The sequence below is a fragment of the Hydra vulgaris genome, chromosome 12, assembly GCF_038396675.1.
Source record: "Hydra vulgaris chromosome 12, alternate assembly HydraT2T_AEP".
Lineage (NCBI taxonomy): Eukaryota > Metazoa > Cnidaria > Hydrozoa > Anthoathecata > Hydridae > Hydra > Hydra vulgaris.
This window is the reverse complement of record NC_088931.1, coordinates 20,780,240-20,852,328: the sequence shown is the minus strand read 5'-3', so window position 1 is coordinate 20,852,328 and position 72,089 is coordinate 20,780,240. Positions and strand designations below refer to the sequence as shown.

Here is a 72,089-nt window from a genome sequence, read left to right as displayed (position 1 = left end):
TATCAAAAGAAAACTTTAACAACTTTCCTGAGCATAAAGATGCTAAAAGTAATAAAAAAAGTAAAGACTATTGTAGAGATGAAAGTAAAATCAAAGATTGTAGTGAAGGTAAAAAGAAAAGTGAACATCGAATTGAATCTGAAAACAAACAAACAAATATAAATTCTAAAAATGATTTTGGAAATGAATCTTCCCCAAGCTCTGAAAATTTATTTGATAAAATAAAAAAAATTAAAAAGCAGACAGTCATAGTGCTATCAAGTGAAGACGATGAGGATGATTCTGATACTGAAATCGTAGTCTTAAAAAAGAGTGGAAAGTGTGAAACAATAAGTAAAACTACATTAAATATGGTAAAAAAACTTGTAAAAATTTCGTTACAAGAAAAAGAAAATCAAGAGAAATTTAAAACTAATAAACCAAAAAAAACTTTAAACAGTTTTTTGAGACTAAAATTCAATAAAAAAAATGTGGATATTGAAGATGATAATAGTTATATTTCTGACAACAAAAGCTGTTTATCTGATCACAGTGATATAGAACAATCAAGCAGACATTTCAATCAAGCAGACAATTCAATTTTACCAGCAGAAAATATTAAAAAAGAACATGTTAATATATCATCTAGTCAAATTGGAACTTTACTTTATAATGATTTAGTAAACAAAGATAAAAAAAAATCTGATCAATATTTTAGTAAAAAGAAAGTTAATCAAGGTAAAAGTCAAATTAAAAAGGTTATAAATGATGATCAACAACCTGGACCTTCAGGTGTTAGACCTCGTAATAAAATGCAAAAAATTAGAGAATTAGCCTCAAAAAAACATAAAAGTTCAGAAATAACTTCTGAAAAAAATGTAGGGTCATCAATAAACAAATCAAATGAAAGCGATCAAAATGTTTATTCAAATTACTTTGTAAACAATGAGTTTGAAACAAAAATTTTTTCTGAACCTTGTATTAGTAAATTAAATGACATATCTGAAGATTTATTAATTGAAAAAGGTTGTAACAAAGACAGTGTAAATAACAATTATATGGGTGAGTCTGAGATCTCATTTTCAACTGAAAACAAAAAAAATATTGACGAAAACAGTTTGTTTGTTTCACCCGATAAAACTAGTAGCAGTTTGTTAGTTTTACCTATTCAAACTTCTATTCAACAATTAAATAGTACTCCTAATAATGATAATTGTAACTTATCTTGCATCACAAAATCTAGTAACGAAAGTGGTCTAGTGCAAGTTGACACTGAGAATTTTAAAATACTAACTCCTAAAGTTGTTGTTGAAAAACTTCCAAGTTCATCTATCAAAACAGTTCAGTTTAATCCTGAAACATCAAATACCAAAGTTATAGAAAGTAGTGATAATGTTAAGATAAAAAAATCAACATCAGATATTCCAGATGCACAAAGGAAACATAGTTTAAGGAAGCGTAAAAGTAATTTAATAAAAACAAACTTTACAGCTGATGTTGAGGATCAAGCAAATGACTTGAATCATAAAAAGTTTAAAAGTATAAATAGAAAAGTTCATAAAACAAAAAGAGTACAAATTGCAGATGATATATCAGATGTGTCCAGCAAGTTAGATTCAAATGACAGTTCATCAGAAGATGAAGAAGATAATTCAGGTGAAGAATTTAGTGATCAAACTGACCATGACACAGATGAATCATTCAATCTTAAACATAAAATATTTAGCAGTGACTCTGAAGAAAATAATATTCGAAGTGGAAAACCTTTGAAAAAGCGTAGAAAAATATGCATGAAAGTATCAGATGAAAACTCTGATTGTTCTCTTGATAATAAAACAACTACCACTGACGATGATGATGAAAATACCATTTCTAAACCTAAAAAAAGAAAAAGATTAAAAAGCAAAAAATCAGCACAAAAAAAAATTGTTAGTGATTCAGATTCAGATATAAAAGCACCAAGTAAAGGGCGCAAAAAAATTCGTAAAATTTTAAAGGACAATGAACTGAATGAAGAAACAATTCGTGCAAGAGAAGTTGAAGAGCAGCGCAAAAAAAGACTGCTTGAGCGCATTAATGAAGAAAAGAAAAATTTTGAACATATTGTAAGTGCTGAAGATGGGGAGTTTGTACTTGAAAGGAACACTGACCAACAAGCCTTGGTATCTGTAAATATTGCTATAAACAAGCATTTGAAACCTCATCAACGTAAAGGAGTTCAGTTTATGTATGATTGTTGTATTGAATCTGTAAAGAATTTTAAAAAGGGGGACGAAGGTGGTGGTTGTTTACTTGCTCATTGTATGGGGCTTGGAAAAACATTACAGGTATTTTCAAATATTTTTTTTAATCTTTTTTTTTAATATAATATTAAACTTTTTTTTTTTTTGACATTAGTTTACATTAGTATATTTTGATAGTTTTTAGATCGTATTTTGAATGATAATTATAGATTGTTGCATTTATTCATACAATGATAAACAGTAAAAACATTCAGATGAAAACCTTTCTTGTAATTGCACCTCTTAATACTGTATTGAACTGGGAGCAGGAATTTGAAAAGTGGCTTACCAAAGATGAACAGATTAATGTAGGTAATTTTTACAATTCTGTATTTGAATTTTTTTTTCTTTTTTTGAGTTGATTTTTTCAGTTAATGCAAATGTTTCTGTTTACATTGCTAGATATATGTGCTTTCATATGCAAAGGATAAAAAAGAAAGGGTTTCTATATTACGGGACTGGTATAAATGCAGTGGTGTTCTGATTTTGGGTTATGAAATGTATCGAAATCTGGTTAATGGTACTCATATTAGATCTAAAAAAACTCATGATGAAATTAAAAAGTTTCTTGTTGAGCCAGGTTGAATATATACAGTTCTAATAATTGTAGAGTGTTAAGGGTATTTTGTTTCTACCCTATCTTATATAAAATATTGTTGATAATATTTTAGGACCAGAATTGGTAGTTTGTGATGAAGGGCATGTATTAAGAAATGTGACCTCTGCTATTTCAAAGGCAGTGAATTCAATTGCAACCAAGCGAAGAATTGTATTGACTGGTACACCTTTACAGAACAACTTGCCTGAGTGTACTTTTTTTAAATTTCTTTTTATTTTTTTCTACTTTTCAGTTGTTTTATATTTGAGTTTTATGATCAAAACTATATTGCTATTATTGTTGAAAAAAAAAAGTGCAAGTTAAAAAAATTAAACTTTTAAAGATCTGTTGCTGAGAAAACATGGATAATAAACCACTGCCTATTTTGTGTAATTATTGTGTTACACTGCCTATTTTGTGTAGCCGCTTACAATTATATTTCAAGTTATTTTCATTTTTACCCAAGTAGTTGCTTTTACTGTCAATGTTAAAGTAAATTTTTTTTTTTGAAGAAAAATAAACAATTCTATTGAAGTTCACAAAAATAGGTAATAATAACTCAAGTTATGTTCAAAGTTATAAAAAAGTTATTGAAGTAAAATCGCATATTGTGTTAAGTTGAAGGAAAAAATGTAATGTTAAAAATGAAATATTATTTTTAACTAAATTATTTATACTAATCTTAAATAATAAGTTTATACAAAAATAAGAGACCTTATTATTTTTGTTAAAACTTGACTGTTACATTATTTTTGTTGAAGGTTTACTGTTTCATTATTTTTGTTGAAGATTGACCGTTTTATTATTTATGTTGAAGGTTGACTGTTCTAGGTATCAGAGACTTAATAACTTTTACAGTATAATATGGTGATTCTTTTTTAAATGGGTTTAGAAAATATTTGAATTTTTTGTTTGACATTTAAGATTTTGAAAAACTAAAAACTGTAATTTATCAAAAGACTGTATCATGTAGCATTTTTTATAAGTTTAATTACAATTACATTACAAACAATCAAAAATGCTTCTTTTTTTTTTAATATCAACAAAACCAATTGAATTTTTTTATTTTTAAATTAATGTATAATTTTTTTTTCTTCAAAATAATTCAAATTAAAATAAAGAATTTTTTAAAAGTAAGTATTTTTAATATTACTTTTAGCATTTATAATCAACAAGAGTTTTTTAAATTAACTAAATATATGTTTCAAAAAATACATTTTTTAATAAAATAACTAAGAATAAAATGTTCTCTTTGTATACAATTTTAAGTCAACCAAAAATTAATTTTGAAATTTAGCCTGTTTTTTTTTCATTTATTTATGTAAATATTTTTGTTTTGTTTAAAAAATAAATTTTAGATCATTGCATGGTTGATTTTGTGAAACCAAAACTTCTTGGAACTAAGAAAGAATTTTTAAATCGGTTTGTCAATCCAATTAAAAATGGTCAGTGTTCTAACTCAACACCCTCTGATGTTAGACTTATGAAACAGAGATGCCATGTGCTTTATCAAATGCTTTCTGGCTGCGTTCAGGTTGATGTTTTTCTAATAATAAACATTCTTGTTTTTGAATGTTTATCAATAGATTTATAAATAAAAAATTAAAAATTGTAAAAAGTTTATAATTAATTGTTAGAGAGTTTAAAAATTTTGAATTTAATATTGTTGTTTACACTTGTTTGATATGTGCTGTTATTTAACTTATACTTTGTTAGATAATGGGTGATAAGTAATGATCCCAAATGAGTTTATAATATCTGTACATTTCAATAATAAATAAAAATGGTAATATTTAAAAAAAGTTGTAAAGCATATTTAGTGCTTTTTTTACTCAATCATTTTCTATAGTTTTCTTTTTGACGTATGTGATCTAATCGAGACTTCATCCCTCTATGAATGAACATAAAAATGCTATCCAAATTAGTACTTTAGCTTCGAAAAAATTAATGGAGAAACATTTTTTTTATTATCAGTGTAATAGAATCCATTTCAATTAATAGTTAAATATGATAGTGTGAAATAAGATTCATCATCCAAAACCCAATCACGATTCTTGTAATTCTTGTAAAGGAAACAGTATTTGCACCAACTGAACAAAACTTCTATCTAGTATTTTAGTTTTTTTGAAGCAATTAATTCCTAATAATTTATGATTTAGAACCATTGAAACATACGGGTGACTACAATTACATTTTTTAGCTAAATTTTTTTGTGATAAACCATTTTTATTGTTTATCGATTGTCTCAATCGATTCAAATTTCTATAAAAAATAACAGCCAGTTTGCCTGCTTTTTGGTTGTTGATTTTCATAAATTTCATCTACATAATGCTTAATTATATCATAAATGGTTAATTTGCTTACTCCTTCAGCTACAAAATGATCAACTGCGTACTTCTTTTCTTCATTTATATTATTTTCATAAAACTTGTACACATTTTTTTGTAAGAGCTCTTTTTCAGACATGGTTTATAATTGAAAGTTTTCAAATACTTTAGAAAAATAAATGTGCAATATTATATTATTTAATATATATTAATTGATGTGCAATATTATATTAAGACTTTGCAATCAAGACATCAAGTTTAACAACTGGTATCTTGTGACAGATTGCAAAAAAGGAGGCCAAAAAAAAAAAACTTGATTCAATTTTTCTAAACAATGCCAATTTCAACAATTTGTCACAGTTCAAAATAAAATTTAATAACTTTGCAACAAAAATTACTAGGTAATTTAATAACAATAAAAAAAGCCTAAAAATGGATAAATATGGTAAAATAAGCTCCTTTAGTAACAAATGCAAAAAAAAAATTTTTTCTATATTTAACTTATATTGTCCGCAAGCAACAATTTAACTATTTAATTAAACAATTCATAACAACAATTTACACTATTCAAAGATAAATTTTATAACCCAATTAATAAGTAATTAACTACTGTCAAAGAATAAAAATGCACTAGTAAGGCGAATTAAGACCCCCTAGCGGCAAAGAAAGACACTAAAAAAATGCAGAATAATTTTTTTCCTATTTACATTACAATATCAAGAACAACAGTTTATCACTTTTAAGAGTCAAATTTTTATTATGACCCTATATATATATATATATATATATATATATATATATATATATATATATATATATATATATATATATATATATATATATATATATATATATATATATATATATATATATATATATATATATATATATATATAAATATATATATATATATATATATATATATATAAATATATATATATATATTTATATATATATATATATATATTTATATATATATATATATATATATATGAATCTTTGGTTAGGTCATGGAATCTTGCAGGATTCCCTATCATAACCTTTGAAAATATCACGTAAATTATGAAATCAAAATTTATAATTGAATAAATTTTGCATTTTAAAGAAAGAAGATTGATAAAATGATGAACAACTATTACAAGTTAAAGAAGAATAGTAAAAGGAAGAGCCCAACAGATACAAAAAGGAATGAGGAATTTTTTGAAGAAATGGTTAAATGCTTTTGGATTAGTAATAAAAAAGAAGAACTAATTGAAGATATTATGAAAGACAGGGGAAGGACATCCAAAGCCAAAAATGAAGATATTGCGTTTATCTCGGACCAGCTTGAAAATAGGAAGGGAAGAATAAGAACAAATGATAAAAGATTTACGTACACTATTAAGAGATCCCACAAAAAAATCCGTTGCATGTTAAATATGGAAATTAAACTAAACAATGGTAACAATTTAGACAGTTTAGAAAACTCTTCAAGTAATGATAATAATTCTGACTGTGAATATGTTGCAGATATAAAAAAAGAACAATCTACCTCTGTTGTTTTTTTACCAAAAGTATTTAAAAAAAAACAGCTCTCACAGCAATAGGTAAGGGACTTTCAGTTAGACAACACACTGCAATAGTGGCAAGTGTTATTTCTAATTCTGGAGGTGATATTTTGCAATATCTTCTTCAACTGTGTTTAGAATTGCAGAGGAAGTTGTAACTAAAGAAGGAGAAAAGATTAAAAAACACGTTACTGATCTTGTTAAATCTTCATCATTACCAATTATTCTCCATTTTGATGGAAAAATAGTTAAGGAGTTAACAAACGGAATAGAACATCAACTTGATAGGCTTGCTATTTCCATCAGGATAGATGGACAAAGTGAGCTTCTTGGGATTCCTCATTTAAACTCTAGTACTGGAGAAACACAGAAGAATACAATCATAAAACTTCTTCATCAATATGATATTTTTGATAAATTACAAGGATGCGTTTTTGATACTACTTCTGTAAATACTGGTAATAAAAAGGGTGTGTGCATTAGATTAGCTGAAGAGCTTGATAGACCTCTACTTCTCTTAGCATGTAGGCATCACATCTATAAAAGGCATATTATTCACTGCTGGAACATTTATCCAAGCAGTAAAACAAATGGCCCAGATAATCCATTGTTTAAGAAGCTTAAAGATGTATGGAACTCAATTGATCAAAATTCCATTGTATTAAACAAGTAAAAATTGAAGATATTTCTGATAACTGGCTGCAGGTACAATTCAAGGAAGCCTTATCTTTTTCTCAAAATATTATCAGAATGAAAACAATGAAAAAGGTATTTAAAATTTTGAATAAATTAAATACTCTGTAATAAAATATGTTTAGTAAGCTACTGTTTTGTGTCTAAATAAATAGTCTTATTTAGGATTATATATATATATATATATATAGGGAGGTTCGGAGTTCGATCCCCACCATGTCCCTGGTAGTACCGCGCTTAACTTGTTTCTCCGCGCAGCGGCCTTGTTTGTCAAGGTTCGTGTTTCGGAGTTATAGAGTTGAGAGAGGGTTATAACCACTATTAAGTAGCCTCCTCATCTGTAGTGGCTTTATCGGCCTTGAGGAGGTGAATAACAAAAAAAAAAAAAAAAAAAAAAACAAAAAAAAAAAAGGATGGATTTAGGTCTGATTATCTAGAGTTAGTGGAATTGACAACAATGGTTTTATTTGGTGATGAACAGTACAGACTAAGAAAACCTGGGCCTGTACACCATACCAGATTTATGGCAAAGGGAATATACTTTCTGAAAATGTATCTCCTTCTAGACAACATTTCTAGCTCGACAGATTTCGAGAAGAAATAAATAAATGCGGCATTCTTCACAGCTGTATTTTACACTGAGTAGTTTATAAAGGCTGAAATTCTGGCTGTTGCTCCATATCAGGTGACATTTCTATGTTTTAAAAGTTTTTAATCATTTTGGTTTTTATTACCTTTTTTTTGTTTGAAAATTTTGTGTAATATTTAATTGTTTAAAAATCTTTAGGATATGAAAGCTCTTTGGCAGATGGTGAGATACTCAAAAATCAATTCTGTCCAGACAAAACCTGTTATAGAGTCTCTAAAGAGATACACCTGGTACATAGACCCAAATATTTTAGTTATGTCTCTTGTTGGAAAAAATGTACAAGAATGAAGTGACATTGCTAAGAAGTTGTACTCAACCTCGAGACCTACAACTTATGCTATAGAGAGACATCAAGTTAATTTAAATATACTGAACTCCCTTATGTTTAATGATGATTCTCCCCCAAGTTTTACCCCGCTTATAACTGACCAGAGTTGGTTAATTTTTCATATCTTAAACCATGCAAATGCTGACAGTGGCTTAAGACTCCATCTGAGACATGGGATCTAAATGACTATTACCTAGGATTCAAACAATTTGTGAATAATCTTGAAGTAGTAAATGACTGTAGTGAGAGGGTTATAAAACTAGTTCAGGTATCTATTTTCTTATGTTTGGTCCATGCTGTTTATGTTAAAAATCTCAATTTATTTCACGAGCTCATTACTTTAAAATATTCTTTAATAGGAGTTGATCAATAAATCGCACAATGAGGATAAAAGACAAAGTACCTTCCTCGTATCAATGAGGATAAAAGACAAAGTACCTTCCTCGTATCAATGAGGATAAAAGACAAAGTACCTTCCTCGTATCAATGAGGATAAAAGACAAAGTACCTTCCTCGTATCAATAAGGATAAATGACAAAGTCCCTTCCTCGTATCAATGAGGATAAAAGACAAAGTACCTTCCTCGTATCAATAAGGATAAATGACAAAGTACCTTCCTCGTATCAATGAGGATAAATGACAAAGTACCTTCCTTGTATCAAACAAATATAAGAGTGAAAGAACAATTTAAAAAAATCTGATTATGTAAAGAATTCTTTGTTTACAAAATAAATTTATAAACATGAACTATGTTTGATAACTAATTACTTCAGAAACTAATCATAAATATGGTTTTATTATGTAAATATAAATATTTTAATATTTAAAGTATAATGTTAACAAGCAGAACACTAATATAGTGCAAAAAAGCTTAAAAATGCTTTTTATTTTTATTTTTTGATCTTCATTTTTTAAGTAAAAAAAAAAATTAAGCTTAACATTATGTTTTTATTTCCTTTAAAAAGATAAAACAAAAAAAGAAAAGAAAGAAAAATTAATTTGGATGATGGTAACACTCCCCTCAGTTATTCCAAAATATGGGCAAAAACGGGCAAAAAATAACCTTTGGGCCCATTGAGGGAAGTCATGGAGTGATCTAATCATGAAAAAAAAAAAAAATTATTAGTAATATCAAGGTTGGGGCACCTTATGAAAATCAATGTTAGTTGAAATTCAAAAAAATCATTTTTTTGGAACACCCTTATATATATATATATATATATTAGGGTGATACATCAAGCTTTAATAAGAAACCAGTTTTTATTAACGATGAATGCAAGGTTTTAAAATGCTTATCAAAATGTTGTAAGTTATCTTCTATGTATCTTGAGTTTGTTAACCATTTTACCACATCTGGTAAAGTATGGTACATTTAAACTTCAATATCATATAATTCAATATCATGTAATGGATGTGATGGAAAAACAACATATATTGGTAAAACTAATAACCTAAGGTTAAGAACTAATCTACACATCGACACATGCAGAACAGGTATTGGTTCAGATAAATTTGATCAGCATGTTTTCAATTGCCATAAAAATGAACCTTTTTTTAAATTATTTCCAATGTTAAAACTCAAATGAGAATTTACTTCTTATTTATGAAGCTTGTCTACATAAACAGGAACATGACACAATGAACATATAAGCAAAAAAGTAATTATTCTCACATTACTTTTAAAATTTCCTTACCAATAAAAATCAAGTTATACTATATTTTTTTAAATTATAGTTTTTTATATAAACCTTAGTTACTTCTTTTTAAAACTTTTTATAGGAAGTTCAATATAAAGAGTTTTTTATAGTTTTGTAAATCTCATACACATCTGAAGATTTTATATGAAAGGCTTTCTGTGTTAGAGAAAATTTTAAAATATTTGTAAAAATTTAACTAAAGTTTGAATAGTTTTTTTTTTTGTTATCTGGAACTTTTACTTTTACTTGTATTTATACTTTTTCTTATTTAGCGCCAAGATTACTCTGTGTTAACACCATTTTTACCTCCTAAGCGTGAGTTTACAATTTTTGTACGTTTACATGAAAAACAAATCCAAATGTACAAGTATTATTTGGAAAACTTTGTCAATTCTGATGGACAATCTAAGATTAAAGGTCAGATTTTAAAACCATGTTTTTTTAATGTGAATTTTCTGAGTTTATCATGAATATTATTTTACTATTATAAAATTATGTATTATAGGTGTATCACTTTTTTCTGACTTCCAGTGTCTTTCAAAAATTTGGACTCATCCTTGGGCTTTGCATATTGAACGTGAACGACAAAGGTTACGAGATATAAATAAAGAAGATAGTATTGAAGAATTTATAAATGACTCTGACAGTAGTTCAGGAGAGCAATCTGATGTCATTAAAAAAGAAAACACTATACCTATAAAACCTTGGTCAATAGATACCAGTAGTGAGGAAGATGTGAAAGTTAAAAAAGATAATAAAAAAAAAATAATAATGAATGATACTAGCAGTTCTGATAATAGTTCTAATGACGAGGTTATAAACAAACACGGTACATATTCACGACAAACTCGAAGTTCAGTGGCTTTAAAAAAAAAAGATGATGAAGTAGGTGAAGATGAGTTCGATACAAACATTGACAGCAATATTCATAATGACATTTTACAATCTGGAGTATTTTACAAATCTGATGTTCAAAATGATGAAAATGATTTTGAAAAAGATTGGTACGATGATTTTCTCATTCCTGAAGACCAACATAATAATGAACTAAGTGGAAAGCTGATTCTTCTTTGTGAAATTCTTGCAGATGCAGAAGTTGTTGGTGATAAAGTTCTTGTATTTAGTCAAAGTCTTTGTACTTTAAATTTGATCGAAGCAACACTTTCTGATATACAAAATGACAATCTATGCAAATGGTGTCATGGTGTTGACTACTTTAGAATGGATGGCTCGACATCTGTTCAAAAAAGAACACGTTGGGCAGAGATATTTAATGATCCTAAAAATGAGAGGTCTGTGTCTTAGAGTTGAATCTGTTTAAAAAATTTAGTTTTTTGTTTGTTTATTTTACAAATACTATACTTAGTATTTGCGAAACAAACTACTATACTTAGTTAATTTTGATTTGTTATAGTGCAAAGGCCAACTTAATTTAGTCGATTTAACATATTTTTTATTCCAACTTAAATTAGATTAATGTCATTCTTGTAACCAAAGCTAAAATTTGTGTTATAGGTGTTACAGCAATCTAAATTATTATATAATTAATTTGTTATATTGGCTATAACACTTTACTTGGCTTTGAATGTATAATTTAAATTTTAGATGTCGTTTATTTTTAATTTCAACACGTGCTGGTTCTCTTGGTATTAACATGGTTGGAGCTAATCGTGTAATCATATTTGATTGTTCTTGGAATCCATCACATGATGTTCAATCAGTGTTTCGAGTATATCGTTTTGGACAAGAAAAACCAGTTTATGTCTACAGATTCATTGCCCAGGTTTATTTTTATTTTTTTTTATTTTAGAAGTTATAAGTTGTAAGATTTTTGTTTGATGATGAGCTAGTGAAAGATTGTTAAAGATGGTTGAAGTTAATTTAGAATTTTTTTTAAGGGAACAATGGAAGAAAAAATTTATGAAAGACAGATTACAAAGCTTGCTACAGCAGGAAGAGTTGTTGATGAGCAACAAATAGAACGACATTTTTCTGAAGAAGAAATACGAGAGTTGTATTTGTTTGCTCCAGAGCCTATAAAAGGTGATGATGAGACTCCTCAAGTTCCTAAGGTGATCATAAGTAACAAAGTGTTTGTAGACAATAGTTTTTTTTAATCATTATACAAGTTAATTTTAGATATGGTTAATCACAAAACAAATGTTTTACTTATGCACATGTTAGTATGTAGTATATAAATGGATAGTTATATCTAAGCATTATGTGCATACAAATATATTGAGTATATTGATAGTTATTATGTATAGCATATATAGTATATTGATTCAATATAGCGACTTTTAATGACATTTATTCATAATGAGTTGTATAATTTATACATTGATTAATGTGAATATACTGATAAAAAAGTTTAAGTATATTGATGCAATATACATAAATATCTAAGTAGATGTTTATATATATATACATATCAGTTAAGCGACTTTTTATCATTTTTTAACTTTTAACTTATTATAACCGGTAAGATAAAAGAAGAAATTAATTTTTAAAAAAAGCTCATTAGCTTTTAAATAACATTTATGTAAAAGTATTTACAAAATGTAAAAGTATGTTACAAAAGTTTAAATGACAGTTATGTTAGGTATAAGTGCTATTTACTGATGAAAAAATCTCAAATAAAATTAAAAATTTATTCTTATTTTGTTTTTATATTATAGCAATGATTGATTTTTTCCTTGATGCAAAGATCAAAATAATATGATTTAAATCTGATAAAAAATATATGATTTAATTTAAAACTAATTTAATATAACTAATTAATAAAAATATATAATTTTATTCTGATAAAAAAAAAAAATTTAATTTAGATATTAAAAATATATAATTTAATTTTGATTTAAAAAATATATTTAAGTTTACTAAAACTAAAGTTTATGCTTGGGTTTAACTTAACTGTCAAATTTATTTAAAAGTATTACTAAATATTGTTCAATATTTAAATATTATTTGTTCTTAAAAAAAATTAGCTTGTTTTTATCACAATTGTTTTTTCAGTTTTCTTTCCTAAACATTTTTTTTTTACTCAAAATCAAATTTTAAATTAACTTCTGCATCAAAAATTTGCACAAAATGTAAGTTAAACTTTTTTTTTTATAACGCAAGTTAAGTCGCAGCAATTATTTTTTAATAAATGATATATACAGTGATATAATTTTAATAAATGATATTTGGAGAAATAATCTTTAATAAATAAAGTAAATAAAAGGACATATTTTTTTAATTGTTACTCGCTAATTTAAAAATAAAAAATTTATTAGTAGTTGCAAAGCCCCAATTAGAAATTTAAGAAATAACCATTTGAAAATTCAAAAGTTTAACGTTTTTTAATTCATTTATGCAAATGTCAGAAAAGAAAGAAATTTGTTAATATCAAACATTTTTAAAAATGTAATATTAAATTTAATTATTTAATATAAAAAAAAATCAAAAAAAATAGCATTCCCTTATAGTAATAATAAAAAAGAAGTTGAATTACATTTAACTCGTTTTGTGGTAATTAATGTTATTGCAGTAATTTAAAAAAGTTAATGCCTTTAAAAAATTGTCAGAGCCCTTGCTTAAGAAGCAGGAGAACCAGGCTCGAAACGAGCTCTGGACACGCGTGGACTTCGCGTCACGGTAAGGAAGGAGGCGTGAACTTCCTGGTTAAATGCACTTCTGCGGTGCTCTGTGACAAGATCGTTAGGTCTTCTTGGGGCACCTAAATAACAAAAAAAAAAGAGAGAGAATTTTATGATTTCAAATTCACATTAGGCTATTGCGTTAAGCATTTTTTATTTAAAACAAGGCCTGATATAAATTGGAATAGGGTAGTAATGAATGTAGCTTTCGAGTGCAGCACTGTGCTGCAGTTGATCATGCAAAAGGACTGCACATCAAAATACATATGAGTTAGCAATGAAAACTAAAGGGATGGGTGTGAGCGAATGAACCAGTAAATTAAACAATCTGCATAAAAAAGTGCAACAAACTGACATTTTCTCAAAAGATATTGAAAATTATAAAATTAAATTAGTTGGTTTTAGTGATAATGGTGCAGCTGTAAATAAAGTCAGTAGAGCAAGTGTAACTGTATTACTTTAGATAAAAGTACTAGGGATAACTTTTGGTAGTGTGTTGCACATCTGCTTGAGTTGGCAATAAAATATATTATTGTATGAATTTAGCGTTTAATGATATCAATAGCATCAATTTGAAAATCTATAACACTTACAAAAATGGCTAAAATAGTTATGAAAGTTAGGAAAGCTTGTTGCTATCCTTGAAATGCTTTAAAAAATGCTAAACTTTATCACATCCCTTTCTTTAAATACAACTAAAGTTTTTGTAACATGTAATAGTGTTTAACATTGTAATAGTATTTAAAATAATAAAAGGTTTTTATGTAGATAAAATATTTTTGTAAGATGGGACTTTTTTTTACAAATATAATAGTTTTTTATGCATCAATGATTAGGGTAGATTACCCATAAAGTTTAAAAGAAATGATTTTAGGGAAATATTGAGTCTTTATGAAATATATTGAAAACATGTCTGCAGATTGCAGTTTTACACCAGCAAAACAAGCAAAGTTCAAAGGGTACCATCAGAAGTTCTAAATCAATTAATGTATTGTTATTAACCTGTTCTTATAGAAAAACACTGCATCTTAAAACACTGCCAGAAAACTTCAAAACAAAACCAATGTCTTTGTTGATGATACCATCGAAAATTTGTATGACTTTTATAGTATATCATTTCATCACTGGTATGGTATATCATTACATCACTGGTATAGTATATCATTACATTACTGGGTTCACTGGTAGTGTAAATGATATGTTTGCACAATTTAAATGATTGCACTGTCAAATATTTAGCGCCACAAAAAACCAAATACCATAATAGTTTAGAATCAAATTCTTTTGAATTCTATGTAAAAAGAGTGGAGTCCAGTTCTGTTTTTTTTTTTTTTTTAACTGTTGTTTGTATTGCCCATTTCAAAAAGTTGAGTGCTTTTTTACTCGTATGAATCGAATTAATACTGATACACTAAAAAAGTTTTAATGAAAAACTGTTAAACAATTTAATTTGATGGATGATGTGTATGTGTATGGAAGAACTAAATAATGTTAAGTTTAATATAAATTCTAAAATTGAATTATAGACTGAAGTTACAGTGTTAAGGCCTGCACAGACAAGCAGAAATATTGATTTAAAAAAAGAAAATTTTTTTACTAATAAAACACAACTTGATTCAGAATCATCATCAGGCAAACAGGCATGACTTTAGCATTAATGAATATTTTTTTTGATTGTATATATTTAGTAAACTATTGTTGACAAAATCTTGTTTATGTAGCATTAGTAATTTTTATCGTGAAATTTTATAAAACAACTGTCTTCTAGTATTAAACATTCAATTATTTTAATTTTTTGGGGGGTTTAAAAAAAAACTACTGTGCTAGATTAAATTTCATATCATTAGCTAGATTTCATATCATTATCGCATGCTAAAATTTCATATTTTCTGCAGCTACACTCAGTTGCTAATTTAAAAAAAAAACAATCACTTAAACTTAGTATTAAAAATCTCTTCTAAAGATTTTAGTGCATTTTAAAGCATTAGGGAGTAACAAATTAAAAGTATTTTTAAAAAATAAAGTTCTACTATGTTCAATTAATAATTTTGCAAAAGTTAATTTTTTTTTTAATAAAACATTTAAACAAGTCAATTAAAAGTAAAATGCAAAAATATTAAACATCTAAAATTACTTTAATGTCATCATAGTTCTGTTGTACTGTGCTGTAAAACTTTGTTATGAGTTTTCCTTTAAAAAAATTCATGCTTTGAATGCATAAAAAGTTGATTACTGCTTCTTAAAGCAAAAAGTTTTTTTTTATTTACAAAAATTAGTAGCTGTTATGAAAAAAAAGTTGGTACACTGAAAAAGAAATTTATGTGTTTATTTCAGTTCTATGTGATAATAGACCCATTGTAGATTTTTTATTTTGTATATTGATAAATTTCTTTTTATTTGTATATGTATTTTGTATGTGTATTTTTAAATGCTTATGTAAACGCACCATTATATAGTGCAGTATGCTTATTCAAAATATATATAATTGTAGGATCCTTTGTTAGCGGATGTTGTTCAACGTTTACACCCAAAACATATTGTCAGATATCATGAGCATGATATTTTGTTAGAAAATGTAGAATCAGAAGAGCTTAATGAAGAAGAGAGAAAGCAAGCCTGGAAAGAGTATGAAAAAGAAAAAGAATCTGCAACCATTAACTTTAGTAAGTTTTTAATTTTATTTGTTGAAAGTGTTAAACTCAACCCGATAGTCCTCTTTTTATACATTACTTTTTTACTATATTTATGTTTTTTTTTTTGTTTTTTATTATTTAATGTTTTTACTAAAATAAGTTTTCCTTTTTCTTTTGATGTTTAAATAATTTGGTTTTCTTGAAATGAGTAAATTGCTCATTGTTTCTTGCATAATAAAATACTTTAAATGCTGAAATAATTACTTTTGTCAAATTTATAATGGTTTTTATACAGTAACATTTCTTGTTTTAAGTATATAATTTTTTAATCCAATTATTTTAACTTTATTCGCATAAAGTTTTTTTTTTTTTTATATATATATATTTAATAAAGAATTCTTTTTTTTTTTTCAAAAAAAAAATCATTACAGAGTTTTATAATTAGATAAAAGTTAATTAAAAAATATTTTTAAAACTGTTGATGATTTGTGATAAAAAGAAAATATTTATAAATATAAATATACTAATGTGTTCAATGTGTTCAATTTACTGAATGTAAATTGATTTAAATACTTATTAAAGCTCAAAGAATTCAAAATATCATTTTCATTAGTTTGTTGACCCCCTGCCAAAATTATATTCTCATAATAACCAAAACTTATAATCTTTATACTTCTGCTTATTATAAAAATTAAGACCAGATTGTGGTTAAACATGATTTTGATTTGCAGTTGACTTATTTGAATCTAGTTGCATATCAAGTAACTTCGAATGAGAAAGGGTTTATTCTGCTGGTATGTCAACTAATTTTTATTAGCTAACTTTGGTTTTGTTGCAAATGAAGTTCTTATCAATTAGTTGCAAATGAAGTTCTTATCAAATTGAGAGTGTTAATCTTATAATTCAAAATTCTATTAAGTAATGGCTCTACATCATAAGGCTCTACAACACAAGAGTAAATTTTGCTTTTTTGAAAACCATTTTGAAGTTTTTTTAAAATAATGGATTCTAGGAAATCAAGGGCTTGTTTAAGTAGCTACAAAAATTTCGTGAGACACTAAGACATTAACCATCAGGTGTTTCTTTTTACTCTAATACGACTTTTCTCCTAGCCATTTTCATTGACCTAAAAAAAAAAGCATCCACTAGTTGTGTAATATGTGTATTGTTGGGATGCAAGCATACACAATTATTTTATTCTTAGCATTTTTGAAAAAAAATGTTAAAGGTGAGTAATTAGATTTTCAGCAATGACAACTTTTCTATGTATTTTTTATGATCTTCCTGAGAAACAGACTTTATTTTCAAAAGAAAATTAAGAGTCCTAGAAGAAGATTAAGAGTCCTTTGTTCCCTATATTGAAACTATGAGTAATTTCGGGAAACAGGAAACATGAGTGATTTGGTCAATTCAAATACTGGAGTAAATATATCACAGATTTAAACTGTTACTTTTATAACTAGAGTATAACAACATTTAGTTGATGTGCTTCAACTTCAAGTTTTAGAGGGAAAGCTAAAAATTTTTTAACACCTGATTTAAGCTCAATAACCTGAATTACAAATTTTTTTTTTATAGTTTAGGTGATTGCACTTAGTCAAGTATAAACTACGGCAATATAATAATAAAGTATAGTATAACAAAAAATAAAAACAAAAACAATAAAAATTATGTTAACAAGTGGTTATCAGCTTATCACTTGAGGAGCAACCTGCAAAAGTTAGAGAATTGCATAACTTGAAAATGGAAACTCAAAACTAAAAAAAGTAAATTATGATTTCCCCATTTGACAAGTTAAATAATAAAAATTTAAAGGTAAGCTTAAACGTATTTTTATTTGAAAATATTGATAAAAAAGAAATCACGAAACAACTGGGGATAAACAGTGAGCAATTTAATTTTTATGTCTGAATGTTTGGAACCTTATATTTATTTTATACCGAATCCAATTTTTGTCAAAACAATAGTATTCAGAAAACTTATGACAAAAATACTAAGCTTCTCATAGTAACTATATCGGTATAGCTTAAATATGTCATTTGTAACATTCGTTACAGACCAAATGATCATCGACTGTGAATGAACTTTTAGTGGTTTGATTTTGTTTTTATCAACTTTGTTTCAATAAATTAATCTGAAACAAGATCTTAGGATTTTAGTTAAATGTCAAACATACAAACTAGTATTGAGTATCACAAAATTTTTATTTATATGACTTAGCAGCGTTTTGCAGATGGGTTCCTCATTTACTAGTCAGTTTATTTGTTTTTATTATTCAAAGATGACTAAAAAAAAACTTTTTTTTTGAATCTCGAGATTAATTACAAAAATCCTTTTTTATTTCAGATCAACGCCAACAAGCTGTTAGTTTTGCGACTGAGAATCAGCATCCACAATTTGAGAGGCTTTTGCATCAACCTCAAGCACAAATTCAGAACCACATGCAATTTAACGAATCATCTAATGTATCTCAACCAAACAGAATTTATATTAAAGTGCCACCAGGTATTTCCGTATTAGAGTATTCTAAACATTTACAAAATCGTTCACGAATGGAGCAATATGCAAGAGATATTCAAATGCCACATTTAGGTTATGTAGCCAATCAGATCAATAATCGGCATTCTTTCTTAAATACCCAACAACCTTTGTATAATAACCAGCAATTTTATTTGAGCAGCCAACGCCCATTCAATATCGGAACAAATAATCGCTCAATGATTTCCGCATCAGACGGTAGGTATGTGGAAATGCACAATCCAAAATACGCTCGAGATATATCTATAATGAATCCTTTTTCTCACCAACATCGTCTTGTACATCCAGCAGATCATTTAAGGCCTTTAAGTACATTTATTTCATCAGTCGGTCCCACGATTGGACCATCAACTATTGGGCCGCAGGCAAATAGATTTGCATATTTTTCTGGTAGGGGAATGCCGGGGCCGAATGGACTTTAATTTTGTTTTAATTTACATTCATCTTATTACTTATAAGAATATGAATTTTGTTTTAATATCATTCAAATACTAAAATAAAAGAGTTTGTTTTAAGACTATTACATAAAACTTATATTATAAGACTTTTTTGATTAAAATAAAATCTTAAGTTTTAATAAAATTTTAATGATAGTAACGAAGAGTTTGTCCATGGTCCTATTTATTATAATTAGGTTGCAAGAGAAGCCAGAATGTTATTTATGTTTTTGGTTTTAAGCTGACTGTAATTTGCTATTAATTTATATTCAAAAAATATGATAGTTATAAGTTATAAACATACGTGTTTTCTCCCGATTTATATTATAATTCTCTCTTTATAAATATATATATATATATATATATATATATATATATATATATATATATATATATATATATATATCGGGCGCGGATCCAGGCATTTGTGACTAAAATTAAATAAAGGATTTTTTAAAAGTTCCTCAATTTTTTACATTTGCCGACTTTAAAATGTCAAAATTTGCCGACTATATTTAAAATTGCGAAATACAATTCGATATTGGCCAGTGAAAGAAGTGGGGTGAGGGGGATAGGGTGATATCAATAGGGGTGACACCACCCTATCCCCGACCTCCCTGTTTAAGATAAGTTACTTTACTTTTGGTTCTTTTCTGTGGGAGGACCGATGAAGTAAAAAGTAATCCTACGGAGCCATATGTATCATTTTTTTCAACTTTAATACCTAGGGAGACTAACCTGCTTTACTTAACTACTCTAGACTTAATAATCTAACAGCATTATTACCATAAGTATAATAATTTTCACGAATGTGGCTAAAAACTTCGTTGATTCGTTGTAGACAAAACATGTGTGCTGTTTTGTCTCCGACGAATTATTTATATAAGGAATCAATGACAGGCCTTGGAGATCATTCATATTATAAATATATAGACTTACAAAAATAATATCATATTCTAATCTTACCCAGTAGAAATAACTTTCTGTTTGAATATAAAAAACACTTAATTTTGATATCTCTCGTTAGAAATAAACTTTCTAAACATTTGTGTAATTCAAAAATGCATACATTTTTTAATTATTACAGATAAAATGTTAAAAAGCATTAGAGGCAAAAAAAATTATAAAACCCAAATATTTCATTTTTTACCTCTAATTGAAATCTATTTACTACGTGTTTGTTTGACAATATTCTGCTAACGTAAAGCTATTCTAAACAGTTGAGTTAATCTTGGCAAAGGTTATTTTGTATCGTTTTTAGTTATCCATTTAATAATAAAGTTGTTTAAAATATTGCCTAGGCTATTTAGTTCATAAAATAGACATAATACTTGTCTAACTCACTTAACAAAGGGCACCAACGAGAAGGTAAGCCATAGGACTTTGCACTCCATCAGTAAACTGTCGTGTTGCCTAAAGTTAACCCTCCATTTCTGGATTCTTTCCTTATCTTGGCACTTTAATTAAAGTATTTGTAATGTTATCTAAGGTTAGCCCTCCATTTCTGGATTTTTTTTTTTTTCTTTTTTTAAAAGGCGGTTTAATTAAAGTATTAGTATTGTTGTCTAAGGTCAGCCCTCCCTTTCTAAATTCTTTTGATAAGCAGTTATGCTCAAATATTTATAGAAGCATTTTATAATTTTTTGTACTTTTTTTTTATAAATTTTAATAAATAAATAAACAAGACAAAATATAATACAACAAATAAAGTAACAACTAAAACAGTAACACCCTAAACCACCTGAAAACGCTTTTAACATTAAGAATTAATAGAAATAGCAAATGAAGTATGAGTTTCACAGTTTATATAAAACAATGAATAGTAATAAATTGCTAATAAAAAATGGTTTTCAGTTTACATGTTTAAAACAATGAGTAGAAATATTTCGTTATTGAGAAAATATTTACATTTAAGAGATACTTTAAAAACAATTGTTAAATTTTTTACTTATCACTTAAAATTTTAAATAAAAACTCTAGTTTCTGTCTCCTTTGGATGCAAATATTTCAATAACTGCTAATATCAGGAACTATTTTCTGATGAATATACATTAAAGCAAGTCCATTCAATCTAATTTCTGGCGTAGTACTCCTAGTGTAAGTTTTTATTCTCCTAAAAGTAGATAATGACCTTTCATACTCACAAGTAGTGATTGGTATTGTAGCAAGTATATAAAAAGCCTCTAAAATGTTTGGAAAGCCTCTCATATCCATAAATGTATCTGAAATTGTAGGTGGTAGTTCTGTCTTTTCTTTCTAAAATTCCTTCCATAGCTCTAATTCAGCATTAATTGATGAGAAATAAGGAAGATCGGATTTATAAAAATTCAAAAAAATTATGAACTTTTCTTTCCATAAACAAAACCGAATTTAAAATGTGTCAATAAGTTTTGCTTGACCAGAAGCAAGGTATTTTTTTAAGCAATTACTTCTTTTAGGAGAAAAGTTAAAAAGTCTTTAACTTGTTCAAGCAAATTTTTTACTTGCTAGATTTGGCAACTTTTCCCAACAACTAAACTAAGTTTATGTGAGACGCAGTGGACAAATAATGCTTTAGAATTAACATTTTTTATAAGAGATGAAACATCTTTGTATTTACCTGACATTGAAGCAGCTTCATCATAAGACTGACCTCAGCATTTTCTTATATCTAAACCAAATTTTTTTAAAGCTTCAAGATTGTTGGTAGCTATGTTTAAACCAATTGTTCCTGTTTTGCATTCAAAAAAGCGTAAAAAAACTTAATATTACTGTTCAAGTCAACATAACGTATGACAATAGAAAGTTCTATCGTTGCACAGTCTAAAGCCTTGTCTCCAATAATGGAAAAGTACTTACTTTTTATACTTTAATATCATTTAAAAAAGTAAGTACTTTTTTAAATGATATTAAAAAATGTACAGTTGTTGGTAAACTTGTACCAAAAACTGTACATTGAAGACAATATGCACCTTTTTCAATTTTAGAGTAACAAAGCCAAGAAATTATCTGACCATTTTAGCAAAAAATGTCTTTTTCTGCTTTTACCTGGTAAAGGGAGTTGGAAGCATTTATCCGGAACCCAGACATTATTAATTAGAGATAACAGTTATTATCATTTGTTCCTGATTTTAATTTTTCACCATGTAGATGGTATGATGAAACATCATAGTTTGAATAAGATGCTAACTGATCTGTATTTAATAAACTAAGGTCAACAACGTTGTTTTACATTAGTAGAACATTAGATTCAAGAGTGTTTTTATCATTGTTGTTGGTGTTTTTTGAGATAATTACTTCAGTTTTAACTGTTTCATTACAAATACTAGACTTATCTATATCTAAAGTGTTCTTAGAAACAGTAGGAAAGAAAAATTTAGACTGAATTAGTTTTTGTATTTTGTTATCTGTAGATGGAAAACTAGACTTAAAAACTTTTATTTTTTTGATACTAAGTAAACTTGTATCACTCATAACAACAGCTGGTCGTTTTTTGGGAAGATCTTTAACTAGTGCCACAAAATGATTTAAAATAAAACACGTTTTTTTTTGTTTTATCTAAATTGAACCACAAAATATTTATTGGACAATTTAAATTTTGGATATGAGGCTTTATAAGGGTATAAAAAAACTATGATTTTTTAAAATTGATTTCAGGATAGATAGATTCATTAGGTTGCTTTATAACATTAGATAATGCTATTAGGCAAATGTTAGGTGAAAATGTTTTATCAAATACGCTTCTTTTAAAAGAAGTTCAGAAGTCATATTATCATTAATTGTTGAAAAACTGTCAGAGCATTTAAACGAAACAGCGATAAAAAAAAAGTTAGAAAGTTGAGAATATTCAGATCTATGTTGATTAAAATAACTCCAAAAATAATTATACATTGTGTAAAAATTTATGTTTAATAACTCAATTGACGCCAGTAATCTTAGAATTTTTGAAGTATGCTTACTGTCATTTAAAATCAAAGATACTGAAAAGTATAATTAAGTATATATAAAGACAATTTTCATTTTCAGTTGACCTGAGAAAAATAGTAAAATATATTGAAATATAATAATAAGTATAATAAAATAAAATATACTAACAAAAAAAAAAAAAAAACTATAATAATGTTTTTTTTTTTTACCAATATTACATTTTAGTGTATACCATAATTTCTTATTAAAAAAGTAATTACTTTTATAGGTTAGTTTTATGTTTAATAAATAATTCAATTCCATACACATTATCAAGAATATAAATATGTTGTAAAATGTGTAAATAATTAGTTAAACAGCAATAAATAAAGTTAAAATCTAACAGAGATCTAACATCTAGGTCCATTTTGTAATATTATTTTAATTAAATAAAATTTACATAAAGCTCAAAACAAGCAAAAAATACCTTAATGCTGTATAACCAAGATTTCTTTTAGTTAAGGGTACAAAATCCATCATATCTGTATTAAATTGGTAAGAGTCCTGTATTCTTCAAAACACTAACTTTATTTCCTAGAGCTCTTGTATGAGCCTAGTTTTGTAATTAAACACATTGGGCCTATGCTTTGTTTCTATTGCACAAGTAACTAATTTTTCAGTTAAATATGGATTCATATTTTATTATATTTAAAAAATCAAGTAACTAAAGTCACGTTATCTTAGTTTTTAACAATGATATATAGATATATTATACGTCATTGGTTTCTAAAGAAATATGGAAAACGATATTAATGATGATCTCACGGCAGCGAATAAAAAACCCTAATTTGCTAGCTTCTATTTAACAGAACATTTTTCTAAATCGGACACGTTGAAACCAACTGTGTGGCCAAGTTTTGTTCTCACGGTTAAAAGATCTATATTTTATGAGCATTTATTGATAGTATAAAACGTCGGTAACGTGTAATAGGAACCGTTGTGGCCATGGCAGGAATTTCTATGGCCAAATTCCATAAATTACGGCAGACGCAATTAAGTTTTGAGGGATATTCCTTTAGCAAAAAAATCCAAAGCTAACTTGATTACCGTTAAATTTTATTTCTATGGCCATAAGCCGATAAGAGTCCTCCATAAAGAACGTTACGCAGAGTTTATAAGTATTATTGATTCTATTTTGCATAGATTTTTGATATAATATAGCGATGTTTACGGCGACGTTTTAAAATTTAAATTTAGCGTGACGTTGTTTATCAACAACCACTTTGACGAAAAAATACACAAATTTTAAAATTGTTTATATTCGTTTTCAATAACATATATTCAAAAATATTTCCATAATTAATTCCAAAAGTTAAAAGATCTTTGATAAACATTAAATAAATTTTCTAATAAATCAATCTGACTTTAAACTATGTGGCCATGGCCACAATGGCCACCTCTTAGATCCGCACCTGTATATATATATATATATATATATATATATATATATATATATATATATATATATATATATATATATATATATATATATATATATATATATATATATATATATATGTATATATATATATATATATATATATATATATATATATATATATATATATATATATATATATATATATATATATATATATATATATATATATATATATATATACATTCTTTAAGTGGTTAAATAAAGTCTATTTTATATTTATATATAATCAGAAGTGGTTAAACAGTATATAGTCAGTGATACACATAAGTATTTTATAAATTTTGTTGCTAAGTTTAATACATGTCAATATAATTGTTGATATTAAGTATGAGGTGTTTTAATTTATTTTTCAAGTTGGCAGGATTATTTAATACTTTAAGTTCTATATTTCTTGATATTATTTTGTTATATAGGTACGGACTCCGGTAGGAAATAGAAAACCGTGAGAAATTTGTTGTTCTTTTAGGCAGTATGAAGTTGCCTGTTGCTCTTGTTATATATCTATTAGAGTTAACTTGAAAGAAATTATCTAAAAAATACGATGGGACTAGTCCAAGTTTGTATTTAAGCATGAATAGTACATTTTGGTAGATGTTCATTTGGTAAACATTTAGAGCATTAAAGGTTTTTAATAAGGGTTCAGCATGGGCGAGTTTATCTTTATTATAAACTAATCTTGATGCGTGTTTTTGACTTATATAAATAGTACTCAATTTGGATTTGTGTGTACTTGCCCATGTAATATTAGCGTACGTAAGATAACTTTGGATGTAAGAAAAATAAAGAGATTTAAGATTGTGTTGGGACAACATAGGCTTAACTTTGTAGAGTATCCCAATATTTTTTGAAATTTTGGTGTTTATTGTACTTATATGGGCTTTCCAAGAAATCCCAAGAAATTTAGTTGTTTCTGTTCTTTCAATGTTTACCTTATCTATTTTTAGCGAGGGAAGGATAGTTGGTATATTAATTTTTTGTTTTTTTGGAAGAAACAGTATGTATTTTGATTTTTCTGTATTTAGTGATAATTTATTTAGTTTCAACCATATATTTAATTTTTTAAGCTCTTTGTTCATACATTCATAAAGATCTTTGATTGAGTTCGAGGAATAAAATAAATTTGTGTCATCGGCAAACATAATGAATCAAGTTTATCCGAGACATTTGTAAGGTCGTTAATATATGGAAGAAACAGAAGAGGTCCAAGAATGGATCCTTGGGGGACACCGCACTCAACTCTTAGTAGTTTTGAGTGTTTATAAGTATCTGAAAAAACACATTGTTGTCTGTTGCTTAGATAGTTTTTGAACCAGTCAAGGGTTATGTTTTTTATCCCATAGCTTTCCATTTTTTAAGTAATATATCATGATCTACAGTATCAAACGCTTTTGAAAGGTCTATAAAGATGCCTAGAACAAACTGTTTTTTATTAAAAGAATCACATATATTGTTAAATAGATCTAGAATTGCGTGTTCAGTTAAATATTGTTTTTGGAAACCGAATTGCTTTTTATTTAGAATTTTATTTTGGATTAAATATTCATACAATCTGTTATAGATTACTCTTTCGAGAAGCTTAGAAAAGGTAGGGAGTACTGAGATAGGTCTATAATTATTAACTAAGTATGTTTCACCTGTTTTAAATATTGGTACTATTTTAGCTACTTTAAGCTTGTCTGGTACAACTCCTGTTTTAATCGAAGACTTAAAAATTTCAAATATTGGTTTATTTATCGTTTTAAAGACATTTGCCACTACTCTACTACAGATATCATCGATACCTGGAGCTTTATTTAATTTTAAGGAATTTAGAGCAACATTAAGTTCTTGGTAGTTTAGATCTTTGTATTTTATTTCGCTCTGGGTATCACTTAGGTATGATTTGAATGAGATGTTAGGAGACTTAATTTTTGAGGCAAGATTAGGGCCAATGTTAACAAAAAATTCGTTGATTTTTTCAGCAATGTATTTTTGTTTTTATTTTTATATTTTATATTTTATGTTATATATTTTTATATTTTATATTTTATTTATATATATATATATATATATATATATATATATATATATATATATATATATATATATATATATATATATATATATATATATATATATATATATATATATATATATACAGTTTAAAAAAAATTTTTGCCAACCATAAACAATCCTTTATAATCATTTTTTGAGCTCACTTATTTTTAAAGTATTTTAGGAATTAATATAAATATTTTCTAAACATTTTAGAAAATATTTTAGTCGATTTAGTCGACAGTCGAATTATTTAATAATTCGACTGTCGAGTCGACCGAAATCCCGGGATTAGTCTCCGAAATTTCCCGAGATTTCAGGATTGTCTTAAAAAAGTCAAGTACAAAAAGTTTCAGCTTAATTTATAATTAAGAAATTTGAAAATTTGGAATTGTAGCTGTTTATCCTCTTTGCAATGTTTTCTTTTTATTCTCCTCCTTTCTGCATTTTATCGAAAATGCAAACTAAAAACATTATTGCTTATTTGCAATATTACACTATATATACATTTTTTATATGTTTAATCGTACATATTTTGTACAATTAAACATATAAAAAATGTATATATAGTATAATACTAAAACTAATATATTAAAAATAAATAAAATTTTAACACTTGCTAATTGGAAGATCAAACATTTTTAATACTAGAAATACCTTTTTATTTTGAATTTTCTAATTCATTCTAATTCCAATGTTTGCGTGATTTTAATTTGATTTTTTATGTCCATTCAATTTAATTACAAATATGTGCGTTTATTAAACTACAAAGGTTTACTTGACGTCCGTTCAACTGATGAAGTTATCCAAATACTTTTTATTAAATATTAAATTTTATTAAATACTAAATTTTTAAGGTTTATTAAATAAACTTTAGTTATCGTTATTTTAAGTAGAAATTGTTTTTGAAGAAAAAGATTATATTCGAGATTCAAATGATTCATTGTTAATTCATGAAACATCTGAAGTTAAAATTAGGCACCAAATTATTGGTTATAACAAAAACGTCAGGAAAATTGTAAAAATATTTAAAAGTTTCCCAAACAGAAATGAAAATTATTTATAAAAGTACGTAAAAATTGAGTTTAGAAAGATCATCAATTTAATCATGGATTGCAAAATCCATGTAGCAGCTTAAATGAGAACTTAAATTAAAAAAATTATTGTGCTAAAAAAAAACTTTTATGTTCAAAAAATCAAGTATGATTAAGCGATGAAATGATTGACACTTTGATTTTTTAGGGTAGTACTTTCAAAAAACAAGTATAACTCATGTATATACATGCTTGTTCATATTATTTTTAGTTATTATTTTTGTTTATACTGTGTTTTCATTTTAAAGTATTGTTTTATAATTTAAATTACTTAGGTTCATTAATGAATGAAGTACTTTATTTATATCATAATTAAATTAATCACTTTTAAGTATTTGATAAGTACTTAAAACGTTAATTATTCTTATGCTTCTCTTTCTACAATTGCATTTTTTTCTATTCAATCCCAGGATATACTGGGATTTCCCGGGGACAACTTTTTCAATTTCGAAATCCCGGGATTGAAAATTTCTGGGATTTTGCCCTCCCTACTGTCGACTAAATCGACTAAAAATTTTCTAAAATCGACTAATACATTTTAAAAATCGTCTAAAATCGATTAAGTTGACTAAAAGTCAATTTAGTCGAAATATGGTAATAATTTTTTTTTTTAATAAATTTTCATTAAAATAATAAAGTAATTTATTTTCGCTTTCTATTTTTTAACATTATATCATTTAAAAGTTAAAGGAGCAATACAACAAGTGAGAACGGACGCTCTAACAATTGGACAATTTATTCCCAGACCCCAATGATTTAGGTACTATATCAAAGTCTTTACTGTCATATTTACAATGTGATTATATAAAAGACATTTTGATTTTGGAGCTTCGCAACTTAGATTTATTCCAGGGCCTCGACTCAGCTTGAAGCGACTCTGTATGAAAGTATTTGTAAAAATCAAAATCATCGAGTATACAAAAGAAAAAATAATTATAAAATACATAAATGATTGTTTAATTAGATATAATTGTTTTCATCTTCTTTTTTTTATGTAGTTATAAAGGTGCTTCCAAAAGTCCTTACAGTCTTATTACAGAGCACTGGAAAGAGCCTAAATAATGCTAGTGTGCTATGAATTTGACAAAGCTTTATAAGAGTAAACAAAAAGCCTAGAGATGTCATACTTTCTAAAATAGCCATTCACTATGTACACTGCCACTTTTTTTTTTCGCCCACTTTAGCAAATTTTGTTAGGATAATGTTTTGCGTTTGCTGACCAACACTTGTAAGTATTTGCTGTTTAACTTAAGCGAACGGTTTCATGTAAAAACTAACATCAATTGCAATTAAAATTATTCTTTCTCACATCTTCATGCGTGTGCTTTTTTTCGTAGATGATAGTTTGATTGTTTTCATTTACATTTCTTCTTCTTACGAAGTAAAGCTGAATCATTACCGGTGATGGTTCATCGGTGTCAAGCAGCCTTTCACTGAGAAGGATTTATTGCATCGTTTTATCGCAACCGTATAATTAACATTCTAATTAAAGTTAAACGATGTTCAGGTTGTAGTGAAGATTTATCTATTTTAACTTTTGAAATTACCTCTGAAATGCAAATACCTGAGCTGGTTATTTTTGTAATCTTTTTGAGTGGTTTAAAAAGTATGATACGTTTATACATAACTATAGTTAAATCAAATTGATGAAACAGTCAACAAATAATTTGTGCTGTTACACAGCCAAGTCATAAATTAACAAAAATGCCCACAGCGTAGAGTTTTTTGCCAGAATACTCGCAACATATTGAGGGTATTCTGGCAAAAAAAAGTTAACTCAAAAATCCTTGTTAAGAGAAATCAATCATTTAAGTTTAGTTGAGTTAATAATTTAGTTTGAGCAGCCGTGGCGCAATGGAGCGCACTTTCCTCAGAAAAAAAGGATAAGTGGTTTAAACACCACCACTGGGCAAGTTTTGCGACATTGGTTAGAAAGAAGGTGCGAACTTCCAATTAAATGCTCTTTCGAGGTGCTCCGTGATAAGACTGTAAGGACTTCTTGGGGCACCTAAATAAAATTAAAAAAAAAAAAGCTTTTTCTCCCAGTTGAAACTTTTATAATCTTATTAAATTGCATTTGGTGTTGACATTTAAACCATAATGTTAAGCGTTTATTTAAGAAAATATTTATAGCTTTTATTTTTTTAATTTAAAAGCTTTTAGCCTAAATAAAACATCTGTTTTATGAGTTTAATGTAATTTTATAACCAGAGAAAAGCTTTTCTCTTGTTATAAAAATACATTTAAACATCTTTAAAGATGTTTCATTCAACTTGTATTTTGTCAGTTTGTAGTGTGTTGTAAACTTTACAATATTGCATCATTAAGTCAAAAATGCCAATTTTTGATTTAACGTCTTTTGCCAGTATACCCACGATATACATTTTATTGAACCAGGTCGAAACCCTCAAAATAGGCAAGTATCACCGGTTGTTTGGTATTCGGCAAAACCACTATCCGTGACATCTCTAGTTATAATAGTACATGCTTTTGTTTCTAAACGAACAAACAAAAATAAAAGATTGGAAAATTAAATCGAATGAAAAGATAGATAAAAGATAAAAGAATTTTAAGATTTCAATCAACTAAATTGACTTTTAGTTGATTAGTAGGAAGTCTACAGTCGATTAAATCGACTATTCGTCGATAACAACACTAATTAAAGCCATGCCGTTAGTAAGAAAGGCGACCGCTCCAGGCCTCGCGCAGGAAGGAGTTACTCTCGTTAAAAAAATAAGTAAAAGTATCGGTTGAATGAAAATAATATAATAATATTATTGGCTAATAATAATAATAGCCTAAAATACCTATCCGGTTTCCCGCGCAACATATTCAATTATTTATTAATTAAAAAGCATATGAACAATATTCTCAATCGGACGATATTGTAAAAAAACAGCTGCGAAAATTTTGAGATTTTTTAACAGGATTCAAAACCCATTTCTAAACGCATTCATTGCGTATAGAATTTTACTGGCTATACATGTTACTGTGGCAAGCGCAGAAAGTAGTTTTTCCCTCTTGAAACGCTAGACCCGCTAGACACATTTAAGATTTTCCATGGGTCGAGAAAGGATATCATCCTTGGCAAGGTTATAAACTGAATCTGACACAACAGCCAAAATCGAGTTTGATGACATTGACGACTTTGCTAAAATGAAAGCGAGAAAAGTAAGGGATATAAGGGATGGTCCATAAATTGCGTAACGCAAACTTTCGCAATAAACAAAACATAAAAAGATCAAAAGTTTTCTCTCGCAGAGTTAATTTAAACAAAAAAAGTCAAAATAGCCCATTAAGTTTAATAAAAATCGCCGCGTTAAAGTATCTCCTACTTCTGTTTTTAAAATAAATTTTGCGTTGCGAAATTTATGGAAGATCCCTAAAGTGAGTCTAAATTTAGAATCCTTTTAACTGGATTTTAAAAATTATTTTACCATAGACAATTGCAGTATTAATAATATATATTTTTTTTTTTAACGGTTAACAAGAACTACCAGGTTTTGGTATTGAACTCATATTTTACCAGGGTTCTTTTGTAAAATTATGTTCTATTATTTTACAGATGTAAACACTTATTACATAAGGGATCGTCCATAAATTACGTAACGCAAACTTTCACATAAACAAAACAAAAAAAGATCAAAAGTTTTCCCTCGCAGAGTCTTAATTTAAACAAAAAATCAAAATAGGCCATTAAGTTTCATGGAAATCGCCGAGTAAAAGAGCTTAATAACTCTTACATCTGTTTTTAAATTTATTATGCGTTGCGTAATTTATGGACGATCTCTAACAGTGCCTCACTGTTGTTCAGAAGAGACAAGTCATTATACACATTATACATTATGTGATATTATATATCAAATTTTTAAAAATGTCTACGGTTCGTAGAAACGAACTTTTTTTGTTTGATGACTGTTTATTTATATTTATTTCCATATGTATGTATGTATGTATGTATGTATGTATGTATGTATGTATGTATGTATGTATGTATGTATGTATGTATGTATGTATGTATGTATGTATGTATGTATGTATGTATGTATGTATGTTTGTATGTATGTATGTATGTATGTATGTATGTATGTATGTATGTATGTATGTATGTATGTATGTATGTATGTATGTATGTATGTATGTATGTATGTATGTATGTATGTATGTATGTATGTATGTATGTATGTATTTATGTATGTATGTATGTATGTATGTATGTATGTATGTATGTATGTATGTATGTATGTATGTATGTATGTATGTATGTATGTATGTATGTATGTATGTGTTTAAGTTTTGCCCATAACTCAAAAATTATTTTATACCAAATATATTTTAATTATGTTTGTGGCTATGAAAATGGCTATTTTTAATTTATTTCTCTAGGAGACTTCTTTTGTTCTATATTTTTTATGACTATGGTAAAACCAGGTCAATAGAAATAACTTTATTGTCAAATTGAAATAAACCAAAACAACAAAATTAACAAACCATAGTAAATAAAAAGTTTACAAAAAAGAAAACAAAAAAAAACAACTAAATGAAATTATTGTTGTTGTTATTTCTTAAATATCTTTAGCTTTTAGGTGTTCATTGTTCCGCTTCGGCATGAAATTCATTAAATTCTGAGTATTATTTAAACTATATTACCATCATAACTATTACCATCAAGACAAATGTCATCAACTGAAGAGATTATGTTTTGTGCAAGACCAGTTGTTCTTGATTTATATTCAATAAATTGCAATATATATATATATATATATATATATATATATATATATATATATATATATATATATATATATATATATATATATATATATTGTGCATAAACTGCTTATCAAACAAAAGAAAGAATCCTAAAATGGTGGGCTATATATATATATATATATATATATATATATATATATATATATATATATATATATATATATATATATACTATATATATATATATATATATATATATATATATATATATATATATATATATATATATATATATATATATATATACATATATATATATATATATACATATATATATATATATATATATATATATATATATATATATATATATATATATATATATATATATACATATATACACACACATATATATATATATATATATATATATATATATATATATATATATATATATATATTTATATATATATATTGTGCATAAACTGCTTATCAAACAAAAGAAAGAATCCAAAAATGGTGGGCTAACCTTAGGCAACATGATAAAATGCAAATGGAGTGCTAAGTCCTACGGCTAACCTTAACATTAGTGGTAAGTTAGACGAGTTTTAAATGTCTTATTTATGAACAGAAAAACCAATGCATTATTTTAAATAAGTTCATCTTAGATAAATAACTAAAATCATTAAGTAATAAGTTTTTTTTTTAATTTTATTTTTTTGCTTTGTTCCAACATTTTTACTAACCTCTACTGGCTTGAGGGAGTTGTATTAAAAAAATAAGCATCACCCATAAAAAATCCGCATCCGCCTCTGCAGCTTGTACAGTAAATAGCAAAAATGCTAAAATATGTGGCAATGAAAATATCTATGCAGTGAAACAAAATTAAGTACATCTAGCTGTTTAAGAAAATTCCTGATTTCTCTTTACCGGTGTATGTTTCAAAACTGCCCCATGCAAATTTAAATCTCAAAAAACTCCATGTTGGGGCAGAACACGTTGTGCACGTTGCTGAAATGAGAATTCGGACTTTATTTTTCACTTGCAATTTATATAAATATAGCAATTTTTTCCTTAATGATTATTTTAACTGTTTAAATTAAAAAAACTTGTTAAAATAAATATCAAAAATATTTTAGAATAAAATGTTTAAAAAGTTTTCAAAGCGCCCCCTTCTCCCTTAATAATTTTTTGGAAAAAAAATAAGCGTATGAAAAAAAAAGTTTTACGACAAAAGGTAATAATTTATCGAAATTCGTCAACTTATTTTTAACATTTTTCGAATTGAACGTAGTTAACCGAAAAATTCTAGAAATTTCCGTAAGTGTTAGAATTGAATTTTTTTTCTAAAATATGTCTTTCTTGAAAATCGGAATAAAAAAATTTTTTCGCGTTGTTCCGCACAACTTTTTATCTTATCCAAAAGTCGATCCCTACTATTAAGTTTCTGAAACAAATTGTGTTCTGTTGATGTTCTAAATAAGGAGCTTTTTCAATTAAGGCAGCCCCAATTTAAACATAAATCAAAGCGAAACAAAATTAATTGTAGCTTATATCATTTTTAAAGGCGTAAATTATTATAATAAATTTATCATACACAGGTTAGGAAACATAGATCAGAACTTTCTCAGAGCTTTTTTTCTTTTTTCTTTTTTTGCTTTTCCGCAAAATCAATTTGTCGTTCAATGAGACTTAACCTTCTGGTTAAATTTTCATTTGATTTCGATATTTTTTTATTGATGCTTTGTTTACGAAGAGGAACGGTTAAGGAAGTACTAACAAATGATTTTGGACGAGGTTTTGGAGTTGAAAAATTATTGTTATTTGGAAAAGATAACGAATCATTAGATTCATCACAGCCGTTATCACTAGAGTTCGCACTATCTAAACTTCCATTAATAACAGGTCGGGTGTGCAGACGATGTTGAGGAGAATAATTATTAAGTGAAAAACGTCGAACAGTGAACGTGAACTCAGAGTTAGTTTTATTATCAATTGGATTTAAGTCAAGTCCGGAGAGATCGAGTGTACTTAGATTACTATTTTCCGCCAACTGTTGCGCTAAAAAAAAAAAAAGATTTATAAAAATTAAAGTTTTAAAAATGTTTTTTATTTTGAAGTTTTTTTTTTAACCTTACCTCTACATGGATCAGCTTTTAATAGAAATTCATATAAAAATTCCCATCCACCACCAACTCTCACAACAATACTACTTCCATGAATACGAACAAGTCGTACTATTTTAGAATTTCCAAATTTATACTTTCCTTCACCAAATCTTTTAATTTGAAAGGGAGTATGACAAGTACATCTACGTTCTTCACATCTAATCTTAAAGTTTGATGCAAAAATTATTTAAAAAAATGCTTTCAAATAAAAAGCTAGCGTATGTACATATGTATATATATATACATATATGTATAGATATATACATATATGTATATATATATACATATATGTATATATATATACATATATGTATAGATATATACATATATGTATATATATATACATATATGTATATATATATACATATATGTATATATATATACATATATGTATATATATATATACATATATGTATATATATATACATATATGTATATATATATATACATATATGTATATATATATACATATATGTATATATATATACATATATGTATATATATATACATATATGTATATATATATATACATATATGTATATATATATATATATATATATATATATATATATATAATATATATATATATAAACTTTATTAATAAATAAAACAATTGTTGTAAATATTTTAATGAAAATGGATAATAATATCAAAGTTCAAAATGGTTCTTATATTATACCTGGTTTTCAATTTTTTCTATATCACCTTTCTTGCTTTTTAGAGCTAGCTCCTTAAAAAAATAAGTTGAAAAAATTCGCATCTTTGTATATTAATAGCAATAGAATCTAAAATTTGTATATGCATAGGAGCCTCAATAGTATTTCATGCATAAATTAATAGTTTGTTGTAAACGAATTTTATAAACTTTATATTTTAAAAAACTTTATAAACAGTATCATACATATAAAAAAATTTATATACGAATAATTTATAATAAAGTATTGACATTATGAATATAAATATTTTGTAATCTATTACCTTAGCGATTTCAAGACGATTTAAACATTTCTCAAGATTACTGCATAAAAGGTCCCATCTATTTGTAATAGAACTGAGTGTTTCTTTTATATCAGTCATTGGTTGATCAAAAATTAAATCGCACAAACTTTCACCTGCTTCCAAAAAGTTTTCATATGTATCTTTTTGTGAGCTTAGCTCAGCATAAGTATTCTTAAAAATAAAACCAAATTTTATTAAATTTCGAAACAGAACTGGTAAAAAGGTAAGTAAAAATGGGAAGTAGTTAGGCTTTTTTGAACAATAAAATTAATTTTTATTTACTTATAACAAATAATTTTATTTTGAATGATAAACTAATCAGATCTCTATCCTGTTTTGAACTAAATGTTCTCTATCCTAATAATGATTTTTAAATTGAAGAATTAACTTAAAACAACTATGCGTGCATCACCATTCTAGGGAAAGCAGTCAATTAAAATAATTTTTGCCAATGTTCGGATTATCCCCACTATATAATTGGTTTAGCCCCGTTTCTTAAATTTCCTATTTTTTTATAAAGGTATTGCACAAAAATAAATTAATTTTAAAAAAGACGCGCAATTAAATGCGTAATTGTGTTAAAACACAATTAGATATTTAATTGTGTGCACAGAAACGGAATATTTTAGATAAAAATCTAATAAATCTTAATTATTAAATACACCTTGGCTATCGGATCTTTAAAAATGTTAAAGCAGGTAGTTAATTGCAACGATTAAGCTATAGTAAGCATAATAATTATTAGTACTAACTAACCTCAATAATTTCTTCATTCTCCATTATGAGATCATGATTGTTGTAATCTCCAATAAAAAACTGACAACGTTTCTCAGCATCATCAAGCCAACAAATAATTAATACATAAAGTTCTTTATATTGACGTAACAAAGGATCTAAGGAACGAAAAATTTCTTTTTTGTGTGATAAATTATTCAATAAGCGAAAATATCTAAGACGCGACTCCTTCATTGTTTCTTTAATAGTATCTCTAGTAGCGCATGGCGGTAAGCACTGTGCAACGGTTTGAAATGCTTTAGAAACCTGCTTCATTTCTATATCCAAATCTTCAAGTTCAAAAAGAGCTGCCTTCATTTAAAAAAATAATACATATGTCATTATTCTTCTAAACTAAGTTAATTTATTAAAGGCGTGGGTTTCTAGATTTTTGCGGGGAAATAAAGATTTACTTTAAAGCAACAAAAACCTTACGTCAAGTTCATTTTTCTTTTCTAAAACGCTATCAAGTTCTAATATTTTAAAATTAGATACATCTCCTTTCAAAATGTTCTCTAATCCTTCTATCCGTTGTGTAAATAAATCTAAAGCATCGTAAGCTAATCTTCTGCAACGATTCCACGCAATATCGGATGACATCTATAAACATTAAATGTAAAAAAAACTCATTACTAAAAAAAAAGTAAAAACAAAATCTATTAGAAATAATTAATTTTCAATAAAACAAACTATATGTACTTAAAAAATGTTACGGTTTTATTATATACTATAAATGTTTTAAATTTCTGAAAATCATTAATTTTGTGTTAATTAAACTGTAATAAAGAAAAGATGGGCGGTAAAGTAAAGTTGATCCTACAAATAGATTCAAATTTAAAGAAAAATCAATTATTAGTACTTGAAATTAATTAAAATAAAATTTATTACTATAATAAAAACATTTAAGAGCAAAGATATATTTTAGTTACTTATTTTTCATACTAATTTATTTGTTACATGAAAAGTTTCTGAAAGTTATAGTTAAAAGTATGAAGCTGTTGGCATCGGCCTTTAAGTCATTAATTAGTTTAGAACTATGTCAGCGGTACAAGTTGATCTTAGTAAGTTGAGAAGTTTGTCATATTGACAAATATCCAAACAGGTGTATGGTCTCCGTGAACAGGTGTACGGTGTCCCCCCCCCCAAAAAAAAAGGCTGTTATATGTGCATTTGAATTTGCAGATTGGTACATTTAGCATTTGAGTTGGAAAGTTTTAAACTTGAATTGGCAAATCGTCATGTTAGAATGATAGTGTTCCACTTCCATTTTTTAACGTTGAGAGAATTTAACTTTCAATTTTTAATTATTTAATTATTTTACAGCTGTTGTTGTTTATATTGATATAATATATGTTTTTTATGTGTTTTTTATGTGTTTTTTTATGTTATTTATGTTTTATAAATAATCTTAAATTATTAATTTTATAATTTTTAAAATTGTTTGTTTACAAATTAATCGTTAATTCCAACTTTATTAAATAAGGTTGAAGTTAACAACGAAAAAACATACATTTTTAAATATTATATAAATAATAATAATAAGATTATTATACTATAATCATATAATTTTGAACAAAAAAATAATATTATAAATAAAAAACAGAAAGTTAAATTTTTTTACCATGAAAATTGGGAGATAGACCTTATAATTCTCATCTACCGATATGCTATTTTGTCTTATACCAATTTATATTACTTAATAAATAATAAATAAAGTGTGTTCTAAGAAATTAATTTAACAAATTTAATATTTTGACCTTTTAATTGAACGAATTTAACAAATTTTTACTTTTAACTTTAAAAATTTAAGAGAGTATAACAAGTTTTTTAAATTCTCTCAACGTTACAAAAGGGAGGTAGAACCCTATTATTCTAACGTCACGAAATATCAAATACCAAGGACTTTTTTTTTTTTAGGTTGTTGGTTAGATAATAAACTCAGGATAACCCTTAATAACTTGAACTAACTTTGAGTTCTCGTTGAGCCTTTGTTTATAGATTGTACTCCAAATAACTCTAATACTCTCTAACAAGTTAACTTCTTGGAAATATGTTATGCTTTTTGTTAATCTTTGTGATGTTATTATTGTGATGTTTTATGTCGATAGACGACTTGGCCTACCTTCACGTCAGTGTCTGTAGTTAAAAATGATTATTTGGTAGTTGCATTACTGAAACTGACTACATCTAATCATTTACTAAAAGCCAAGGATTCAGTTATTAAATAAAACCATAAAGATTTATCACAAAGTTAGTTTCTTATTTGTTATCTATTTAGTCACATTTTTTGAGTTTTTAAATAAATTAACAGACTAAATAACATCTTGTTTAATAAGTGCACATTAATGTTTAATAAGTGCTTTCAATAATAATTTTGTTTCATTTTAAGGTCGAATTCATTTCTCTTTATGTTGATTGTTTTCTAAAAGCTAAAAACGAAGTTTCATTAATCTTTCATACCTATTTACTAAAAGCTATATAATATTGAAACAATAATGTAATTCAAATTGCTTTCATAATGTACTTTGTACGATACAATATTTCTAAACTTTTGTTTTTTTTTTGAATTTAATATCAATATTTTTATTTTATTTACAGAAAAATACGCTTTTTATTTCTCGCATAAAACTCTATATTTTTTAACTATAGCTTTTGTGCCGATTTTCGGCACAAAAGCTAGACTTAAAAAACATACAATTTTGTGTGAGAAAAAAATTCGTCAAAACCCGTATTAAAATTCGCCAAAACCCTTATTAAAAAGCAGCTTAAGGTGGTAGCAGGGGAAAAACACTTTTTTTTTCAAAAAATTAAAATAATTAAAAATATTTTATTTTAATGGTATATACTATTTAAAAAAAAGCAATTAACACTAATTGCATAAAAATTTAATGATGACGTCATTAATTATACACGTCATAAACAGATTTTTGACCTATTTTGATATGTTTATTCCAACAAAGATAACTTAGTGAAAAATAATCAGAATCTCTTGAAATTTTAAAATTGCAATCTTTATTAGTAATACAATGTTCTGAGCAGCTAGAAAAAAATAATTATTTTTCAATCGCGCCAGGTTCACTGTCAAACTTTAAATTTCATATTAAAGAAATATATTTTTACGTAAAAGTCATATTGCTAGCCTTGTTTTCATAAAATTTTAAATAGTGCTTCGCTCAGAACACTCTAAATAGAACTAGGTAACACCATAAAAAATTTCAGCTCATCAGCTTTGTCCAATCAAAAGTTATCCTTGTTGAGAGACCACAAACATCGTAAAAAATTAAAGTCAAAAAAAATCTAATCAAAAAATCAAATAAAAGAAAATAAAACATTAAAACTCAAAAAAACAAACTAAAATGCTCCACTAGCATATGTCTATTCTTCCTCAAGTTCATTTTTATTATTAAAACCTTTTCTGATTACAAGAAGTTTTTTTCTTCTTTGTTTTACTGAGCTGGTTGACTTTTTTCAAACTGCTTGACACGCTGAATATCAGATTTTCTTAAGCCTTCTATAGTAAAATATCCATTTTCTAAGCCTAGTTTGAATATTTATTTCAAAACTCTTTCTCCCTGAAGTAGACTGCAATCTACTGCATTCTTTTGAAGAACAAAATGTTATTTTCCAATCACATTCAGTGCATGAAACATTAAAAAACTGGGCAAGACCCATTTTCTTTGATAAAAGAACGGTTTTAGGGGCTTCAGTGTATAGCTTATAGACTGAATAAAGAAAAAACGTTTAAAAAAACAAAAAGAAGCCTTAAGCCTTAAATTAAGGTGAAAACTAGATGCCTAGATCAGGTTTCCATCCTGAAATACATCAAAAATAGTCGTTGCTAAGGTGGTTGCTATGGCCATAGAACTCAAACAGTTTTATCTAGAAGGGCAAATTTTGCTTGAATGCATAAGATTTTTTATATGACACCAAGTTTCCATGAAAAAAGACACCCTAATGTTTTCAAAAATATAATTTTTGAAATTTTCAAAAAATTTCAAAAAATGCCTCTTTTTTCCCCTGCTACCACCTTAACTGAAAGATTTTGTTGAGAGTGTATTGCAGAAAAATTTCTATGAACAATGAAGAAATGTTGAACAAATAGGGCATTAACTTATTTTTCCGTATATTCCATAACTGTTTTTACGAATTTTGATGCTTTGTATAATGTAAGACCTGCGGAGGTTTTAGAAACAATGTTGGATGTAGATTAAATGTCGTATGTCTTACAATACCTTTAAAAGGATTATGAATTTTATGCGGTAATAATAAAAAATTTTTACAAAAAAGTATGAAAGGGCAATTTTTCCGTTACGCGTTGCCATTTACTAAATCGTTTCTAAAAACTCCGCAGCTCATCATTATACACAACGTCAAAATTTATAAAAAGTTTTTGGAATATAAGGAAGAATAATAAATCAGTCGGTTATAGCAAAATTGTTTTGATTAGTGATTTCGGTCAATTCACGATAGCCGACAACACTAAGGGGCCTGGGGCACGTCCTCCCCACCCCTAAACAATATTTTTCTATAAAGTATTCCATATCTTTTTTTAATAACTTGTTTTGTTTTTAAAGGTTTTAATTGTTACTATAATAAATAGTTTTATAAACAAGTATTTCAAAACATTAGTTTGAAAATATCGCATTAGTAAATATTGAAATTACTTGTGGGAAAGAAACCCCTAATTAATTAAGTTAATTTCCCATCAATCGATTTAGAGCGTTGTTAAAACGCTTTTCCAAGCTGTTAAAACTGCTATTCCAGCGCGATTCCATTTATATTGACACAAGTTTTTATATATATACAGTTTTATAACACAGAAGGTAGTTTTTAGAAAAGTTTATATTATCTTTTAGTTAGACTTTTTTTTAATAATTTTTATTTTACTTCTTCTAAACGTTTGCTAAAAGTTTTTTTTTTTTTTTTTTTAAATTTTCGCTTTTTATTTATTTATTTGAAACTTAAAGAAGATTTATTGATTTTTCCGTTAAAAAAACATTGTAGGAATAGCATTCAATGAGACGGTTTCTATTTATTTCTATTTTATTAAACTACGATTACTACTATTAATTATTAATGCGAAATTTAGGGTGGAATGCAAGAAGCGAACTTGAGTCAAGTTCGACTTGAACTATACATTGTAACCAATAGCGGCAGAGTATGGGTTTTCCCCTAAAAAATTACTCTGCCGCTATTGGTTACAATGTAAAGTTCAAGTCGAACTTGACTCAAGTTCGCTTCTTGCATTCCACCCTTAAGCTCAAGGTACTTAGATCTTAAAGCCTGAATTCTTACTACTGTTTTACAATGATGAAATTATATAAAATATATATTATATAAATAATTGTATAGCAAAATAATATTATAATAGCAAAATAGCTAACATTGGAATCACATTTTTCGTGGATGGCCCCTGAGTTACTTTACATTACGCAGAATTAAATTTTTTTGTTTGAATTTTTATTTCTTAAAAATGAAAACAAAATTTAACCTTATCTTTTGATAATACTTCTCTCCATAAATTATAAATTTGAATCCCAGGTATGTCGTCGTTTTCATCTATATGATTTGAACCTGACTTAAGGGTAGAGTTTAGAATTGAAGCTGATACATTAAGATCAATTGAATTTTGACTGTTACTCATTTTTTCAGATTTTGTGCTGGAATTCCAAATAGGACGTTTTATAATGCGAGATTTAGATGAATTTTTAAACAGCGAACTTTGTAAAGGCGTTACCTGAAATTAATATAAATAATATAAATTACATATATAAATATATATATATATATATATGTATATATATATACATATATATACGTATATATGTATATATGTATATATATATATATACATATATATATATACATATATATATATGTATATATATATATATATTTATATATATATATATATATATATATATATATATATATATGTATATATATATATATATATGTAAATATATATATATATATATGTATATATATATATATATATGTATATATATATATATATATATATATATATATATATATATATATATATGTATATATATATATATGCATATATATACGTATATATGTATATATATATATATATATATATATATATATATATATATATATATATATATATATATATATATATATATATATATATATATATTATATATATATATGTATATATATAGAGATATGTATGTATATTAATATATAAAATAGTTATACGATGATATCGATGTGAAAAATAATTTTTCACAAATTGATCTGTTTAAAATAATATGAAATCAAATTTTTATGATTGAGTTTCATGATTATTTAAAAAAAATGTGATGGCTGATATAAAGTTTTTAATGAACTTCAATTCTTTTGTTGCTTCAAGCTTAACCAAAATAAATGCAGTGTATATTTCATTTCGAGAACCACTAATTGGTTCGTCAAACCGGTTTAAACGTCATACTAAGACGTCGTTTAAAACACGTCACAAATAATAGTTTAAAAAACAGCTGATTAAAAATACAACAATTCTCTCGCAACAGTATAAAATTACATTTTCACTTTGTGTTTGTTACTTCACGTGGCTTTATTCTTATAAACTCTTTTAGTAAATTAACTTTTAAAAAAATATTTTTGTCTACTTCCTTCGTATGAACAATGAGTTTTTTATTTATAAACAAAACTTAAACATTTATGAATAAGTTACCGCAAATATTTAATTAACAGAAAGTGTTTGAATGTTTTATTCTATACAACAATTTGACGAACATTTTTAATGATCTCGATCGTTAATAAGTAATTCTATATTTTATTAATAATTCTGTTTCACTTTTTTATTTACCTAGCAACTCTTTAACAGGAGTTTATAATTAGAATAGCGTCATAACTCTAAAATGTTAAAAATGTAACAGATTGATTTAAATGTTTTAAATAATAAAAACAAAGATTATTAGAAGAATCGTTCAAAATTGATATCCAATCTTGTTTCAAAACTTCTCCAAGGTAGTCTTCATACTGATTAAGTTCAGCGTTAGTTGTAGTGGCCTTTACCGAAAAATGTAAAATGTTGTATACATAAAACAATATCGTTAAGTGGTTTTAATAGGACACTTTCTTATATGCTTTTATACCTTTTTAAGACAAGTTTTTGTATAAACACATATTAAGTGTGTATAGGATATTGTTCCGTATAAATGATTCATGTTTGTTTGGTATGTATTGTTCCGTATAAATGATTCATGTTTGTTTGGTATGTATAGGATATTGTTCCGTATAAATGATTCATGTTCATTTAGCAAACTAAACAAAGATAATTCATGCTAAACGTTGTAAATATATTATTGCTAATTTATAAAAATATTATTGAGAGAAATTTTATAAACATTTTTAAACATAACCCAGTAGACACAGGACATAAAAAGACGTCTTTTAAACGCCTTTTGAACGTTTTGGACGTCTTCTGAACGTTCAAAAGACGTCTTTTTCTGGTCTCGCGCTCAATGAGGAATGACATAGACTTATAAAACAATATTCCTTTCCTAAACATATTTGTTGGTGGCGTGTGCAATGTAGTGGCGTTAGAATGATGTAGCCAAGGTTTTTTGATGTTTTAGATAAATCTTTAGCATATTGATGACATTTTACATAAGTATGTTCATGCTTGATAGTTCATGATGATATTTTACATAAGTATGTTCATGCTTGTATAAAATGAGAAAGCTATGCAATAAATTGTGGTAATTGGAGCATGGGAACAAAAATACCTCCAAAAGTTGGCTTCTCCAGTCCGAAGGGGTAATGAGTTTAAGAAAAACTTTGCAAAAAAAGAATGGCAATGAGTTAATATATATATATATATATATATTAAAATCATCTGCAGCTTTTAAAACTCATTTAATAATCTTTTAACGTTCAAAAATTATGACCATGTAAAATTTTCAAATGTAAATGTTGGTGCAAATTTGAAATTAAAAAAAAATCCTTTACACACGCACACACACACAAACACACACACACACACACACACAACACACACACACAACACACACATAGTAGAATAACTAGTAAGTGAACGTGTACCTTGAAAATGTCGGACTTATAGTTTGATGGATTTTCAATTCAAAATTTCCCTTGAACTTTCTTTATCACATACTATAAAATCATCCGCTTTTAGTCGTACCCTGGTTAAGTCGGACTATTCTCTAACTCGTAACTGTTTTTAGGGGTCCCTTCGGCGAAAAACTTCATTCAACTAGGACTTTTATTTTGAATTTCATACGTGGATATAATAACAAAACTTTCAATACTTCAATAAAATTCCAAACTTTGAACGCATGATAATAAAATACCTTTGCGTCAAATATAATTAAACATAACTAAACATTTTCACTAATATCTTTGATTTGATTAATTTTATTTACTAAAAATTTGATTGATTTGATTAAATTTTGTTTACTAAAAATGTCAAAGGTTGCTAAAAGAAAGCAGATAAGTAGAACTATAACAGAAAAAAAACATTATGTTAAGAGAACTCAACAAAAGAGAATCATTCGTATTTATATCGAAAAAATATGGCAAACTTTGTCTGGATGGTCAAAAGAAAAAAATATATCATAATATAATCTCGATAAACATAATATCATAATGTATATATCATAATAATGTATATATGTATAATATCATCAGTCGGACATTTTTAAAAAGTCCGACATAACGAGAGCTTCGCTTAACTCGGACATTCGCTAAGTCGGACAATGCATATATAATTCTTCAGAGCCCGTGTTTCTACTGTATATATATATATATATATATATATATATATATATATATATATATATATATATATATATATATATATATATATATATATATATATATATATATATATACAGTGCCGGTTTTAGCACTACCAGCGCCCTGGGCGAGATTTCTACGGCGCCCCAATCTCAATTTAACCCCATTCAAAAAAAAGGCAAAGGGTAAAATAACCAATTAGTTTCGCCCCTTTATATTCGGCGCCCTGGGCCATCGCCCAACCAGGCCCTACCCTAACGTCGCCACTATATTATATATATATATATATATATATATATATATATATATATAAATATATATATATATATACATACATATACATATATATATATATATATAAATATATATATATATATATATATATATATATATATATATATATATATATATATATATATATATATATATATATATATATATATATATATATATATATATATATATATATATATATATATATATATATATATATATATATAGTGTTGCTAGGCTTTTACATAAGAGAACACAGTAAATAAAAATTATTTTAAAAGGTTTAGCACTGTTTTTTTCTCTGTAAAAGCCGGACATCTGGCAACCCCATATATATATATATATATATACATTTATGTGTGTGTGTGTGTGTGTGTGTTTATGTATCATTTTGATTTAAAATTGTTAAGCATCGACAGAAATTTTACTTACATGTCTTTTAACAAATGATTTAAACTTATTTTGGTGGAGTATTTACAAAAAACAACTCTCGTGTCATTTTTTAACAAATAAATTAAGTTCCATTCAAATTTGCATCTCTTGAGAATTAATTATCTCCATATCAAATAGATCTCTATTTATGATTTTGAAACGAAAAAATCTCCGTTATATTAGTAATGTTGTAAATTATACTTAATACTCTATTTACTGATGAAAAAAAAAGTGCTCTAATATGCTTAAAATAATATACTAAAATAAAAATACTAAATAAATTTCACAAAAAAAACTTTTTTTAAATTTTCAAATAAGCATAAAATCTGCTCAACATTAGAAGAATTATATTTTTGGCCGGAAAAAAAAACGCAGCTTTTGATTTAGTTGTATAAAATTGTATTCAAATTACACTATAATCATTATATAATAATTGATTTTTTAAATTTTATTTAATGTTTATTTAGGATTTTTTTTTTGTCTTTCTAATAAAAATTTGCTAAACATAACAATAAATTCTGTACTTAAACTTTATAGAAATGATTTACAATTTAAATCAAAACTAAAATACCTACTTTTAAAAAAAATATTACTTTTGATAAAAAAATCTTCACAGTTTTATAAATTGCTCTTCTTAAACCACAAAAATACTTCAAACATTTTTGTATTGAATCGTATATAAACGTTTAAATATTGTTGTTATTGAACAAAAATATTTATTTCATACAAGATATTCATTCATATAATGGCTTCAAACAAATTAATCTATTAAGCCTAATCTGAGAAAAAAAATAATAAGCCATTATTTGTTGAAATACCTTTGGGATGACAAAAATATAAAGTCTTCCACTACTCCCTGCAGAGTCTCAGTAGCAAGTAATCGGGTAACAGTATAATGAAGTTAAATAACAGATGAGTGTGATAAATATAACTAATAAATATATATTTAAATAAACGTTGAAACTACTTTTCTCAAATATTTTAATATAGTTGAATTGTCTCAAAACCGATCTTGCCAGGACAGCTATATTTTTTTCGTTGCCTGTAATTACAGACTTATGATAATTTTTCATTCTTAATAACTGTTTTTATTTTAAGCACTTCCATTTTTGATTTTATTTAGACAAAATAACAAAAAGGGATCTATTAATTTAAACATGATAGAGCCGAGGCGCAATGGTTAGAGCGTCAAATACTTTAATGTCTGATTAGACCACATATTTACAATCGATAAAAAAAGGCTGCTTGATTCGTCATAAATATTTTATTGATGGTTACCTTTTTTATTTCGATTTTCTTCTTTCATTACCCATTTTTAGATGATTTTTTATTTATATTTTAAATCCAAATTGTGTCTTTTATTGAACCGATAATTGTTTGATTCATTAAGACATTACAATATTATCAAAAAGTCGCACTTATCGAGAATTGCTATAATTAAGATTTGTTACTGCAGATGCAATTTCGGTTTCAAGAGTGGTTTCAAAAACAGGAATGTATTTTGGACATCTTTTCCAGAAAACTTGGTTCACAGTTCATTTGTCTTTTTATTATCACATACAGGTTTTTTATTACATATAGGTTTCTTTTTTATGTAGGTACTTTATTATATGCAGGTGTCTTATTATGTTCAGGTTTTTTAAGAAAAATTTTTTAGTTTAGTTCCTTCATATTTGTTCTTATTTATTTTGGGCTTATTTATTTCTTTTAAACGAACCCATCTGTTTCAAACGTTTTTAATAGCTTGATAAGGTCTAAAAAACTTACATTCATAGGAATTTGATCTAATTAAACAAAAATTGAGGTTAAAACTATTGTTCATAAATATTTTTATAAACAATTGTTTTAATAAAATTAATTTTTACCGCTAATAAAATGCAGTAAAAAATTTACTTGATATAAAAACTTGATCAAGCATTTACCGCGTTTTGGTTTTCATGTTAGGTTTTTGCAACAGTATAACTTACCAATTAAGAACTCTTTTCCAAATATAGAAATTAATCCAAAAGTGTTTGCGTTTAACAAAAAGCCGAGAAGTTGAAATGAAGCTACATATTTCAAAGCACTTAAAACATGTAAAGATTATCTTACCAGCAAGTGAACTAATTCTCATTGCTTTAGAGTGGGAAAAATTTAAGAAATGCTTTTAGTGCGAAATAAAACATCGACATGCATTTATCTTCGAAAATAAAAACCAAACACATTACAAACAAAACGAAAGAGTACATGAAAAAATGCAATCAATCAAATTTATGTTGTCGGTAATAAAACAAAAGTCCGGTAATAAAACAAAAGTCCATGGATGGGTGAGAGAGGTTTAAGAACCGTCGAACAAAGTATAACGTAATATTTAAATAAAACTTTCGGCATTAAGTTCAGTTACATTTTTTTTCAACTATTAAGATTATTTTGATTTTTGCGTTCTTCAAACTATTTCCAAATTTTCAACTATTAAAGATGATTTGATCGTTTTTTCTAATTTTTTTTTTAAGTCTTCTGTTAATCCTTTTGTTAATTTCTCTTTATCTGTTTTCTTTATAAAAATAGTAACTCTTAAATTAAATAGTCCTTGCCTCAACATATTTGGTTTCGATTTTTTGATTTTTGATTTTTAATTTTTATTAATACACAGCGTTGTGTTATTTATTCTTAATTTGAAACACATACAAAGACAATTTTACGGAGAAGGAGGAGGGAGGGGGTTAAGGGTGAGGGTGAGGGGGAATGAGGGGTGTGTAAGGGTGTTACATCTCTCCAAAGAAGGTGATTTTTAAGTTATAGTCGGTATTTTGAGAAATATAGTCGGCTAGCCGGGTATTTGATACATTTAGTTTTGAGGACATTTTATTTTTTTTATGCAGCCAGTCGTTACCTTTTAAGAATTCATCCCCCACTCCCTTATTTTATTCTTAGATTCGCATCTGCACACATAATCCAAAACTTTCCGAAATTCCTAATGAACATTTTATGATAAAAAAGTTAACTGAGAAAAGAAAAGAAACAAATCATAAATATAAAGAGAAAAACCTCAAAATAAGACAAGCAACAAAAAAAGTACCCTAAAAATATTTAAAAGGAATTATATAGACTAAAATGAATTAAAAAAAGTCAAGATAATATTATTCATTACTATAGATATTATTACTAATATTATTGATGTATGGTTGTTAAGTGATGGTAACTAAGTGACAGAAGTTACAAATAATGATTTCATATATGGTCTTAAAGAGATAGTAAATAATGATTTTATATATGGTCTTAAAGAGATAGTAAAACAAAAAAATACGTTTTTGGTATCTGGGTCATTCCACGCCAAGTGGTCCAGAAGTTCCCACTCAACCATCTCAGATTTTGATAAAAATTTGTCAATATGTAGTTAAACAGTTTCATGAACATTACCAAAGTTTCAGGTCAAAATATTTGTTATTTTGGATTTTGTGGTACTTTTTGTAAGGTTTATCTAAATTTCAATATCAGTCAGTAGCAAAAAATTGTACTTTTGGGGTCTTATATTTTTGAAATCAAAGGATAATACATCTTAAAAACCTGGATTCCTAATAAACCGAAAATGCATATTGCAAACTATTTAACACAACTTTTATATCATGCCTAGAATTTAGTTTATGGCCTAACAAACAGCGTCACAAATTCAACACCATAAACTTTTATCAGGTTTTCCAGTATTGTTATTTTTGCTGAAGGTTATCCATATCATTATATTAATAGGTAGCTATTAATATGGATAAATAATATGTAATTAATATGGATAAATAAAATAATTAATATGGATATAATATATTAAAATAATATAATATAATATATATAATATAATATATAATATAATATATTAAAATAATATAATATATAATATATAATATAATATATAATATATAATATAATATATAATATATAATATAATATATAATATATAATATATAATATAATATATAATATATAATATAATATATAATATAATATATTAAAATAATATAATATGGATATAATATATGGATAAAATAATTAATATGGATAATAAAATAATTAATATGGATAAAAAATCAGCGTTTTAAAAAATAACCATGCTGAGTTATTCTGAAACTAATATGGCGACAAAAGTGAAATACCCTAAAATAACTTGTATTTGAACCCCTAAAACTTAATGTCGGCAATTTGAACCCCTAAAACTTAATGTCGGCAATTTGAACCCCTAAAACTTAATGTCGGCAATTTGAACCCCTAAAACTTAATGTCGGCAAAAAATGTGAAGCACAATATTTAAAGTTAACTGCAAATAAGTTTTTTAACAAAATTCAATTTTAAGACTTTTTTTGTAATTTTATTCTATAATCATTTAATTTCTAAGGGGCTGTCCATTAATTACGTCAACAATTTTCTAGCAATTTTTACCTTTTCCCTTCCCTTGTCAATAACCTGCCAAACTTTCAGAACCTCCTCCTCCTCCCCCCATAAAATTATCTCAACAATTAATTATCTCCCTCCTTGAGAAAAATAAAAAATAAGATGAAAACCAAAACAAAAATATTTTAAATAGGAGTAATAGTAGTAGTTTACAACTTTAAAAAAATGTGATTAAAAGTAAAATGTTTAGAGAAAAAGTAACTTATAAACATTTTCTAAATATATATAACCATTTAAAATTACAAAGGCTCGCTCTGAACAAAAAAGTGTATAGAAGTAAAAGTGATTGCTACATGCAACATTCTTGGTTTAAACTTCTTCCAGTGCATGACAAAATTAAATTCATGCGGCTTATTGAAGAACTGCAAGTCGATATTATGCCAACAATAAAAGAATTGTTCCAGTTATGGAGTATAAAAGAACAAGGAGAAATATTAAAATATTTGATGGAGGAGAATATTCCTCGATGTATTCCGAAATTCTTATTATGATAAGGAAATCGTAGCTATTGAAATTTTGACAAGATCTTAAGGATCTTCTTCTATATATCAAGTTTATATTTTTAAAATATTATATTTCGATTAATAATGCAAATTTAAAAAAAAAATACAATTAATCATCTGTTAATTATGAAATATATGTTATTTTTGCATGGAAACGGTGGTATTTGGGTAATTTGGGACAACGAGTAGCATTTGATAATGCTACCCAGGTAGCGAGCAACGGGCGGGTTCCCGTGTACCCATCGATAGCCCTAGTCCTAGATAATGTTAAATATATTTCTCATAATTTATGTACAGTGCAGAGTCACAATCTGCGAATGTGCCTATCCTCCTTACTTTAACTTTAGACCTAATCCAATTTTACATTGAAAGCTATTTCTAATAGAGTCTAGTATAACAAAATAATGCATTTGATAATTTGTATAAACCAAGGGTTGGCAATCTTTTAAGACGGAAGAGCCAAAGTTTACAATTTATAAAAATTTTCCAGTTTTTAAAAGAGCTACTAACATCTTGTTTTCAATATTATAAAAGTATTTAGCTAAAAAGCCGCATTTTAACATCAAATTTGGCTTGCAAGCAGTAGGTTGCCGACCCCTGGTATAAACATTTAAATAATATAATGTAGACTATGTACTTATATAAATCCAACAAACACAAACTTTGAAAAAAGTAATAATGTTACGAGTAAACATCTCGTGTTATTTAGTTCTGTATGTGTGTGGTATTTTTAAAACACAACACTGTTCAAAAAAAGTAAAAATTTAGTTAGTGTCATTAAATTACTGGAGGTTATTTGATTGTGTATCACAAGCCTACAAACGCTGCCTAATTTTCTTTTTTTTAAGAAACTAAACTTAATGAAAAAAGTAACGTTGCTGACGTCAATTTTTCTGGACCTTTATCCCCCCGCTCCCCCTTGTCAAAAATTGTCAAAAATTTTTTGATTTTCAAATCTGACCAGTCAATGCAATTCTCACACTCCACACTGGCACTGCTTCGTGGTAGGACATTATCATTTCGCGATAAACCACTAACAGCAGCTGTTTTTTCAGCAACTGTTATTTGCACTTTCCAAATTTTTCCTTTTACATAACTAGAGTGATCTCTCTAACTAACCCGTTTTATTCTTAAAGTAAATTCCAGTCTCAGAAAGGTTAATATGCCACTCAAACATATTATGTAAAGTGCCACTCAAACATATTATATCATCTATGTCATTAATATCGTCAATTTTTTTACTTTAACTTGTGGTTGAATAGGCGGCAATTTGGACACAATTTTTGACCTGAATAAATGACTTTATTTGTTAACTTTGAAAGACAGTCTGCAGTCTCTAGGTCAACACATCTCAACCTTTTAACTGAGAAACAATTGGTTTACTAAAAGGATTTAAACAATAGTGCTGCAAATGCGTGTATTTAACCAACAGCAGTGATATGTGGTGGAAATGCGTGTATTTAATCAACAGCAGTAATTTGTGGTGGAAACAAATTAAAGTAATATTTTTGATTAAAGTATAAGTTCGCCTGACAATCAATCTCTGTTCCTCAATCGAAAGTTCTAAGCAAAAGTCAATAAAACCCTTTTTTCATGATTAAGTACTTAAATGACACGAGCTTCTGTCAAATTTTCCAATACAACAAGTACTTAAGTTTTGTTCAACAGACATGTCAGGATGTTGAAATATTTAAAATCTTGTTTTTTTTTCAATTCTAACTTTTGTCTTCTGATAATTCTAATCGCTGTTTGTGATAAGCTTATGTAAATTAAACTTTTGAATTTAATTTAGGGAGATTTGTCCGTAGAATAAAAATATAACTAGTTACTAAAATTTGCACAGCTGAAGTTAATTTACGGACCCTAATATCGCTTTTAAAATATCGAAGACTATGTAGACCTAACTTAAGTCATAAAAACTAGATGGTTTTGATCATAGGAAAAATCTCTCCAAAATAGTTTTTATTGTTTTTGAAAGTGTGAAATAAGTTCTTTTCAATAATACAATTGAAAAAAAATTTGCCCACATTAAGTTTTAGGGGTTCAAATACATATTATTTTAGTGAACTTTACTTTTGTCGCCATATTGGTTTCATAATGACTCAACATGGGCAATTTATAAAAAGCTGATTTTTTATCCATATCATCATATTAGTACCTTCAGAAAAAATAACAATACGGAAAATCCTTTGTTATTGAGATATGACCCTACAAAAAAAACAATAAAAATTTATTGTGTTGAATTTGTGACGCTATTTGTTGAACCATAGACTAAATTCTAGACATGATTTAAAAATTGTATTAAATAATTTGCAATCTGCACCTTAGGTTTACTAAGAGTCCACGTTTTTAAGATATATTTCATTACGAAATTTCATTGCAAAAATATAAGATTCCGAAAATACGATTTTTAGCTACTGACTGATATTGAAATTTAGGTAAGCCTTACAAGAAGTACTACAAAATCCAAAATAACAAACATTTTGATTTGAAACTTTGGCAATGTTCATGAAACATGTTTAACTACATACTGACAAAATTTTATCAAAATCTGAGATGGTCGAATGAGAATGATTTCGGAACTGGGACTGTTTGGCGTTGAATGACCCATCTATTGGACTAAATTTAATCATTATTCCAAAATTTATTTAGACTTATTTAATATATGTTAGTCTGAGCTGATTATAATATTAATAATATTTTTTTAAATTTTAGGCATCGTATGACTAATATTTTAATGAGTTTGAAAATAATATTATGTCATTTTGTTGAACAATGCTTTATTTAAGTTTAATAAAACAACACATATACCTATTTTAATTGCAATCGTGTTATTTCAAAACAAAGTAATTGGCTTTAAAATGTGAGAGTAATTTCTTAAAACAAAATAACTTGATTGGTCTCAAAGTGAGAGTAATATTATAAAACATAGTAACTTGATTTGCTTTTAAATGAGAGAAAACAAGTGCATATTCAGACTTGCTTAAACTCATGCGTTATTCATTATAAAAAAAAAACAATAATTATTTATTATGTTTTATTCATTGAATTCAAAAAAATATATATACTTTTGTTCTTAATGTACCATATTCTAGAAAAAAGGATTTCCTTAGAGTATAAAACATTATAAATAATTTTTAAATTACGTAGCTAATATAAAAATATAGCTACTAATAAGGTTGCTAAAAAAAACAAAAAAAAACAACAACAGGGGTGTTGCATATTGGCTTTCACACTGCTACAGAAACAGTTTAATTATTCTTACGAAAAAATCGGTTACATAAAACTTATATCTTATAAAGACTTAAATAAAATAAATTATTCTAAATCTAAAATATAATTAAATTTTATATTACTTAAATACAACTTTAAGTCTTAAAAACTGTCGGAATGTAACAACTAAAACAGAGTTTTAGTTGTTACATTGTGTTTGCTTTTTTTGGCGTTGCGACCAGGTTGGAGGAACTTGGAGTTAAGTGCTCTGGTTCACTTTAAAAACTAAATTTATTTTTTGCTACTTGTGCAAATATAAAATGATACTTTACATGTGAAAAGCTAAAATGCCTGCTGCTGAGGTATGAGATAACTATAAATTGATGACCAAACTCAATTTGAAGTTTCGAAAAAAAAAAAGAAGAAAGTTCAGGGAAAGAAATTATAATCAATGTATTAAAAACAGGAGAAAAAAAAATTCTTAAACTAAATCAGGATAAAAATAGAACACTTTTCGCATTAAACCGCAAATAAATACGAAAAGAGTGTGCAATTTTTGTTGTTCTTGTTTTAAAAAGGGTTCAAAATATTTAAAAACCCCTCAAACTACTTACGGTTATTTTATTTTTGTCGATGTTCCATCGTACACTTTCCCACGATGAAAACGAATGTCTTCGAACAGTTGTCATACTTTTTGCAACTATCGAACAACTATCAAACAACTATGGAATAAAAAAAAATTCAGAATTTGAAACACTTAAAGTTTGATGAACTGTTAAAACTAAACAAAATATCGCTAGTAGGCATTGTTTAGCAGCTGCTCATGTGCCATTTAACTATGCGCAATTTCATAGCATGAATTTTAAAAATATGAAAGTACTGAGGCAGGAGGTTCTATATTGAAAGTGTCAAAATGTTTATTATATTGCGATTTTCAAACATTTATCCTCTCTTCGTCTGCCTTCATTATCTTTTCTATATTTAATTTTTTTGTTCGTATATTATAAATTTGTAAATATAAATAAACTAAATAAATTTTTCAAGTAAACTAATGAAAAATTATACACCTGTTTATAAACCATTAAGCTTAATCAGGTTGAAAACCATAAAAACATAAAGAATTATCACATGGAGACATTATGTATCTTCTCCGCAACATTTATCCCATTTTGCAGAACTTTGCTCAAAAATAATGAAAATTCATCAAAAGAGTAAGTAAATAAAAGTAAAATCCGAAAGTAAATAAAACATATAAACACAAACAAAATTTTTGTTTTTTTACAACAAAAAAAAAAAAAAAAAAAAAAAAATGTAAAAAAGGAAAGTAAATAAAAGTAAATAAACCATAGAAAACACAAAAATATTCAGATAATTTTTTTTTTACAAAAAACATTTGTTGAAGGTTTTACTTTTATAAAAGATTTTTTTTAATTTTGGCTTTATTAATTTTGAGGTCAAAGTTTACGAAAAAATTTTAATTTTTAATTTTTTACCATAAACGCTAGCAAAACTTAAAATAATAAAAAATTTGCTATATTCTATTTAAAAATAATAAACCAAACAAAAAAAAGCTCACATAATCGAAAAACTTTTAGTTAAAAGTTAGCAAATGAAATCAGCAAGACAAATGAGACCAAAATATGAAATTATAAACCACAAATTATAGACTATAAATAAAGCCAGAATAATGACTTTCAAGATAAAATTAAAAAAATCATATGTTTTCTATTGTTCCCCGGTCAAAAGTCGTATATCTAGTATAGCCTTATATTTAATATAGCCTGACATTTTAAAACATATTAAAAGTTAAAAAATTTTAAAAACTAAAAAATTTTTGAACTTATTTTCTTCAACTTAATGGGTGAATAACCTTAATTGTTTATTTTTACAGACTGAACAGCTAAGCAACTTATTCTAAAAACTAGCAGAAAGTGAACCTAATCAGATAACTGGAAAAGTAACCCAAATATTACAATAGACAAGAACGCACAACTTCAACCATATAAATTTGTGAAAAGTAATTCAACTTCAGTGTGCGGCCGTGGCGTAGTGGTTAGAGCGCTTGCTTTATAAGCAAGAGATCCAGGTTCGTAACGAGCTTAAATGGACTTCCGCGTTGCTCTGTGGTAAGACCGTTAGGTCTTCTTGGGGCACCTAAATAACAATATATATATAAAAAAAAAAGGTTAAAGTAAGCGACAAGTGTAGGAAGAGGCTTAATTTTTTAAACGTCGGAAGAATTTATTAAAATCTAACAGCTACCCTAACTTCAAAAAACTTTGCCCTGGAGGAGTGTTTCACAGTTAAAGAAATTAAACGGAAGATCAGTAATAAAAATGCAAAAGATAAGAGTAACATTTTTACATTGCACTGACATAAATAAACTTTTGCCCGTGATCAAATTTTGATCTGATGATGATTTTAAAAAAATACCGATTACGTATTACGTATTATTCGAAGATCTAAACCGATTACATGAAGTTAATTGACTTACTTTCAAGTCAATATATTATTTATAAAATATATAATCTATTTATACAAAACGTAAAACCTTAAAAAAAAAAAAGTTAAGACATTTGATGGTTAAAATAAATCTTCTACTAATAATCGTCTATCTCATTCTTTTTAATCGTAGAACAGAATACAAAAGTTATCACAAGTAATATGCGTAAAGCGTGAAAATAATGGAATAATAATCTCTTGTGATCATTCTCTTTGACTTCAGTCGAATATTTTTATATAATAAATTTAAAAAGTAACTCTAACACATCTTGACCTTCAAATACTTGTGTAACTAATACCATGTCATATATTTTTAATTTACTGAAACTGAAACTTTCCCATGCAATATTGCATGCAATTTTTTCCATGCAACATTTGGTTAGAGATTTTTAAGATAATTTTAATCTAAAGACTTTTTGAAAATCAAAAATGTCAATTTTTCCACGGAAAAAAAAGATGATTTTGAAAGAGATTTTGAAAGTTATATTCATATCTCAAGATATGAATATAACTTTCAAAATCTCTTGATAAAAAAAAATGGCAATGCAAGTGTCAATTTCAAATGTAAAACCATGTGTATGAAAGTATTAAGATCCAATCAAAGATGGTTGACCATCTTTGATTGGTTGACCATCTTTTAGTAGACATCAATGGTAAGTATTCATGGTTTAAAATTCCTACTTGTGTTCCTAAAACTTTAGCTCAAGGAGCTCAAATTGTTGTTGAATTAAAAACATCAGATCCTCTCATTTCCGGTATTTTTTAAAAGGACGTTCAAAACCTATGCAAATCAGCACTATTAGATGAGGTGTTGTAATTTTTTTAAACTAAAATTTAACAATAAGAAAGGATTTAGCGATGAAATTTTACCTGAATTAGATGATGTTTATCGAACAACTAGATTGATATAGAAGTCGATATACCGATATATTGTTATAACAATACGCCCGATGGCGAATGAATGCTTTCATAGTTATCGGTAATAACTTTTCCATAGTTATTTTATTAATCATAGTTATTTTATTTTCCATAGTTACCAATAACTATGGAGTTTATTTTTTAATCAAAATAATTCAAAACAATTACTATTAAATGAAAACGGTGCTTCTGTTTTGCGTATTTTTTTATATTCCGCAAGACGAAATACTTTTTCACATGACCTTACTTGGCGAATACCTCGTTTGTATTTTAAAAAAATTCAGTTTTTTCAATTTTTATTTTTCGATCTATTATTTTATTTTATTTATGCATCGGAATATACTTAAAAAATAAAATTGGAGCGAGATTTTTTAACTTTTATTTAGAAATCAAATATCCCATTTGATTGATTTAATAATATTTGATGCTGAGTTGTAATCATCTTTGTTTTTAATAAACACAGATTCACTTTTGGGAAACAATTCTGAAACTAAGATTCTCCAAGTGATACTCAAGTGACCCTTAGTGCTCTTACTTAGTATAGTGTTAGAAGATAGATTCAAAATAGAACTTCTGTTATAAGTAAATAATAAGTCCAACATATTGTTTAAAAAACCATAAGATATCTGGAAGTAGAAAATTTGATATATTGTGTAAAGAGGTTGTTTTGATAAATATTCCAGAAATCATATCATCATTAGACCCCTTTATGTTGGGTAGTTTAAAGTTACCAACAATCAAGCAGTCATTGTAGGCCTTTCTATTTAAGTAATAAGCTAATTTGAAGAATTCAGCGACATATTTGATCTATATTTACGACCAATAAGTATATGTTTCTTGTTAACTTTTAGGCCCAAACTTGTTCAAAAAGATTTGTATATAACTGATTAACCTTATACGAGCTAAATACTTCAGTAATACAGATAGCTACAATGCCACTTTGACATCTTGGAGATCTTTTTTTAAAGTGAGCTATTGCTTACTACAAAAACATTGTACTTTGCGTTAAAACGTTCCAACGTCATACTTGGAACTTTGCAGTTTGTTTCAATTTTTAGATATAAATAAACAAAAAGTTGATTTAAAGTAGCCCACTATGTGACTTTAAAAAAGAACTTATAATCGCCTAGAACGACGTCATATACAGGTGAGTGAGATTAAATCTTGTAGTTAATTTGTATGCTCAATTGCACCCTTTTAATTAGAAAAGTATAAAACTATAGAGTTTTTTTGAATGCGAACTTTCACCCCTCCCTAGATTCTGACCTGAATCTGGATTCTGAGATCAATCCTAATTGTAACTGTAAATGTGTAATTAAAATCAAGTTTAACACATCATTGCTTACGGGCCGTTGTGATTAGACAAATATTGTCTTCTTTTTGCCCCAATCATGAATTTAATTTTATATTGAGCAGCCGTGGCGCCGTGATTAGAGCATAGAACTCGTAGTACAAAGGTTGCGAGTTCGAATCCTGCTCGAATCATATACGTTATCGATTAGGCTTGAAATGGGGAACCAACTCATTAAATGCTTATGCCCTTGTGGCGGTGCACATAAGACCATTAGACTATTCTTAAATAAAAATAATAAAAAAGTTTATATAGATAAGACAAAATTGTATGCATTTTTAATTATATAAAAGTTTTTGTCAAATATTTAGTACATACTAGTCAGTATTGTTCTCGGGATTAACAAATGATTGCAATACAGATAATGATGAAATGAACTTCTTTGTTGTTGCTGTAGACTTATTGGCACAATTTTCTTTTCCGCCAATACCTTTTTTCTTCTTTTTCTTTAAGTCGCTTAGCAGCATTAATAAGTCGCAGTTGTTTTCTTTCGCATTTTTCTCTTTCCTGTTGGATTTTGTCTTGGTGATATTTCATCTTTACCGAGTATGCTTCTTGAAAAGTAAAATCAAAGTATTTAAGCCGACCTTCTCTGTTCGCTATTTTTTTCCGTGCTGTTGCCTAAGGATATGCCAATCATCATCTCCATCAACTGAATTGATAAAAACATATACTCAATAAAAGTACAAATATTTAAATATTTCTAAAAATTTTGAATTATTTTAAAATTAATAATATTTTAAAAGTTGCATTTTTGCTATGAATCTATTGATCACTTTGTGAAATGATTGACATACCAAGGTAGTAAGAGTTTGCAAATGAAAAACCTGAAACTGTCGTAGTTGCAAGCTAAAGTATAAATTTTTATTTTATAGCAATACAAGCAAAAACACAACAGTAAAATACTAACTAAAGAAGTCCACTTTCTGCTGCTTTTTCATGTACATTCAGGTTTTAACTCTCATTTATGCCAATCAATGATTCACCAATACCATTGTGCAAAACATTTTCAACGCCTTGATCATTATCTGCACCAGGGGTTGAAATGTCATCAACGGTTGTATTAGCTGCTATATCCTTAATTGGGTGTAGATAGTTTTAAATATCCCTGGAAACGGACCCATTAGATCTTGTGTTGTATAGCGATAATAATCCTTCAGTGGCTTTAATAAGGTGTGGTCGCATGGTTTAAGCCAGTTTGATGTATGAGAAGGCATTTCAACTATATGTATCTGGTTATGGATAAAAACATCAATTAGCTCAATAAAGTTGTGAGAGTCTTGCTATTCAGAATCAATAACTGAGGACATTGGAAACCAATGTTTTCTAAAAATGTCTTGGTAAACCATAGTTTTGCTAGGCCCTGTTTAGTCCAAACACTATTAGACCAGCTCCAGAGGTTTCTGCAGGTGCGGACTCAGTGTTAAAACCCCACAAAGACCTGGATGTCTTTCTCTTCACTATAATCTGAGGTAAAATGACTTTTCCTGTGCATTCACACATGCAACAACAGTAATTGACTCTCAATTTCCACTCATTCGACTATGGAGATTTTTTGTGTTTTTTTGTGGAACCCTTTTTCTTAGTTTTACGTCAAGTTGTGGACCAGTTTCATCCATACTCCATATGGAGTCTGGTTTAACGTGAAAGCCATTCTTCACTATTACGTCATTCAAAGCAGTAAAGTACTTTGACACTTCTTCTTTATCCATGCACCGATGTTGCAATCAAGCTGTACCCTAAGGTTGTCGCAGAGTAAATTTATGTTCATGCCGGCGTTTAATCCTTGTCCACCACTGGTTGCTTGGAATTCCTTTCTTGAAGTTGAATTTATGCTTTGTGGCAAGTTTCCCAGCATAATTTAGGAACTGTGACTTTCCAAAACCTATCCTTAACTTTGCTCTATTGCTGGCATAATCAATAAGTTTTTCATCCTGAGCAAAAGGTAGGGTAGGTTTTCTGCTCCAATAATAATTTTTCCAGGGTCTCTCATTGTTTTACGTGGCATATTGTACAATATTGCTGCCTTACACACTAAAAATGATGGCTCTGATCTGAAATGCTTAATTGCACTCATCATATTTTCTTCACTTCATTTCAGGTATTTTCCCCGTTTCTTAATAGTGACTGATTGATCAATGGAATGATTGGAATCATTGACACGAGTTAAAGAAGCATCAATTGTTGGTAGCTGTTTCATTTGACAAATGTTAAGAGTACTACTACCAAATGTTGAAGGAGTTATACCATCATGAAGATGAGTTGTATTATAACATATGGTAGCCTCTGTTACAGAAGTAATCATTCCAACCGACATTTGTTGATCAAAACACAGCTCTTAGCACAAGTATCACCGTAAACGTCAAGTTTAAATGCCAGCAGTATATATACTGCTAGCATTTAAACTTGTAAACAAACTCATATTTATAAATATTTCATGATCTAAGTTATTTGAAAATAATTCAAAAATGAAAATTTTCATTAGGAAACAGTTATGTATAAGCTACTTTCAGCGTATTATTTGGAAGTACTTCTGACGACGTTTGTATTTATTTGAGTACTTTAGATCAATTGCGGTACTTTAAATCACTTTCAATATTTTAGAATGAATGTTAGAAAGCACACATTGAAAAGACGATAACAAGTATAAAGGATATAGGTCGGTATATAGGAGCACAAGCAGAGATTATAAAAGAAAACTGTTAACAATTTACTCCCCTTTTGCTTGACAGTTTAAAGCTGTGCAGTTTTCATGCCGCAAAATGTTGTACAGAGATCATAAAATTTTTTGGTGTTGCAAAAAAGACATAACCTGTTCAGCTCTAGCCCGAAAAGAATGCAAGTTTTAAAAGAACAAATTGGATGTTCTTTGCAAAGCGAGTCAGATACACGTTGAACAGCTTGGATTGATTGTGTAAAGTCTTTTGCAGAACATATTCTTGGTATAAAGAGTGCTATTCAAAACTAAAGAAGCTAATTCTGACTTCCGAGACTCAATCATATATCAAAGGCGTTAAAAAATACTTTAGTTCATTTGAGTGCACCATACTTGCAAGGACCTGTTTTAAAGTTCTAACATCAATTACAGATACACAGTTATTTAAACCAAAGCTGCAGTTTTAGATGTGTAGGTTGTAAAATTAAAAAGCTTAATTAGTAACCTCATATTAATGAGAAACAACTGGAATTCAATTTCAAATGAATGTAAAATTGTTCCTGAAATCCTGGGTAAAGTTTCTAATGATCTATTCCGAGAGAAAAGGCGCAGACTAGAGGCTAGATTTGCAGATGGGACCGAGTCATAAATTAGGCAACACCAGAACTAGATTTTGCTTCAAGCGCGATGTTTTTTATATTCTACTAGACTGTGTCATTGTAAATATGAATAGACGTTTTGAGGCAGCCAAGAATTTTGAGGCAATATTTGGTGTTGTATGGAAAAACAGATAAAGATCTGCTGCGTGAAAAAGCTTCGTCTATTTGCGTTAAATACAGCATTAATGTTTCTCTTGAATTAATAAACGAGTTAGGATATTTTAAGGAAATTCATGATTCAAAGCTTGATAAAATTTAATTAGCCTACTACAATTATTAAACAAATTCTGTAATGCTTAACTTTCTTTTTCCGAATCTTAATTGTTCTCAGAATCTTTTGTACTCTTCTAGTAACTTTTGCTCAAGCCAAGCGCTCGTTCATCACGCTTGCAAGGGTTAAATGTTTTACGTTCTTCGATGTGTCAAGATCGACTTTCCAATTGAAGACTGGAAATCGTGACGCCTCTTGCAAAAAATTAGACCATAATGCAGTTATCGAACGTTTTTCAAACAAAAATATTTGCAAAGCTCATTTCGGCTAATTATTTAAAATGAACTTTTAAAATACAAAATAAAAATAGTTTCAAAAAAGAACACCAAAGATTATTCTTATTTTCTCAAAAATTTTGTTTTTTTGTAAACTCTTTTAAAAATATTAGATTTTTTTAAACACATTTTACCTTAATTTAAATTCTCTTCTTTTTTCCCAGTTAATTACTTCTAATAAAAGTAATATTTAGTAAAAAATATATATAATAAAATAAAACCATATTTATATATAAGGTCTTTTTTTTGTTGTTTCTTTTTATATATAACTATATGAATATTAAAAAGTACATCATTATAAATTAATTATAAAATTACTATGTGACATTATATAATACAGATTTTTAAAGATACAATTGTTAAAATAACCTACAAAATAACATATCGTTTTTATAATGTACACAACAACATACCAAACATATCAAAATACAAATTAATGTTTAGCAGGCAACACCATTATTCTAACAAACATAAAAAAACAACAAAATAAGTACACATTATACACAGTACACATTATACACATTATACAGAAATATATAAAGATGTTGCTTTATCAACCTGCTAAGTTTGTTAAGCTGCCGTAAAAGATTTCTATCATTCAAATCATAAAATTAGTTATTGTGAATTGAAATTGTTTTTTTTTCCTGTAATATCAGGTCAACGCAAACTAGATTAGATCGGGGCATTTTGGGACAGTGGGGCATAACGGGACAGTTATGTCTGAAGCCTGATTTCTTTTTTTTTTCAAAACTTTATTTTCATAAAACATTTTAAATAATTGTTAAATTAGGGTAATATGAGCACCTTGGTAATATGAGCATACTAAAAGATTTCTTAGATGTAAGCAGTTAAGTTAAAGTTGCTATGTATTTTTTGAATTAACTTTATGTCGTGATAACACAAATCAGTACTATTAGCGTAAATTTATATGCAATAATTAGTGACTATCATCAAATTAAAACGCTGTCAAATTTTTTGCGTTGTTAAAATAATATCATTACGCATGAATAAATCTGGAGCGCGTAATTTTGGTGCTAAAATAATGAAATTAACTTTTTCATAAAGAAAAGTATGTTAGCTAAAAATCCAATCCATTTTTGTTTGAAAAACAATACATAGAAACATTTAGTTTTAACTTTATTTAAAGATGTCATTTTTGCGTAATATAAGCATGCTCAAATGACCCGGTACTTTTCATTGAAATTACCCGGTACTTTTCATTGAAATTACCCGGTACTTTTCATTGAACCTTATTTGAAGTTTTAAAATCGGAGTGGTACTAATTGATTTTTGAATAAAAACAAAATATAGTTAAAAATTTTAATATTTTAACAATACTAAATATATTTCTGTATTTTTTTTACTTAATTAATGTTGTTTTTTTGAGGTAATTTAAAGTGTTCATATTACCAAGTGGTCTGTGTAATATAAGCACTTTTGTTACTTTTTTAAAACCTCTGTGTTTTTAAAAAAGAGTTTCGGGTGCCCAAACATCTTAGTGGATTATGAGTAGGGATCCCTAAAAATTGTTTATTCGCAAAATTTTGGATCCAGCATAATTTTTTTTGAAAATATTCCAATTTTCGCTTGAGGTGCTCTTATTACCCTAATCTACTCTAATTTAAGTACCAAAACCCATCCGTAAGTTTGCGAAAAACAAAATTTCCGTAATTTCTTAAGATACAACGACAAAAGATTTATCTTGAACTATTGCGAATTCACTTTATTTGTAAAATGTTTATATTCTTCAGAGAGTATTTTTTAACCTTTTTTAGAATATGGTGTTAAAAAAATATCTTGAATTGAACTTTTTTAATAGTAATAATTTCAGTAAGATGACTTTTATGGGGCATATCGGGACAATAAGTTATTTATATAATTGACTATATTACTACCATTTTGTGATGCTGTTTATAGTTTGATGGTTTTATTTTTAATCTAAATTATTTTTATTTAGAAAAGCAATATTAGTAATAAATTCAAAGAAATTTTTATTTTAAATGTGTTTAATGTAAACAACGATGGTAAGAAATTATATTAGAAAGATCAACCATCCAAAATGAGATAAGATACAGTTTTAGCTATGAGTAAAAAGGAACTTAGAACTAGAAAAGCTGCTAATATGTATGGCATACTTAAATTTGCTCTACATTGGCATATTGCTAATAAGCCAGCTCATCAAAAATGTTGCCAAATAGTTTTTTAAAAAAGGATATTTTTTGTGTGATTTATGTGATAAGATTTTTTGTTTAATTTAATTTTGAATTTATCAGATAAATAAAATCTTAGCTTGATATCTTTCATTTAAGTTTGTAAACTCAAATATAGTTAATATCATAAAATATATTACAATTAATATCATTAAAAAAAAAAGTTTTATTTTATGATCAAAAACTTTCTTTTTTATATATACATTATTTACCTCCCCATAACCTAGGAAGTTTATTACAGTCAAAAAACTAATCTTTTTTGTTTAATTACTCACTGTGAACCACAGTGACCGTCAAGTTTCTTTCGCCAGGTCTTCCCACACCCAAATTTTTTTGTTATTAAGAAATAAAATAGTAGTTAAATTAAGTAAGGGTATTGAGAATCTCCATAGAAATAGTTAAAATGAAAATTTTACACATTTTGACTTTTGATTAATAGAGGAGGGGCGGTACATGGGTAATATTATTGAAGTTCATGCGTTTCGCATAATTTTAGGAAAAAATAAAATTTATCACATGCGTTAACCTAATTTTACTCTATACTTGTGTATACTTATATTATAAATGCATTAAAAAGTGTTTGAACATATATTTTCCAAAAGATAACATAGCAAAAAAGTTGATGTAAAAAACAATAACAAAAATATAATAGATGGATTTAATATGAACAAATATGTAGACTAAGCTTTAGAATAACATAAATAGTATTAAATTTTATCGATACTTAATCTTTCATGCTGTTAAAATACTTAAGAAGCAACACATTTTGACACTAGTGTAGCTCAACCATATATAAAAACTTTAAAATATAAACATGTTAACTAGTTATAAAATGTTGAAAATTCGACAACACTTGACTTCAATCGTTTAGCAGAATCAGAGTGGTTTTGTCGCCTCTTATACTTAGACCATGTTTTTTTATACTCTTGATGAACAGATTCACCTGCTTGCTCTGAGTAAACTCCAAGTCCATTATCAGTATTGGTACTTTTTAGAAATGGTACTATATAAAAACTTTTTTTACCAATTAATTCTTTAATGACATTTCAGGTTTTCTGAGTGGCGCCTTTGAATTTTAGTAATTGATTTGAATAATATATTTTCTTTGAACGATTTATAACTAGGTCAAAATTACCTTTATATTTTTTATAATTGGATTCATTATCAAATGTTCTTTTTTTAAGAAATTTTTCGTACAAACGTTGTTTCTTTTTTACCACGTTTTTCTTAACTTGCTTTTTTGTCTGTTTGTATGGACACAATATTCTAAAAGTAAACAAACATCGGAGTTTATTTTAATAATTATTATTAATTTTATTATTATTTATTTTAATAATTATTAATCGAAAACAAAAAATAAAAGTAGTTTGATTCGCGGATTTTAAATCTTTTGTGTTGATAAATAACAAAGTGTTTAGTGATTAGAATAAGGAAAATTATTAAATATAGTGTGAGAAGGAAATTAAAAGAAAGAAATTAAAAAAAAAATTAAAAGGAAAAATTGTAAAGAAAGTTAGTGAAGTGAATAACATTATAATACAGGAAATTAAATTTGATAGTGGAATATTATTTAACAAGTGTTAATTTTTAACTAATTGAAACGTTTTCTTTAAGTTTTCAGGGTAAGTTTATGTACAATTTAAATATAATACTTTGAAAATTCTATTTTGTCTTTAATGTTGTACAAAAGTTTTATGCTGAGATTTATCTTTTCAAATAATAAAGGTTTAATCCTTATGAAAAACAGTAAAAATTAAGCCATTTAAGTGCACTATTTGTTGTTTTTAAGGTAAGTGGAAAAAACATTTAATTTTAGAAGAAAGGCTTTGTTTTCATCTTAAAGGTTAGCGCATTATTGCAAAATTTTTCTTAATTTAATTAATTATACCTTTATGAGCTTAATAATTGCATCGGATTTAATTCTTAAGAGGAATACAAAATATTTAATTTGTTTATTGGAATAAATTGGTATTTTAGCGATTGAATTTCAACAAATTATGTCGCATATAAAACTTACGAACTTTTACAAATCAATTGTTTAGTCAATATTGATGAAAGTGTATTTTCATGTCTATAACTATCGTATATTCATTTGTACATACATGAGAGATTCAATGTAAATGGAAAATTCTCAAAGTTTCAAACAATTTATCATTTCTTTACTGTTTCATTGGGGTGTAAGTAAGCATAGCATCGAATGGATCAGAACACAAATTTACAATTAGTTGTGAATGTAGTATTTTCATAGCATTTAACTATTGAATTGTTAACAGTTGCGTCTCACGTTTTCACTTCTAAAATTTTATAAATTGTTCAAAGTAATATGAATTAAAAATTTACATACATGTTAACAAATCAGTTCAGGTGTAACAGAGAAGAAAATTATTTTCTTCTTTTTAGTCGGATAGAAAAACGTGGATTTTTAAATTTTTTTTTGTTTAGATGAGTTTAATATTCCGGTAGTTATCCGTGGGTTCAAATACATTTTAGATTTAATAATTTTTGTTACCTCTGGAAATGCATTATTGTAATGTTTTTGAAATATTTAAAGAAAATTGTCATAGACTTTGTTAGTGCTTTTTATTTGTAATATATTTTCTCAGCTTTCAGAAGATAAAGATTGATTAAAAAGTTCAATAGAAACGTCATTAATGATTCGCTTAGTTATTTTCACTTTTTGCGAGTTTTTTGAAAGATTACATTTTTGTTTATAAATTAATGAGTTGCGGATAAAAATGCATACTCCTCCAACTGGTTTTTTAGAGTTTCTAAGTTGATGAACTACTTTATAATTTTTTAACTGAAAATTTGAATTTTTTCAATTTCAATATTGTGACACCATGTTTCTGTGAGGCAAATAACTTTAAACTCTGTTTTTGTGCTGAGTAAAAAAAGATAAAATTTCTCAAAATTATTTTGAATGCCTCTAATTTTTAAATGTAGGATTGCGAATGCATCTATATCTATTTCAGGATTTGAAGTACTTAAGTTGTAATAAAATGGACTTATTTTCTTAATTTCATTGCTACTATTATAAAAATTAATATCTGGATCTGAATGACTCTCTAGAAGTATATTTTTGTCATCCAACTGCATTAAGGCCAGAGTAAGCTCTTGTTGGTTTGTTATTGGAGATTTCTTATTTTAGGTATTTATAAAAGGCTAAGCGTATTTCACCAAAGAAAGTAGAAGATATGATTTGTTCAGTGTATTTATGTTAAAGCATAATTTATCTAAATTCGAAATAACTACCTAGAATTTAAAATACATTATTATTACTTGTCAAATTTTTTAATTAACCGAATGTCAGATTAGTTGCGTAAATTGTACCTCAAGGCAGATCCTAAGTTGTACCGACGCTACCATTTTGACCGCTAAAAAATGCGTGTAAAGTTTAACAAATGCCCTTTAAAAAAAAATTAAATTTGAAATGTCAAAACAGAGATATGGATCAAGGAGAGAAGAGGATATGGAAAAAGCTATTTTTGTTCATCGTAATAGCGATATCGGATTTAATGCTGTTTATTTAAAATACGGAATTCTTAAACCAACCTTTAAAAGGCATGTGGAACATAAAAATGTATATGCAAATGACTCAACTAAGCATTTTGGTAGGTGTAGTAATTTACCTCCTAAAATCGAGAAAGATTAGTTGAACATGTCTTGAAACTCGAATCGTGTATTTGGAATTAATACTAAAGACCTAAGACGATTGGCATTTGGGAATGGCTGGAAAGAAGTTGTAATACCAATTCATGAAACGTCACCCCTGCCTCAGTTTGAGGTTACCTGAACCAACATCTATGGCAAGAGCCACCGGTTTTTGTAGAGAAATAGTTGAACTATTTTTCAATAAACTTACAGAACTTGTTGATAGTTTCAATATTACTGCTGATTTGATCTACAACGTAGATGAAACTGGAAAAAGTACAGTTTAAAAACCAATGAAAGTTTTAGCTCTGAAAGGGAAACACCAGGTAAGAGGTAAAATAAGTAGTGAAAGAGGTTCAAATACCACGGAAGAATGTTGCATGAATGCTGCTGGATCTTTTGTACCTCCTATGCTAATTTTTAAACGCAAGAGATTCAAAAATGAGCTCAAAGATGGAGCACCACTATTAACAATTTTTGGATGTTCTGATAGTGGTTGGATAACCACAGATTTGTTTACTTTGTGGATTAGGCATTTTATAAACTACCTTTGTCTTAAACTTTTTATTCCATGATCTCAAGCTAAAACTAATGCTTCTAGATTTTTTTTACATGTTGAATGACCATCAAGAATAAGAAGTACTTTCTTTTGTTTTGGATGTTCTGTTGAGTTCAAACAGAACATCCAGAACAAAAGAAAGTACTTCTTATCATTGATAGTCATTCAACATGTAAAAAAAATCTAGAAGCATTAGTTTTAGCTTCTAGATTTTTTAGAAATAGCTATTAATGGATTTAGAGACACTGGGATATGGCCAGTGGACAACTCAGTGTTTCAGACTTTGCACCTTTCAAATTACTCAGAGTTGAGTTCAAATAAGCAACAATCAAAAACTTTTCAAACAGTACGTAGTTATTTTCTAGCTTTATATACAAGTTGTTTTAATTAAAATTATCCAGTTGTTGTTGGTTATTCAAATTTAACAATTTTTACCTTTTTTTAATGTTAACATATTTTTTTAATTTTGAGATTCCAATTAAAGAAATATCCATACTTCCAATACAAACTTCACCACTTAAACAAAAAAAGAAAAATTCCACTACTACTTTTGTATTGACAAGTAGTCCTTATGAAGATGTACTCTCTAGCTCAATTTTACTAATATTAACTAAAAAAATAGAACAGGGCAGGAATGGCATAAAAAGGTTCAAGTATGCAAATACAACTCTTCATAGTAAAAGCTGGTTTTATTACCTTTGGGAAGAAAATATAGAAAAGAATATGATAAAATGCCTTGCTTATCAAGGCTGGTGTCATGTTGACTGTGCAAATGTTAATCAAAAACAGAAACAATATATTAGCAACTTTTGCCAAAAATAAAGTTTTTATGTATTTTATTTTACATTATTTAGTATAATTGCTTTACATTATTTAGTATAACTATCTTAAATACCTGCCTTTCACCTCTATTCTAATCCTAGCTAGCCCATTGGTAAGCATAAAATATAAATAAAAATTGTACAATATTTGGTGATACGTAATTTTGGAATTTTCCAAAAGAAAAAAAATTCAAGTTGCATAGAGTTTATTAAATAAAAAACTTCATTTCATTAGATTATGGGCAGTTAGGTGTTATGTTATGTTATATCAGAATATTTCCAATTGTTGATTTTACAAAAACCATTCGTTTTAATCAGTTCTTTTAATCCCTTAAATCTAAACTCATAAAATACTTGGAAAGTTGTAAAGTATTTGAAATCAAGAAAGTGGTACAATATTGGATTACAACGGTACAATTAAGGACCTAGTTTCCTTAATTGCACTCTTAGCGCATTGTTTTTTAATTTGATTCTTTGGAACTTAACGTTTTTTAAGTTATGAGTTTTTTTAACATCTTTATAACATCCCTAAATTACGAAATACAATTGAATATCCATGTTTCAACTCAGTAGATGGCCTACATTTTTTAATTTGGTCTTAGGGGGTACAATATTAGCAACCTTATTTAACATACCGCTATTCCTGTTGACTTTCATTTCTTCAAGTAACTTTTTCCGTATCACTATTGTATCGAAGGAATAATCCTTGTTTATGTAAATATTCGTTCCTTTGAGTTTGTGCGCGTTTTTTAATATTTTAGTCTTACTTTTTTAATTTAATAACTTCATTACAATAGTTCTCGGATTTTTTAAACTTATCTTTCCTGTTATGTGTGCCCGTTCAATAGTAACTCCTTGTTGAGATTGTTTTCAAATACTTTAATAACTTTTAATTCTGTTTCCTCCAAGCTTTTCGTTCTCTTTAAGTTCATCAAGTTTTCGAGTGTTTCTTCTTTGCCTGTCTTCTAACTGTCTAATTTTATTTTTTTCTGTTTGATCGCAAAACGCAACCATTCACCACAATGTTTTGAGCATGAAAAAAGCTTAAAAGTATTAAATTTTTTTTTTATTTGTATGCATTTTTCCACTGGAGGTTTTAATTAATCAATTATTTATTATTCTATATGTAACTAAGTATATATAAAGTAAAATCTGATGCGGGGAGATTTCAAACCTGACGGTTACTTTGGTTCACAGTGTATTGATCAATATGAGAAACAAACCAGTGTGTAATAAGGAATTAAACGCTATCTTTTTCGAACGAGCAAAGGTTCTTATAGACAACGATACAAAGCAAATTATTTTCACAAATTAAAAAACAATTTAAACGTTAAACTTCACTTATGAACCATCAGTAAAGTGTATTTTTGTTTCAAAACTCTAACCAGCACAATTTTTTGCAAAACGTCCATATATTAAGTATATACAAAAGTTTAAAATTTAAAGCTTACCCGGAAGTTACTTAGCTCAAATTCCAAAAAACTCTGCTCTCACCCCTGCAATAAATATATGTACCCGCACAACGGAATGCATTATTTACAAGAGACTTGTATCGCATAATAGCTTTTGTTATTAATTTATTGGTACTACATTGTTTAAAAAATATTTGTCTACGCTCGCAATTGATTTTTAAAGTATCTTCTGATTTGAACACCGTTCTTGTAAAAAATAATTAAAAATAACCATATCAAAATACTAAGAACTTCTTTAATATCAAGTTTAAAATATAACAGTTAAATATTTTACATGATAATAATAAATAAAATTTACAAATAAATATATTAAAAATGTATATATACATGAGCATTACACAAAAACAGCTTATTTACAAAATTTTTTTACAACATACTTTATAAGTTATCATTATGAAATATGCAAAAATAAGTTTTTTTGCATCAAAAAACAAAGTAAAATGTGAAAATCAAAAAAAGTAAATGCAAAACCTCGTTTCATTTATTCAAATTTTTAAATAATGTTTTTGTTATGTGATTATTATTATAAAATTCAATTATTAGTTAAACTTTTTTTAAATTTTGTTTTATAAAAACTATTCCTAAAGAAATAATTAC

At 26.8% G+C, this 72,089-nt stretch overlaps 2 protein-coding genes across 9 annotated transcripts in view; one reads left to right on the top strand and one right to left on the bottom strand.

Moving 5' to 3' along the window:
* Positions 1–19,648, top strand: part of LOC100208125 (transcriptional regulator ATRX) — a 57,296-nt gene extending 37,648 nt beyond the window's left edge. Inside the window, exons 6-16 of the mRNA XM_065812515.1 lie at positions 1–2,306; positions 2,432–2,569; positions 2,664–2,841; positions 2,933–3,070; positions 4,218–4,393; positions 10,373–10,517; positions 10,606–11,392; positions 11,706–11,883; positions 11,999–12,172; positions 16,233–16,404; positions 18,721–19,648. The exon at positions 1–2,306 is cut by the window's left edge and continues 364 nt beyond it. Of these exons, the coding sequence (XP_065668587.1) occupies positions 1–2,306; positions 2,432–2,569; positions 2,664–2,841; positions 2,933–3,070; positions 4,218–4,393; positions 10,373–10,517; positions 10,606–11,392; positions 11,706–11,883; positions 11,999–12,172; positions 16,233–16,404; positions 18,721–19,334 (5,006 nt within the window). The 3' untranslated portion in view covers positions 19,335–19,648. The remainder of the gene's footprint in view (positions 2,307–2,431; positions 2,570–2,663; positions 2,842–2,932; positions 3,071–4,217; positions 4,394–10,372; positions 10,518–10,605; positions 11,393–11,705; positions 11,884–11,998; positions 12,173–16,232; positions 16,405–18,720) is intronic.
* Positions 19,649–34,115: 14,467 nt separating this feature from the next.
* LOC100201523 (uncharacterized) lies at positions 34,116–54,989 on the bottom strand. 8 transcript variants are annotated; one of them, XM_065812507.1, is made up of 8 exons: positions 54,762–54,989; positions 42,009–42,254; positions 36,953–37,117; positions 36,500–36,829; positions 35,723–35,914; positions 35,424–35,474; positions 34,715–34,907; positions 34,116–34,637 (listed from the first exon to the last, which is right to left on the bottom strand). In XM_065812507.1, the coding sequence occupies exons 1-8, from the start codon at positions 54,834–54,836 to the stop codon at positions 34,204–34,206; spliced, it is 1,686 nt and encodes a 561-aa protein (XP_065668579.1). In that variant the 5' UTR covers positions 54,837–54,989; the 3' UTR covers positions 34,116–34,203. The 8 variants fall into 8 exon arrangements, with proteins under 8 accessions (XP_065668579.1, XP_065668584.1, XP_065668581.1 ...); XM_065812512.1 differs by lacking the exon at positions 54,762–54,989 and adding an exon at positions 47,980–48,236; XM_065812509.1 differs by lacking the exon at positions 54,762–54,989 and adding an exon at positions 46,588–46,774.
* Positions 54,990–72,089: the final 17,100 nt, after the last annotated feature.

Coding starts and splice junctions, on each gene's coding strand:
- LOC100201523 (XM_065812507.1), bottom strand. CDS start 54,836: ATGACAACTGTTCGAAGACATTCGTTTTCATCGTGGGAAAGTGTACGA. Junction 36,830..36,952: donor AAAAGAAAAATGAACTTGAC/GTAAGGTTTTTG, acceptor TTTTAAATGAAG/GCAGCTCTTTTTGAACTTGA. Junction 34,638..34,714: donor AAAAGCTGATCCATGTAGAG/GTAAGGTTAAAA, acceptor TTTTTTTTTTAG/CGCAACAGTTGGCGGAAAAT.